General features: G+C 32.5%; 2 protein-coding genes across 4 annotated transcripts; one reads left to right on the top strand and one right to left on the bottom strand.

Annotated features, from left to right (window-relative positions):
* Nucleotides 1-13,627: 13,627 nt before the first annotated feature.
* Nucleotides 13,628-45,926, bottom strand: LOC134683409 (di-N-acetylchitobiase-like). 2 transcript variants are annotated; one of them, XM_063542693.1, is made up of 9 exons: nucleotides 45,604-45,926; nucleotides 40,735-40,888; nucleotides 39,207-39,418; nucleotides 38,462-38,639; nucleotides 37,442-37,539; nucleotides 36,642-36,806; nucleotides 34,139-34,229; nucleotides 33,267-33,395; nucleotides 13,628-17,675 (listed from the first exon to the last, which is right to left on the bottom strand). In XM_063542693.1, the coding sequence occupies exons 1-9, from the start codon at nucleotides 45,751-45,753 to the stop codon at nucleotides 17,497-17,499; spliced, it is 1,356 nt and encodes a 451-aa protein (XP_063398763.1). In that variant the 5' UTR covers nucleotides 45,754-45,926; the 3' UTR covers nucleotides 13,628-17,496. The 2 variants fall into 2 exon arrangements, with proteins under 2 accessions (XP_063398763.1, XP_063398764.1); XM_063542694.1 differs by having other exon boundaries at nucleotides 45,871-45,888.
* A 142-nt stretch (nucleotides 45,927-46,068) lies between these two features.
* LOC134683408 (ferredoxin-fold anticodon-binding domain-containing protein 1 homolog) lies at nucleotides 46,069-56,352 on the top strand. Of its 2 annotated transcripts, XM_063542691.1 has the most exons (7): nucleotides 46,162-46,268; nucleotides 49,679-49,857; nucleotides 50,831-51,018; nucleotides 51,869-52,025; nucleotides 53,237-53,440; nucleotides 54,146-54,280; nucleotides 55,010-56,352. In XM_063542691.1, exons 2-7 carry the CDS (start codon nucleotides 49,730-49,732, stop codon nucleotides 56,343-56,345), a joined length of 2,148 nt encoding a protein of 715 aa, XP_063398761.1. In that variant the 5' UTR covers nucleotides 46,162-46,268; nucleotides 49,679-49,729; the 3' UTR covers nucleotides 56,346-56,352. The 2 variants fall into 2 exon arrangements, with proteins under 2 accessions (XP_063398762.1, XP_063398761.1); XM_063542692.1 differs by lacking the exon at nucleotides 49,679-49,857 and having other exon boundaries at nucleotides 46,069-46,172.
* The last annotated feature ends 6,666 nt before the right edge of the window (nucleotides 56,353-63,018 follow it).

The following is a 63,018-nucleotide window of genomic DNA, read 5'->3' as shown; positions in this document are numbered from 1 at the left end:
TTATATACCTAAATATTTATAACACACTTGTCTCAGAATTTTTTTTTACCTATATACCTTAATATAACACACTTGTCTCAGAAAAAAAATACCTATATACCTTAATATTTTTTCTGAAACAAGTGCCTGTGATTTTAAGCCATTAATTATTACTAAACTTTCGCTGTTGCCCAGAGGAAGTTTTTTTTCCAATGTCATAGCAGCCCCCTCACCAATTATAACAGAGAAATAATACATAAATTTATATTATACTGACCTACACCAAGGAATAGTATATTTATAAATATACAATTCCTTGCCTTCACTGAGCTATGAGACCATTTTTAAAACTTCAAAGGGGCCCCACGGTGGGCCGGCGATACCGTTTATTCCTTAAAAAATACCCAGTTTGATAAACAAGTATTGTTGTCAAGCAGGTATTTCTCAGCACCTATTCATGAGGGCCCTCATGGGGTTTTTGATTACTTAGTATGTGATTACTTGGCCGTTTTTTTAATGATTATTTGATTATTAAGCCAAATATTTCATGATTATTTGATTACCTAGGACTGTATTTTTAGTTTATGATTATTTGATTACTAAAGATAAGCAAAAATTTAATGATTATGTGATTATATTGGCAAAAAAATGGTGATTATGTGATTACTAGGACCCCCCCCCCCCCCCCATCGAGGGGCCTCATTCATACCGGCCATACCTTATATAGTTTTGATTTTGAAAACGTAATTTGTTTTAAAGCGTCGAAAAACAAAAAAACAAAAAAATATTTTAAGAAAAATATGATTAAGACAAACAATAGGGGCCCCTCAAACAACCGTTATCCCCTTACAGTTAAATGGTTGGCTGCCCCTTCCATGTAGTGGCTCTGGTCATAGTAAAACTTTCATTACACGTGTATGGAATACAGATACACAAGCACTTGTCTTTGAAAAAAGACGGTAAATAATATGTTATATGTATAGCTTTTTTAAGCGCCTGTATATGTGATAAGTAATGAGAGTTCTCAATCTGTACTAATAGGGTTTACAAACAAGGTGAGAGTCTGGATGGATGGTTTTATAGAAAAGAGAAAAATGATACTGATTATTTAATGTTGAGAGAAAAAAAGCACACTTTAGAATAAATATTGGTGTACAAGAGAATAAAGATGAACTGTGAACAAATAAATAATTATGTAATAAAATACTGATTACAGAAATGAAATTGCAAAATAGTTTTCAGGGATCGCATTCCCGAATTTCATCGAATAAGAGTCGCGTTTAAAAATAACTATAAAGAAAGGAAAGACCACCACCAAGACCTTCATAAAAATTGATTGACAAAATGTTGAAAATTAAAGACAAATTTAATGTAGACAAAAATAGACAAAAAAAAAAACAGTTATGGAGAATAATTTTGTGATAAACAGAGATAACAAAAAAAAACATAGGGTTAAAGTAGTCTTTATTATTTAATGGAGTTACTTTATAAGACACCAATTTTCAAGGCCCACTTTGTACCAAAACAAGAAAAGTCCGATATCGATCTAAAAACGTGTCGTGTGTAACCTGGAAGGGGATATAATAGCATGAAAAATAAGGTAAATAGAAAGGGGGTATCCAATTTTGACACTCATAATGATCGAGGTGCAGCGATTTGATGTTTTTACAAGATTTGAGCAATTCGGTATTTTAGTCCTATAACATATGACTTCTCATTCTTATTCAATTTTTAACGTTTTTATACTGATATTTTCATTTTTTATTTTTTTTTTGAATGCGCTCAGGAGGCACTATGAGAGTATTTTTTTTTATCAGAACAGCAAATAGAAATAGTAAATAATGCCCCCGAGGTCATATGTTATAGGACTATTCTGTATTTCAAACATGCAAATATTATTGTTTAGTTGAAGAGTACGCTAAATCAGTATCAGGAGTCGATTTCACAAAAAAAACTTACGACTAAGTTTGATCGTAAGTCATGAACAATTCAATATACTTAAGATCAACCTTAATTGTAAGTCAAAGTTTTGTGAAGTCGACAACTGATTATTCAACAAATCTGATCAGGAACATATATATAGACACTGTTCCCAGATCTGACTGAAACTTGATTAAGATGTCATATATTCTAGTATATATCTTTTGTGTCATCATATTGGTTATTTTTCGTATCACACTCCATTTAGGTGGGTTTTTAACATGATTCACAACCATCTTCTGTTTGTTGGCTGGACAAGAGAAAAAAAAGAATTTAGTGGTTTTCTGGTTATACCCCTTTACATTAAAAAAAAACAACACTGATAATTCCAAGGAATTAAATATACAATTCCTTGATAATACTTACATCGGCTGCCTTACATGATCAATCGTAAAACTCATTATAGAGCATACATCTATAAATGCCATTATAGTTATTAAAGATAATATTTATGAGTCAAGCGAGGCAATTTTAACATAAAATTACATGAACTGTTTTCCTTCTTAACCTGGAGATGCGAACTCAGGCGACCCAAACCAAACGCTTTTTAAAACAATTGTAAGGAACCCAGTGTCTCGCCTGCTTTTGCTGTTCATCGGACACACAATCAACAAAAATGATGAAAAAATTCAATAAAATATTCCTCTCGATACTATCCTTTGATTGTCAGAAGCTTCTGTCCAAGTTTGTTAAAAATCCAGGATAGTTTCACAATCTTAAAAATGTTTTAAAAACTTTAACCGCAGACTGCATGTAATGTTAACGGAAGCAAAACTATAAGTTCATTTATAAGTAAAATACGGGGAAAATGGATTGTTTTTTTTTACAAAATTTACTATCTTATGATTAGAAACATGCTTCTGTCCCAGTTTGGTACAAATCCAGGATAGTTTAAGAAAGTTATCAAAATTTTAAGAAATTTAACCACAAAGTGAATGTAATATTTCCTGGCAGAAAAACTAAGTCCATTTATAAGTATAACACAGAAAAATTGGAATTCTATTCTGACAAAATTTACTCCTGGATACTATCTTATGAACATAAACAAGCTTCTATTCAGGTTTGGTACAATTCCAGGATAGCCTTTAAGAAAGTTATTATAATTTTAAAAACTTTAACAACAGAGTGAATGTAATGGTTCCTTGCAGAAAGTCCATTTATAAGTAAAAAAATAGAAAAATAGAATTTTATTTTTACAAAATTTACTTCTGGATACTATCTTATGAACATAAACAAGCTCTGTCCAGGTTTTGTAGAACTTCAGGATAGTTCAAGAAAGTTATTAAGAATTCAAAAACTTTTACCACAGAGTGTATATTTGTGGACGATGCCGACGCCAAAGGAATGTAGGATCGCTATGTCTCGCTTTTCGACTGAAGTCGAAGGCTCGACAAAAATGACACGAAAGACATAATTTTTTCCGACTCGTTTCGCTCGGCTCAGTTATTACCGTCCATTTTCTAAGTTTCAACATGATATTTCAGGAAAATATTTTTAAATAAATTTACCAACTTCATATTATTGACATATATATAAGATTGGAACACTGTGCTAGAAGTGAATAAAGGTTGGCTCACTGGGTTTAAAATTTGGAATACCAGCTCACTGGGTTTAAAATTTGGAATACCAGCGAGCTTTCTGTCTGAATTGTGGATGTCAAATCAAAACCTAAGCTGAAAAGTAGTTTTGAGTGTTAGAACCAATAAGTCAATCAAAAATACGTGCAATACATGAATGCCTAAAGGTAAAATGGCTCTTAATTGAAATTATATGAGGGTCGAATGTCTGGGAGTTTCTTTCAATTTTGTATTTTCCGGTGATTCTCTGGCCTTATATTTAGGCATCCAATATTCTTTTGTGGCGTAATCTGTCTTTTCTGATTTTTGCCAATTTTTCTTTTTTCTTTTTTTTTTATTTGGTCAATTTTCTGTAGTAATGACAGATTATTCCCAGACTAAAAACTATTTTTAAAATCAGTATAGTTGAAGTACGACTTTGGAGTTATACCTAAAAGGCATGTAATGATGTATTGTTCTGATTTTCGACTCTTTGTACTGAACAAAGAAAATAACACAGAATCTTGAAATATGATGCACGATAAGTATACTGGTTTTCTAAGTAATAGCATACTTTCCCACCGTTTATTTAGTGATTAATTTATGACATCTTTATCACTGTTTTATTTGAATAATCTTATAATACATGTACCGATAATACCTATATCGAAATCTTAGACTTAACCGAAACTGTAAAGGCAAGCATATTGATGTACTAATACAGTGTTTATAGAGAGCATCCCCATCATTATCATATAGAAAGGAACATTATCAGATACTTTGGTCTCTGTTGGAAAGATCTCTCGTTGGCAGTCATCTCCCTGTCGTGATATTATCATATTTTTTTCAAACGTTCTTAGACATAGATGATAACGTAAAATTGAGAATGGAAATGGGGAATGTTCCAAAGAGACAACAACCCGACCATAGAGCAGACAATAGCATAAGGTCACCAACATATTTTTCTCCATTTTGATATTATTTAAGTTCTGTATATATAATACGACTATAAACACCATTGTAGCATTGAAGATTGAAAAAATTGGGGATTCCCGAAGACCAACCTATACCTATAGAGAATCTATAGATTTGCAGTTGAAGACGAAAGTGAAGTCGCTAATGACTACATCACTCATGAAACATAATATATAATAGAATAGTCTCAGGTCACTCTTTCCAAAAAAAAAACATTGTATGACACGACAGATGCCACATGTGGAACAGGATCTTCTTACCTTTCCGGATCACCTGATATCACCCACCCCTTTTCTTTTTAAGGGATGGTTAGCCTTTAGTTTTCTATGTTGAGTTTTGTTTACTGTCATTTTTCATGTTTGTCTTTTTATCGTTTTTTCGTGTTTTTGTTGTCACTTAGTGACATTGTCAGTTTGTTTTCGATTTTTGGTTTGTTATCTTCTTGCAAGGACTATAATGCATATTACTCTTTTTGTAGCTATTATGTAGAAACCGTAAATTCTTACAAATATAAGGTAAAAATCATTATGTGAAAACTTTAGTGTACCTAAAGATGTAAAGAGTTTTGCATTACATTCTCCAGGGGTATTTAGAACTGCCTGATACAGAGGGACATTGCAAGATAAAGAATATTCCTAATACTAGTAAGATTAAAAGCCATTGGAAACATCTAGAAACCTAGATTGTTAAGCATTCACACTATGTTTTGGAACTTTTGACTGTGACTTTTGACCTTCAAATTGATAGGCTTTTCACCATTTCTGCTGTCAAAAGCTTGTTTGATTTATATCTAATAAATGTAGCATAATTATTTTCCTAGAAAGAGCAAATTTCACCAGGTCTTATTATTTTTTGTATTTTCAGTCTTTTTTCATATTTTTAAACTTGACCATTTTGATAAAGTTTAACCTATTTCTTTTTATATCTTTCATCTATTTAAGTATTATTCAAACCTAAAAAGAACACTTGTGCAAGCAGTTGTCCATAAACCAAACTCATAAAATGTAGGCATCTCAGGAGCCTGTAATTCAGTTGTTGTTGTTTGTTTATGTGTTACATATTTGTTTTTCGTTCATTTTTTACATTACTATGGCCATTAGTTTTCTCGTTTGAATTGTTTTACATTGTCTTTATCAGGGCCTTTTATAGCTGGCTATGCGGTATGGGCTTTGCTCATTGTTGAAGGCTGTACAGTGACCTATAGTTGTTAATGTTTGTGTCATTTTGGTCTTTTGTGGATAGTTGTCTCATTAGCAATCATACCACATCTTCTTTTTTATATCTAATTATTTTCTTTTTTGGTGATGAGCATTAATAGTTAAGCAGCTTACCACACAAATCATGCAAATGGTTATACAAGCATGGAACTTTGTAAGAACATGCCTTTAGGTGTATGTGTTCATATTAGGGGGATAGCCACGAAAAGAAATCATCCGATCATGGCGGCCTTCTTGGATTTTTGAAATGACGTCTGCACAGCGAAAAAACATCATAGTTACGGTCAGTTTTAGTTGTATTGTATCCAAAATGTTTCAAAATGGAGTAAATCATTGTTATATAAGATAAGGTATCACTTTCGGTCAAATATCGGTCGATAACCCACTCTTGGTTTTATGAATATCCCGAATATGACTGTTTTAAAACCTGAATAATGTCAGTTGTTATATTCCACAAATCTTTGACTAATCTTCGATTGCTACATTAGGTTCGATAGGTTATATGCCAATAGAGGGCGCAATTTTATTCGTGTAAACCTTTTTGAAAGTGTGTGTTCTCATTGTTATAAGACGTGGCTCGGTACTTGTCTATCCGCAGTTTATATTTTTAGTTACGAAGTTTTATTTGCAATTCTGATCGAATATTGATTTGAAGGAATTCTGCCCTTCTTATAAACACAATTCTATAATGATAATGTTGTTAATACATAAAATAACATAGTTAGAACAGTAATCTTGAATTTTATACAATTTCTAGAATTTTACCTGTGAGGTTTCCCTATGAAGCGTAAATTTATTCATATTACAGACACACACTCCTCGTGCACTTCTCTAATAGTTGATTAGTTTCACTCGGTTCTTGTTTGCTGTTGCATTTATTTATTGCTCAGATAATATTTGCGTTATTGTTCTATAGGTTCATTGTTGATTACTTTTATTTATATAATAGTTACTAAGTTTTTGAAATGGCGAAAAGAATTCGTTTATCAACTTCTTCAGTAGATAGTTGGGAAACTGATTGGACAAAATGTTGTTTGTGTCAGGCGAAGGATATACAATGTTAGACAAAAATATCCCTCTCTTTCAAGAACTAAATGCCCTCCCTATCCCTCTTGATATTCGGCGATTAAACCATGGAGAGGGTATTGAAAGCACAATGAAAAAAGAAAATGCCAAGTATCATAATTTGTGTAGGATAAAGTTCAATAACACTTAACTTGAGAGAGCCCAGAAACGCAATATGTCACCGATACCATATGCATCTGGAAACTTTTTAGGTGTACTCCTTGTTCTGAAGATCAACAACAAAATCCAGTTGAAAAGGTGCATAAATGTTTCATTTGTGATAAAGAGTCACCTTTATCTGTCGTAAGAGAGGCAATGACAATGAAACTAAACCAACGACTAGTGGATTGTGCAACAGCTCTTCAGGATAAACAACTGTTGGCAAAGCTGAGTAGTGGTGATGTAATAGCACAAGAGATGACGTATCACCCGTCTTGTCTCGCAGCTGTATATAATAGAGAGAGATCAAAGAAGAGACAAACAGAGATTGAAAGCAGTTGCACACAGGAGGAAACTATAATGAAAGAAACTGCATTAGTTGAGCTGGTCACATACATTTTTGAAACTCAAAGAAACTCTGAAGAGTCGGTTGTGTTTCGATTAGCAGACCTGGCAAACCTGTACGAGGAAAGATTGGCACAGCTTGGTTCTTCTTCTGAACAGGTATACATTCTACTTGACTCAAGGACAAGCTATTGCAAAAGATGCCATAATTAGAAGCACACACAAAGGGCAGAGATGTAGTTTTGATGTTTGAAAAAGATATAGGACCAGCTATAGCGTTTGCTTGTGATTATAATGACACCATGCATATGGCAAAGAAGGCCGAAATGATTAGCTGCCAATTAGCTACAACGAAGACAACTTTTTCTGGATCCTTGGTCTCTGAAGATTTCGATGATAGCATACCCCCTCCATTGTTTCAGTTGGTGAAAATGGTAGAACATGAACTGATATCAAATCGCAGTTAGATAAAGTTTCTACAAAGTCTGACTTAGCCTTGGCCCAACTTTTAATGTTCAATTATCACCCAAACAGCCAAAAGGTTACAGTACAACAAAGACATTCAGCTGATCGTGAGACGCCATTTTGTGTGTATCTTGGACTGTTACTCTTTGCAAAAACCAGGAAAAGACAGCTCATAGACACATTATTTCAACATGGGTTATGTATCTTTACAATCGGGACTGGAAATATCAACACAATTAGGTGAAGCTGTTGTTGAACGTTATTTGAATGAAGGTGTGGTATGCCCACCTTTATTAAAGGGGCAAAGTGTTTACCACAGCTGCAGTCGACAACATAGATCACAACCCAAGCTCAACAACATCAAAATCATCATTTCATGGGACCGGAATCTCTATTTTTCAACATCCAATGAAAGATAATATCGGCGTTAGAAGGAATGAGTTAATATTAACTACACATAAACCAAAATCTGAAAAAATACATGAACTCCCTGCTGCTTATATGAATATGAAACCGGCATATCTTAAAACAAACCCAGAACCTCTCATTCTGCCTGACGATATTACTAATATACTTAACCACGATTATCTGTTCATGAGTTTGAAAAATGAGAATGAGTTTGCAAAATGAGTATGAGTGATTAAATACGGTGAGATTAACAGGTGTTTTTACTGGATGTGACACGGTATCCGCTTTTCATGGAAAGGGGAAGAAATCGGCATGGAAGACGTGGGAAATATTTGATGATGTAACCGAGGTTTTTGAAAGATTAAGTAAGAAACTGAATTGGTCAGTGACGCTGATATGGAGTTGATTGAGGCATTTGTTGTGGTTATGTACGACAGAACTACACCAACATTTGACATCAACGAATCCAGACTTGAACTGTTTGCACGAAAACAAAGACAGTATGACACCATTCCATCAACTAGAGCTGCACTGCCTGAGCATACCAAACGAGCTACATACCAAGGTGGCCATGTATGGGGACAGGCAGTCATACATGATAAACATCTACCTAGTCCTGGTGATTGGGGATGGGTTAAGGAGAACGCAGATGGAATGTGGATTCCTCATTGGACACAATTAGCAGCAATTGCTGCATCTTGTCAGGAGTTACACAAATGTGGCTGCCAAAAAACTTGTTCTGGTAGATGTAAGTATTACAAAGCTGGCTTGACCTGTACAACATTGTGTTCATGTAGCTGGAAAATATCGTAGAATATTACACTGATCAATCCTCCAGCATGTCTAACATAATTATCGATATACCACTATTATTTCACTTGAGTGTACGAATTTTTTCTACCAAAACAGGAAGTGGTGATCTGTTTGACATATTTTCATATAATTTTATTGTATTTCAAATGGTTTTCATGACATATATAGCGTTTCAAATGGTTAGGACAGTTTTTCAATGTCAAAGATTGAGCAAAATTATGTCAATTTTGAATTCAAGATGGCCGCCGTGAAAAAAATCGAAAACATGTTGGCTACCCCTCTTATATGTTAAAGTACTACATAATGAACGTCTATGCCGAATTCCTTGCTTGTATCACAATTTGCATGATTTTGTCAAATGTCGGTACTAAGCTGCCCCACTATAAATTACAAAGATTAAAATAACAAACAATAGACTTAGACAACGGATTGCAATGACAGACGAAAAAAATGAAAAAAGCTTAGGTAAGCTAAAAACATAAGTCAAAGAAGTCATACAACACCATAGCCGAAAACAATCAAAGAAAAATGTGTCTATTGACACAAATGCCCCCTCTACGGCTTTACCATTTATCCCTTTTAAATGGGAAATAACTCTCTAATAGTTAATGATTCACTCCAAAATATCTGTCTGTGTGTTGTGGTGCTTAGCATTATGCAGTACAAATTTCCTAAAATTTGGAAGAGAAAAACTTAAGTTCGAGTAGGGAAACAATATTTTTGCAGTTTTCCAATTTAAAAAGAGGAATAACTCTAGAACAGTAAGGGACCTTGTTGCAAGGTTTTGTTTTTAGCATGTTGTATGCATTTGCTAAAATTTGGATGAGAAAAACTTGTTAGAGTACGGAAATGAAATAAGGATTGATGAACAGAAGGACAAACAGAAGGACCATCAAGTGAATTTTTTTTATTTAGAAACACATATTCCTTTCAAACCAGGGGTGAATTTAAGTGCCCTGGTAGGAAAAGCATCTCCCAATCCCAATCTATTAGTGGTGCCAGTCTTTTCTTCATGGCAAGTAAAATTATAGAAAACAGTTTAAATGATCAGTTTATTAGAACAGTTCATAAAAAGCAAATGATATAACATGAAAGAATTGCAATAAATAAGCAACAAGGTACAAAATGCACAAAATTCAATATTTTGTGTAAAGCTCTCTATCATCATGTAGTCTTGGAAATCACTGTAATAATTCAATAAGTATTCTTATTTACTAAATGGTTCTTCGAACTGAAGTTTCTCTGTTTTCTTGATTTGAATACCATAATAAATCAAATAGATGTCATTATAAAACAATGCTGTCATTTTCCAAAATTTTTAGCTGTTAGTATCGTTCTTTAAAATATATAGAAACAATAAAATCACTAAATTCCTTTACTGGATTATCTGAATGAAATTAAATTTAATCAAACTACAACAGAGACATGTAAATACGTCTCTGATTACAACATAAAATATTGCTTTGAATAATTTTTACAAACACTAGGACACACAATTTAAGAGCCTGATTCTGTGTTGACTACAACAATAAGCTTTTCCTAGAATGATCTATACTATATAAACTATAAAGGCAGCTAATGATAAAATAAATTTTGATTTTGGGTTTTACATTATTTAACACCTTTCGTCTTTGGTCTGCAGTAAATTTCTAGAAATCAAAGCTCCAAGAAATCAGATATCTACCAGTAGGAATATTTGAAACAAAAAAATTATCTTGGGTCATACTGTAATTATTCATATTCTCTAATTAGTTTTTCTAATTAATAACTTTATACTCCCAGGTTTGACTGATAATTCAAAAATTCAAATTTTATACAGCTTAACATTTTCCCAGAATTTAACCTAATTTTATGTGTTCTTGGTTTTAGGGGAAAAGATTGATCAGACCTGCTTTTTTATAACTGGTTTATCATAATAAAGTTTTAAAATAATTTATTACCTGAATAAAAATTATTGATGCAAAACAGTGCAAATATACAAATGATTTTTTTCAGAAAGAGTGATAACTAAAAATGAAAAAAGTGTGTTGAATTGTGATTATCATTATTTTCTTTACCCTATAAACTGTAAAATCAAAAGGTTTTTTTTTAACTATTTTAGCGTGGTGATCATTCTCAAAATGTCTTAATCTACTTCAGATTGGAATTATCTTTAATCTTGAGTAATTTAAATGAGAATATGAATAATCAAAACATAGAAACTCCACATCACATCAAAGCATTCAATTTCATCTGCCTGTGCTAATGCACAAGAAATGATACACTAATCATGTCAGATATAAAGCGCTCAACATGAAAACTGATGTATAACTTTAACAAAGAGTTGCTTTCAATCAATATGAAACAAGAAGTTCACAAGACCATGACAACATTTAAACTAGAGGCTCCAAAGAGCCTGTGTCGCTCACCTTGGTCTATGTGAATATTAAACAAAGGAAGCAGATGGATTCATGACAAAATTGTGTTTTGGTGATGGTGATGTGTTTGTAAATCTTACTTTACTAGTCTTGCTGCTTACATTTATCTCTATCTATAATGAACTTGGCCCAGTAGTTTCAGTGGAAAATGTTAATAAAAATTTACAAATTTTATGAAAATTGTTAAAAATTGACTATAAAGGACAATAACTCCTTAGGGGGTCAATTGACAATTTCGGTCATGTTGACTTATTTGTAAATCTTACTTTGCTGAACATAATTGCTGTTAACAGTTTATCTCTATCTATAATAAAATTTAAGATAATAACCAAAAACAGCAAAATTTCCTTAAAATTACCGATTCAGGGGCAGCAACCCAACAATGGGTTGTCAGATTCATCTGAAAATTATAGGGCAGATAGATCTTGATCTGATTAATAATTTTACTCCGTGTTGGATTTGCTCTAAATGCTTTGGTTTTTGAGTTATAAGCCAAAAACTGCATTTTACCCCTATGTTCTATTTTTAGCTGTGGCGGCCATCTTGATTTGATAGTCGGGTCACCGGACACATTTTTAAAACAAGATACCCCAAAGATGATGATTGCCAAGTCTGGATTAATTTGGCCCAGTAGTTTCAGAGGAGAAGATTTTTGTAAAAGATAACTAAGATTTACGAAAAATGGTTAAAAATTGACTATAAAGGGCAATAACTCCTAAACGGGTCAACTGACCATTTCGGTCATGTTGACTTATTTGTAAATCCGACTTTACTAAACATTATTGCTGTTTACAGTTTATCTCTATCTATAATAATATTCAAGATAACAACCAAAAACTGCAAAATTTCCACAAAATTACCAATTCAGGGGCAGCAACCCAACAACGGGTTGACCGATTCATCTGAAAATTTCAGGGCAGATAGATCTTGACCTGATAAACATTTTTACCCCATGTCAGATTTCCTCTAAATGCTTTGGTTTTTGAGTTATAAGCCAAAAACTGCAGTTTACCCCTATGTTCTATTTTTAGCCGTGGCGGCCATCTTGGTTGGTTGACCGGGTCACGCCACACATTTTTTAAACTAGATACCCCAATGATGATTGTGGCCAAGTTTGGTTCAATTTGGCCCAGTAGTTTCAGAGGAGAAGATTTTTGTAAAAGATAACTAAGATTTACGAAAAATGGTTAAAAATTGACTATAAAGGGCAATAACTCCTAAACGGGTCAACTGACCATTTCGGTCATGTTGACTTATTTGTAAATCCTACTATACTAAACATTATTGCTGTTTACAGTTTATCTCTATCTATAATAATATTCAAGATAATAACCAAAAACTGCAAAATTTCCACAAAATTACCAATTCAGGGGCAGCAACCCAACAACGGGTTGACCGATTCATCTGAAAATTTCAGGGCAGATAGATCTTGACCTGATAAACATTTTTACCCCATGTCAGATTTCCTCTAAATGCTTTGGTTTTTGAGTTATAAGCCAAAAACTGCAGTTTACCCCTATGTTCTATTTTTAGCCGTGGCGGCCATCTTGGTTGGTTGACCGGGTCACGCCACACATTTTTTAAACTAGATACCCCAATGATGATTGTGGCCAAGTTTGGTTCAATTTGGCCCAGTAGTTTCAGAGGAGAAGATTTTTGTAAAAGATAACTAAGATTTACGAAAAATGGTTAAAAATTGACTATAAAGGGCAATAACTCCTAAACGGGTCAACTGACCATTTCGGTCATGTTGACTTATTTGTAAATCCTACTATACTAAACATTATTGCTGTTTACAGTTTATCTCTATCTATAATAATATTCAAGATAATAACCAAAAACTGCAAAATTTCCACAAAATTACCAATTCAGGGGCAGCAACCCAACAACGGGTTGACCGATTCATCTGAAAATTTCAGGGCAGATAGATCTTGACCTGATAAACATTTTTACCCCATGTCAGATTTCCTCTAAATGCTTTGGTTTTTGAGTTACAAGCCAAAAACTGCATTTTACCCCTATGTTCTATTTTTAGCCGTGGCGGCCATCTTGGTTGGTTGACCAGGTCACGCCACACATTTTTTAAACTAGATACCCCAATGATGATTGTGGCCAAGTTTGGTTCAATTTGGCCCAGTAGTTTCAGAGGAGAAGATTTTTGTAAAAGTTAACGACGACGGACGACGGACGCCGGACGCAAAGTGATGGGAAAAGCTCACTTGGCCCTTCGGGCCAGGTGAGCTAAAAATAAAATATTTGGCATTCTGAAGTTACACATATACAAAGAAAATAGTTTCGCTAAAAGTATCTGCATTACAGTAAGCATGGTATAATCACTTGTGCCTGTGTCATTTAAGTAAAAAAAATATAATTACATTAAACATTATGAAGTTATGTACATACACAATGGTTTTAAAAATACAAATCTGCATTTAGCAAGGTACAAAGTCAATCAAGTGTGTCTATTTTATAAATATGAAACACACAAAATTGCTGACACACATTACATAAAAAGAAAAGATAAAATTGAATTAAAAAAATAAAATTAATATTTTACATACTTGTCATCTTGGTATAAACAATACAAATATGGTGTAAAAATTATTTCACATCACAACCATATGTTTTTACACAAAAATGTTAATGGATAATTGTAAATATTGAAGTGTTGGGTAAGTACGTCTTTCCAAGTTCAATACCATTCAAAACAGCAAGTCAAATGTCAAACAGTTATGCTTATTTGGGATCAATAATGTGTCGTCTGCATGAAATGTCAACATTAAATTCTTTGGTCTAATTTGGATGTATCTTGTTTAATCTTAACATGTGACAACATTATTTTTTTGTTAAACACTTTATTTGTCTTGCCCTTTAAAAAATACCCCAAAATAAGAGATCAGTATTACACAGCTACTTTTGCATAGGTACTATTTCTGTACTAAAAATATGTAGTACTGGAAGTTTACTTTTAATATTTCTATAGTACTATTTCTTTACTTTAAAATTATTGTAATATTTAGGTACTTGTATTTTACAGTGCTTGATTTGTACTATATATTTTGGTACAGAAATAATACAATATTCCATGTTTGAAAATCATAATTTTAAGAGATTTGAAATAGAAAAACTTTCAAAATGCTGAAAATGTAATGGTAGTAACAAAAAATCTGTACTACCTAATTTTCAAGTACAAATTAAGTACTGTAAAATACAGGTACCTTTATATTACAATAGTTTTAAAGTAACAAAATAGTATTTGGCAAAACTTTTATGAACTTTGGTCTTCAATGCTCTTCAAATTCGTACTTTATTTGACCTTTTTAACTTTTTTGGATTCAAGCGTCACTGATGAGTCTTTTGTAGACGAAACGCGCGTCTGGCGTTTATACAAAATTTAGTCCTGATATCTATGATGAGTTTATATATAGTACTGAATATTAAAAGTAAATTTACAGTACTACATACTTTAAGTACAGAAATAGTACCTATGCAAAAAAAGCTGTGTAAAATTAAAAAAAAAATAAAATAATGGGAGATAACTTTGTTCAATTTGTCCTATCAACTCTGAGATCAAAATATTAAAACTTTTTTAATTTATTTTTATTTAATGATTCTAAAAGTTCTAAATCCACTCTACACTGGAATTACATAAAGCATGGAATGTTTAAAATCACAAATTAAGAATGATTATATAAATTAAAATAGAAAATAGATTTTTTTTTAAAATTTAGTACAAAAGCAAAAATTGAAACAATAAAATAAATAAATTTTACTAATTTGATGATCAATTTTGTACTAAATGAATCTTTCCCTTTGTTCAACTTATGCAACTTCACGCACTGTATGGTCAAGCATACACAATGAACGAATCAACAAACAAACAAAATCTAAAAACATATACAGTCTATATACATACTACAATATTTCGTTTTCAGGAGTCGGTATTAGGATTTGTTTTTGCGGTAATTCAGAATTCACACTTGTCTGGACTTTGGAATGAATGATTATTTTTTGAGGTCTGGGAGAGAATGTTTTATTTCTTCAGGAATTAAACTACGCCCTCCTAGCACCCCTATCCCTTTGATTTTTGTTCAACCTCTGTATTGACTCTTTTAATAAGAATTTAAAAACACAATGAACATAAAACTTCATTTGTAATGTCTTAAAGAAAGATATGCTTAAGGTAATAATAAATACAAATTAAACAACAGTATTTACAGAATATTAAAAAACAATGTAAAGCTGATATAAAAATGTAAAACTATAATTCAATCACTATACACAGTTCGGATATTAATTGATGACAGTTTTGTGTACAAAAAAGTACTTCTTGTACAGTAGTTGTCATTTGTTTATGTAATTTATACATATTTCTCGTTTTGAATTTATATAGATTAGACTGTTGGTTTTCCTGTTTCAATGGTTTTACACTAGTAATTTTGGGGCCCTTTATATCATAATTTCAGATACATTTAAATTTAAAAAAGTTTTCAACATTATTAATTGTGTAAAATTTCATGAACACATGATTTTTAACCTCTTATACAATCTAAATTGCATAATTTACAATGAACATAAAACATAGATATATGTATATACATTTGTATGTAAATATAGTAAGTTACAGTTTTCTTCATCTAAACCATATGCAACTAACTGTATATTTTCTTCAATTTGATATTAAATCATTTAATTTAATAATGCCTCTATATCAACCACACCAATCCCTATACAAATATACTATGTAAATACTGAACTTAGTCAAATGATAATTTGTAAAACTGTAAGTAAGGATTACAACTCTCAAAATTTATGAAATTTGCAGAATTATTATCTTGGTTTCATTATAAAAATGATCAATCAGGATGATGAAAATTACTGGACTTTCCATTTTATAAATTATACATTTTATATCCATAACTGTATAAGTTTCCTACATAAATTACAAAATAACTCGCTATATAACAATATGAATATAGCACACAACAGATTCACATTACAAGATAAAGTTTCATGATATGTATACATTAATATAAAAGGGAAAATATCTTCTTAGTACAATTAAAGCATTGTCCTTTATTTTTTTCATTTCTCAACATGGCCGGATGTTTTGCATTACTACTTAAGATGGATTCAGCGGGAATATTTAAGTTTAATATATCCATCAAATCTTCAAATTTGCATTTAAATGTGTATTATGACGATTTTTTAAGGATGTAAATAATCTCCCCAATTCTAAGTGAAGAAAAATATGTCGCTTAAAATTATGCAATTTAATCTCAAAATTATTGAGTTTAAATGAAAAATCAGATTTATACAGTATAATAAGCTCTTTTTAAGTAATATAATTTCATGATCATTGTGCTAAAATTACAAGATTATCAGCAACACTTTTCACTAAAGTTCTTATGATTAAAATTGATCTGAATTATACAGAAATGTTTTTTTTTACTAAGATTATTTGTCAAAAGAGTCACAAACTAAAACAGATTTTAAGCCAGTTTTTTGAATAGACAGTTAATTTATAGATTCAATTAATGGCTATAAAAAGAATTTATCACTTGTCCCGCTCCAGAGTCCAGTTTTTACAATTTTCCAGTCAACACAGATATCAAATATCTAGTTTAAATGAAGTTCTCCAAGATATGTTTCCAGTTAACAAATGGTTCAATTTAAACATATTTCATTACGGCATTAATTCACAACCACAAAAAATATCTTAAAATAAACAAATAGTCTGATAAAAAATCTCTTCACAACCTTCTGTTCTTGTTAAAACAAAATCTACAAAACTCTTGAAAAATTGTTCATAAAAATTTTACAGTAAAAATATCACAAAATTGAAATTTATCAACAATTGATATGGTGAATACACATAACAACATTTACATCTCAGACTTAAAACAGTGAAATATTGGTATTAAAAAGATTGATGATGATCTTGACAAAAAATGAAATTGTCAAAGGTGCATCTAAAACCCACAAGACAGTTTCAAACAGTGTTGATTTTCTAATGTAAATGAAAAGGAAAATGAAGTCACTTACTGAACATATAACGGACGGCTATAGAAATAACCGGTTGATTTATTTCAATTGACATGTATTAAAGTTGTTTTATCACAAATATTTATCGTCTTCATGAAAGTTTGCAGTTTCATCATCCTCGTCTTTTTGAAATGGAGGCTGATATCTTCTGTTCATCAACTTCATCTGTTTCCTGGCTATTATTGTTGTTATTATGGCTCCAATTAATGTTCCCCCGATAAAACATCCCACACCAATGGCCATGGCTTTCACTAAAACATAAATTTGTCAATTTATTTAAATTCAAACTTGACCTAAGGACAAGGTGTATGAATGAATGTTTGATACATTCCCCATTTCATTTTATTGATTACAGAATAGGTAAATAAAAACCACAAGAGGTCACACTGGTAGACCTATTTGGCAAATGACCGCGATTTTTGGCAAATCTCCGCGGAACGGATAAAAAATAAAGGTTTATCGTAAATTTTCCGTTTTAAAGAATATTTTGTGGTTCTCCGGAGATTTTCCGTGTCTCAGGGAATTATCCGTTTGTCCGATTAAACTGGTGTGTATTGAGTCAGTGATAGAACCAGTGATGCGTGAGCGACGGTTATTAATAGATCGTTGTATAATCCGTTATCTGTGAGCAGCGGTTATTAGTAGATCGTTGTGATTATATACACTGTTTACAAATAAAAATAACCGTCTTATTATCCTTTTCAGTCGAGAAATAAAAATCGGTGGTTTTGATATTAAAGTTACTTGCAATTTAAATATCGAATTTAGTTCAATAAAGAATAATCTATTTAAATGTGACCAATGAACAGGAAAATGCACGTGGTAACTTTGCAATACTACAAATATGTTCACCTTACAAAATTCTTCTTTATTGTCATGTTAAGATAAATCAGTTCCTGTAAAAACAGTAAAAACAGGGTCTTAATTACTGCAGATGCCGTAATCCGACATAATGTCATACTGATTTGACACTTGTCTAGTGTGAGTAACACCTGCTGTGATATTTTTGCAATACAACATGGACAAGCGGAAGGTCATAAATCAATCTGTTGATCCGAATTTAACTTTACCTGTACAGATATTTATTTATGGAGGATATCATAGATACATTTAATAAATTGTATTGTATTCAATGGAGATAATTTAAATACACAATATAATTTATTCAGACATATTTGCAGGTATACATTGAACATGTTTATTCCAAGGTTTGATATTGAATGCTTTTTTTTTTTTTTTTTTTTTTTTATCAAACTTTGATCTGATCAGTCTCGTAGATTATAAACGAGTAATTCGTTTATAGTTACACATTGTTACTCTTCTAACGTCTTTTTCTTTGTGCTATTAAAAAAAAACTCCCAATTTTCCACATCAGATCGACATTTATATATATATGAATACTGGAAATCTTTTTTCCGTCCGACACCACGCTCCCCACAAGAGCCCCAAGATATAATCATACCTGTCAATCACTAGCTGCAAGTTGAACATTCTGGTCAGCCTTTCTCGTGCTTTCAATTATGACATCGTTGCGAATTTTTTTTTTTTTAAATTGACATGATTGTGAAAAGAATAAAGTGATGGGAAGTTTATTTTACGACCTATCAGAACTTCTTGTGATTCTAATAAAAAATTTCTTAGGCCGCATTTCTTTCTAACAAGAATTGTGTACACGTTGTGTCGCGTGTGTTACTGTTTTCTAAACGATACACGAGTAGAAACAAATACATCGTTTGATAAATCTTTAATGACCCTGTTTGAATTTTCAATAATGCATGCACATGTTGTTGGTAATCAGACTTTTTTACAAACTTAGAAACAAATACTTCGTTTAATCAGGTTGAAGTTAGAAACAATTGGAGCGTTTGTACTAACAAACGACAAACTGCAGAAGCATTTTTAGCGTTTGCATAGTTTGTCAAAGTTTATGTAAACTTTGCAAACGTATGTTTGAAAGAAATGATCAAAACATGTGCGAGCTTAGCCGTTTGCATCGTTTGTGTTAGAAAGAAATGCATCTTTAATGAGTCTGAATCCGTAACCGTCAAAATAGCATGCTTTACAAAAAGATCAGCCAATTCAAACGTTTCTTTACACAAAGATGATTTTAAGTACGTCATACATTACATGTAAATTAAACATTTATTTAAGTAAATTTGTTTGTGTATCTATCTTTTTTGTATCTATCAATTTGGTTACAGGGTTGTACCGTGTGGTGCGTTTTCAGATTCATTTCTCAACAACTTCCTGTGAACCGAAATATTTCGGCAGGGGTATCAACGGCGGCAAGCTTACTGTTTAACTTGCTTAAATTTTATTTAAGTCAGTTTATTGAAATAAAATTGAAAATGGAAATGGGGAATGTGTCAAAGAGATAGCAACCCGACCATAGAAAAACAGCAGCAGAAGATCACCAACGGGTCTTCAATGTAGCGAGAAACTCCCGCACCCGAAGGCGTCCTTCAGCTGGCCCCTAAACAAATATATACTAGTTCAGTGATAATGAACGCCATACTAGTTTCCAAATTGTACACAAGAAACTAAAATTAGAATAATACAAGACTAACAAAGGCCAGAGGCTCCTGACTTGGGACAGGCGGGAAAATGCGGCGGGGTTAAACATGTTTATGAGATCTCAACCCCCCCCCTTTACCTCTAGCCAATGTAGAAAAGTAAACGCATAACAATACGCACATTTAAAATTCAGTTCTAAAGAAGTCCGAGTCTGAAGTCAGAAGATTTAACCAGATAAAATAAACAAAATGACATTGTTTTTGCAGAAGATTAATCCAGACATTAACGTACTTTGGCTTCCCATTTGTTCCACTGTGTAGGATAACTTATTTACGCATTACATCATTAATAATTACCTTTATATTCTAATTCGTCACCTCAAACGAATATAAAGTATTTATAAAATAAAAACAAACACTTGTTACATAGGAATAGCTCGCCAGCATGTGCAGCTTACTGTTAAATTTTATTAAATCAAAATATTGAGTCCCGATGTCATGATATCGGTCACACCGCTGCGTAGTACACGACAGCCTACAAAATAGAAAAACAAAATCAGAAATCATATATACATATAAATCTTAATAATCGAACAAACAATGTCCTACTGATAGAATAAATATCTTTCTATCTATGCGCGAAAACATTTCAAATGTACAAGCATCTTAATCCGGGAGGGGGGGTGGGGGGTCTTTACCTAAACTAAGCTGCCTTACTGAACGGTATACGAGCTTCGAATGACCATATATCTTAAATTACTTAAACAAGACAACTATTCGCGCTTTAAAAATCCCGTGCTATTTACATAACAAATATCATACTCAATATATTTACGCAATGCGACAAATATTGACCAATCCGAAATATCATATATTTAAAACACAAACCTGTTTATCTAACATAAACACCAATAGATGACCACTATGCGGACACACAATCACGTGTGATTGTTTACATAATAGAAAACACGTGTATGCTCAACTTTAATAAATACATTTATATTCTAATTCGTCACCTCAAACGAATATAAAGTATTTATAAAATAAAAACAAACACTTGTTACATAGGAATAGCTCGCCAGCATGTGCAGCTATTTTCGACTAAACAAAGAAAGGCGCAATAGTGTGCTTTTTAAATTCCTAAATTTTTAGTTACTGTTAGACGTTCACTGATGTTCTCTTTGACATATCCGTCCTTAGCCCGGTCTGATTTCCAGCGACCATGTTTTTTGAAGATTCTATCTTCCACGTGCGCATTTGCAGCAGCAGTGGCGCCTCCGGACCTCAAACTATGCAAACCAAAATACTTTTTGTCTAAACCAATAGATGTTAAAGTAGATAACAGAATGTCTCTTGCAGTAGTATAAGAAAGCTTACCATTTCTTAATTTGTAACCATTTACAGATTTACAAAAAGATAAAGGACGAAAAATCAAATCATTACTGTCCGACTTGATGTTTGCTAAATCTAAATATTTCATCAACATTTTAACGGGACATGTAATTTTGTCCGTTTTTGAAATGAGTACATCTCTACCCTCACGGTAAATATCAGTTTTACTACTCTCTATCAGTAAACTTATGTACGAATCATGAAAAACAATATTATTTCTTGTCAGATTTGCTAATTCTGAATACCTCAAAAATCCAGCAAAACTTATAAGGCACATACATGCTATTCTAACATCTTTCAGATTAGATTTATCGTTACCATAAAGCATAACGATTTGATACAAAATTTCTGGTGTTATAGGTTCTTTCTTAACCACAATGTGTCCAACAGATCTCAAAGATCCTTCCTTCACAGAAATAACCAAATCCGATTTACACGGATTTTCAACTCCGGCTAATCTATGAGCCCAACTTATAGCATAAAAAGCTTCATTTATACTGCTAGTAGATTTACCAATATTAGTCAAATAAATTAAATACGATGCGACAGAAATAACTGAAGCAGGTAACGTGTTTGAAAAATTAATAGATAAACACCACTTACAAAAAGCGTTGAAAACATATCTATACTGTCGTTGAGTGTTAGCTGCTCTAGATGACAAACAAAAGGAAGGTATCTGGTCTACCAGGAGCTGCATGGCTGGAGATTGAGACTGACGAAAAGAATCAATATCATTCCATCTTCTGGTTTTGAAAACTTCTGAAAAATGTGTTACCCAATAAAGGAAAATTAAACAAGTATTCATATAAATTATTATAATAAAATGCATATGACATTAAACAATCAACCATGCCTACTACAATATCATACTACAACATATGATACTAGGGCCATGTCGCTAAAAATACTTCATCTTTACATTCTCCACTGAGTAATATGTACAACGTAAAATCTCATTCACCATGTCTCTGCAATACCAAAATTGATATCAGGACCATGTGAAATATCACAGACTAGCGTCTAATCTAACTGCGAGAACAGTTGATAAAAAATTTTCAGTTCCAAAGATACACTTCGGACTACTTCCTTTTGAATAGATTCTATTCGTTTCTTTAAATTCTAGCACATCTTTAACATAAGCTTTGTAAGTCAAGTTTTTATTAAAAATATATGACCAGAATGGCGAAGATACCCATCTTGGAACAATTAAAGACCCTTTAGCCTTACAGTAAATCAGATGTTTAATTGTGCGTATAACTGAATAAATAGGGGGGACAAGCCAATTATTTTCTCCATTCCAATTTTGTGTAAACGCATCTACAGCTTCTGCGTTCGGATTCCAGAAAAGTGAGTTAAACCTTTTTGTCTTGTTATTCATCACGCTAGCAAACCTGTCAACAGTAAAAGGTCCCCATAAACTTTCTAAAAATTCAAAAAATTCATTTGAAATTTGCCAATCCTCATGATCACTCATTTTGCTAATGTAATCTGCCTTTGAATTCAATGTGCGGGGAATCCATTGTAATTCAATTAATATATTATGCTCTTTACAAATACAAAAAATAGAATAGGCAAGATTTTGTAAATCTTCCTTCATACTTCCAGCTTGTACTATACGTACACAATTTTGGTTATCAGTAAACCATTTTAAACTTTTGCCCATAAATAGAGTACTAAACGACAAAAGGGCCTGTTCGATTGCTCTCATCTCTCTCCAGGTGGAGCTTTTACATCTTTCTAATTCGTTCCACATTTTGTGAAAAATCTTATTTTCCAATTCTACAGTATAAGCCCCACAGGCTACATTACTAGCATCTGAAAAAATTACTATTGAAGAAGGGCTGTACATATCCAATTTCTTTTTATTCAAAGTAACCACATTGGATTTCCAGAACTTAAGCTCATTCAAAATCTCAGCTGGATAAACTATTTGTAATAATTTATCCCAGCTCAATCTTTGCACGATGCACAAGTAACAATATCTTGTCATCAATCTAGTCAAATTTCCGAGAACTGGTGATAAAGAAATGATCTTACCAGTCACTTGAGCTAATTGCCTAGCAGAGAAAAACAAAAATCTGTCTAAAATTTCATCTATAGACTGTAACAAATCATTTAATCTTCTTTCGGGAATAGAAATGCAGAATTGAGCAGAATCCCAAGTGATTCCTAACCATTCTAACTTTTGGGTAGGTTCAAAAACAGATTTTTCTACATTGACTAAAAAACCAGCCTCTTCTAGTGATTTTTTGACAAAATCGGAATCTTTCCGACATAATTCGTAATCCGAAGCCATTCCAAAACCATCATCTAAATACAAAACAATTTCAATCGAATTTTGTCTCCAATATTTGACCATAGATCTCAAACATTTCGTAAATAAGTAAGGGCTAGAAGCTAGACCAAAAACTAAAACTGAAAAACAGTAATACTTGTTATTCCAGGAAAAACCAAGAAACGTTTGTTGCTGAGGACAAATGTCGTAATGATGATAACCAGACTTTAAATCGAACTTAAACAGATAAGAACCTTTTTTGAAAAATTGAATAGCTGTTTTCCAGTCTTCAAATTTAAATCTCTCTTTTTTGACGGATTTATTTAAAATTGAAAGATCCAATATTAACCTCTTTTTTCCGGACTTATTGGTGGCAACTGATAAAGGATTAACAATATAAGGCGTAAAGGGAACTTCATATGCACATCCAGAATCAACTAATTCTAAAACGGCTTTTTCCACAAATTCTGAGTTAGTAACAGCAGATTTATTGTTTTTCATGTGCATACTAGGGGGAGGCACTAAAAAAGGGATTACATAACCGTTTTTAATTGTATCTAAAACAAAATCATTAGCTCCAATCTTAACCCAAAAATCGTAATGTTTTGCAAGCCTGCCTTTAACACCTTTAAAGTTATGACTAGCAGAAAACTCTAATTTTTCAAGAAATTGAACTTGTGACATAAATTCATCAAGTTCATCGTTATTGCATTCATAGCTAGAAGATAATAAACTTATATCTAGATACTTATCATTAACAGTAACTGTATCATTGCTGTTTGGATGGCTGGTAACTGGGTGCAGAAGCTGTGGCTGACTTGAAGTTGAGTGGGCAGTTTCTTTTCCAGTGACCATACTGCTTGCAGTAGTGACAGATGTCCATGGGGCACGGCTCACGCCGTGCAGTGCTGCTACGAAAGGGCTGTTGATATCGACTGAAGTCGTAAGCTGGAGGAGGAGCAGTGGCAGTAGCGATACTCCCAACTGCTGGAGAAGGTCTAGCTGAATACGGCTGAGGGCGGGTCTTTTTCTCCTTAATAGTTTTGAGGGCTCTAGTCTCAGCCTGGCGAATCTTTTTCTCGTCCTCATCATTTTCAGCGATATCGTTACTTTCATATTCTCTAACCGTAGCCCATCCCCCAGTGGAGTTATCAGCGATCCTGATGAGTTTGTTTCTTTCTTTAAGTTTACATACCAAATCACCAGTAATAGAAGAAAGGGGAGAAGCAACAGATACGAGATCCTTGTGGATTTTGTTAAGGCCATCCAAAATGTTCTCATTAAATCGAAACTGAATACGGTTCCCTTCTGATTTGAACTTAATATTAGCCTCATCTCTGAATTTCTTAGATAGATTGTCTTGTTCTGACAGAATGTCGGACTTCAAATCAACAAGTTTCTTATCCAAATAGTCTTTAAAAAGGCCAAAAGTGTCTACTAAGTCACGGTTTTGATTAGCTTGTGAATTTGAAGCATTAAGACGTTCGGGTTGACCATGTAAGGGGTCCCTTAACAAATCTTCTTCATTCAGATCGAGCACTGGTTCGGACATATCTTTACCTAAACTAAGCTGCCTTACTGAACGGTATACGAGCTTCGAATGACCATATATCTTAAATTACTTAAACAAGACAACTATTCGCGCTTTAAAAATCCCGTGCTATTTACATAACAAATATCATACTCAATATATTTACGCAATGCGACAAATATTGACCAATCCGAAATATCATATATTTAAAACACAAACCTGTTTATCTAACATAAACACCAATAGATGACCACTATGCGGACACACAATCACGTGTGATTGTTTACATAATAGAAAACACGTGTATGCTCAACTTTAATAAATACATATATTAAAATGCTGAAATGCAAGTTGTATACTTATTATTTTACTAATTTGCGTTTTGGTTCCGTTCAAATTTGCTGTTATATCATGTATAGATTCCTTGATTTTCATAACTTATCTAGTTTCAGTTGTTAAATACTAGTCAGTAAAGAGCTAAATATTTTGCCTTCCAGCAGAGCCAACAATTAAGCATCAGACGTATACGTGATACATTAATCATAATATATATGTAATATCAGTAATGGACTCCGAGACGTTTTCTCCTTTTATAGACGACTATGCAGTATGGGCTGTGCTCATTGTTGAAGGCCGTACGGTGACCTACATGTATAGTTGTTAATTTCTGTGGCATATGGTCTCTTATCCAGAGTTTTCTCATTGGCAATCACACCACACCTTTTTTTTAAACGGACTCATTTAGCATTTGTTATATTCTCAACGGTTGAGAAAAACTCCATGGATGACAAGTCAACTGGGGTTTTGAGTTGAACATTTTGATGGTGTATGTTTATAAGGGTTTGAATAGGATTTATATAGAAGAAGAGAGAATATATATGGACAAAAAGTGCACAACAAAGGACCAAAAAAGTAAATAAAATAGACACCAAGAAAACAAAGAATATAGAATAATGGGGAAAAATATGAAGACTACAGAAAAATTACTTACAACTATAAGACAATATTCAAGACCCTCGTGTGTGTTCAAATACAATCTGTATACACTATAGAATATATCTTTCTATAAAGTTCCGTTCTCAATGTTATTTGCTCGAGCATGACTGTCTGATTCTATTTAATTTTTAAATTGATGTCCAGTGGCAAACATTTCTAGAGTCGTGTCATTCAGGAAGTAAATACAAGAATAAATGAATCTGTTCATGCGCGGGTTGGTTAAAATAGAGCTCCCTACATATATCTTGTTAAAAAAAATATTTATTTTACTCAGCTATCTTCAAGGCACTATCTTCTGCTCTTACATGAAATTGTGATACTATGAAATTGACTGATAAGATTTTATATTAGATTGCCAAAGTTTTAAGTAGTAGAGACCATTTCCGTGACCTGTGTTTGTTGCACTCTGTGGGTAAAATCCAGTAGTTTTTTTTTAGCCTACTGAGATTTTAATAACTTATTTTCGAATGATGGAACCATATCAAAGTAATAAATTGAACACGGGTTTGACCGTCAGTAAACTGTCACACAAGAAATAGATTGAATGTTGCATGTACACAAGTCCAATTTGTAATGTTGTCTTTACGTCCTTCCACATTCTTTTTTTTCAAAATTCGGGATCCGCTTTCGAATATATTATGGGAGTCTGTCAATGGAGCTAGAGATACATTTTAATTTTAACTACCTTGACTGGCTACACAACCCTTGCACAGTAGATAAATACATCATACACAGATACACTGGCTGGTTAAAGGGACAATAAACCAGAAGTGTAAATTGCCCCAGGTATTTTAAGTATATTGTGTGTAATGTGTCAACAGTCACGTGTTAGTGAATTCAAAGATAATCAAAATGATCTAATTCACGTAGTAATCTACCATGCAGCTACGCATCATCGCACATCGCAAATAACTAGCTTTGCATTGTAAGATATTTAATTATACCCCCGCTTTGAAAAAAAGGGGGTATACTGTTTTACCTCTGTCTGTCCTTCCGTCAGTCCGTCAGTCCATCCCTCCGTCAGTCTGTCAGTCAGTCCGTCCGTCCCATGAATATTTTTCGTCACATTTTTTGTAAGGAACTACACTACCAGGATTTCTGAAATTTTGTTTCAGGCTTGATATAAGTCAGTTATACTTGGAACTTGATGCGTTTTCAGATAAATCACTCAACAACTTCCTGTTTACCGAACACTTGATTGATTTTACACATGATAGCCAAGTTGAAAATTTTTCTCAGGAACTACAATACAAGGATTTCTGAAATTTGGTTTAATATAAGTCAGCTATACCGTGGTAATCAAGGTCTGTCGTTTTTAACTGTTTATATGGGAATTGGTGAAAAAGTCATGGTTCAAAGTCATGAATGAGCGTAAATAAGTGTTCCGTGAAAATTGTTTTCGAAAATCTAATTTGTTCATCATTCTTTTATGTAATAAAATTCGTACCTTCCCTTGTCTGATCACCAGCATGGCTAAAGGTATTACTCCCAAATGTATTGTGAGGTGACACGTTCAGGTATTCAAGCGATTTCCTGTCGGACTTGCAAGTTCATGCATCGCTTCACTTCTAAGGGTATTGATCAGTGTATACGACCGATAACTTTTGAACTATCAGGTGTATAGTATAAATCTCTGTCTTGCGTGTCCGATATATTCTTGTCATAACTAAACGCATAAGCTTGTTTATAAATTACATTTCTGGTGTAAAGAATATTATTTATAAAAATCTAAATAATTCCAAAAAAAAAAGATTTGAAAAAATAAAAATCTGTTTTCACATTTTTTCCAAGGGTAAATTTGGGGAAATGTAAGTACTCGTTCTCAAAAGTGAAGGACAGTTTGAAACATACAAGAAATATTGATTTAACAAAAATATACGCACTTATCGACCATTCTTTTATACGCCTTGATAGAAAGTTACGGAACTATAGATAGTTGCAATTCAAAATTATATAAATTGCTTGTTACACCCTCAGCTGCCACTATATGTAATGCTAAAATTGAAAGAAAAAATTGTTTTCGACTTGTCACGAAAAAAATAGTTTGTTTTTCGCCACAGGCGAAAAAAAAAGTTTGTACAGAAAAAAAAACATAGCCCCCCCCCCGAAAATCAAATGGTTGCTGCCTAATGTACAATGATGTGAACATGGTTCTGAAAGTACATTATGCCAAATTCCTGTTCCGACATGCATGTTATATATGCCACTGGACAAACACTAATTATCCCCAAGGGATGTGAATATTTTGCTGGAAAACTTAATTAAATCAAATTAATTTCGGGATTTATTTTCCTTCTTGGTTTTCAATATTCAATAATAGAAAAAAGAATAAACTGCTTGTCCGCTAAATAGGGGTATTTTATAGTTATATTTAAAAAATAGGGATATATGACATTAAATTGGTTCTGTCTTTTTTTAAACATCGTTAAAAAGATGTGTGTCTAAGGTGAACGACACAAGAACCCTGTAATACTAGTACGAGAGACTAGCATGTAAACATCCTTCTCAATAATATGGTTGTATTGGAAATCTTGTCATACAGATTGACAACTCATGGTCCGATATGCATGTAATATTTGCCACATGACGCCCATAGTTCTTTCTACCATCATCAACTTATTCTTTGATATTGCTGTAAATATTGATGGTTCACACCCAAACAAAATGGGAGTAATGTACCTTCTGATAGCTTCTCCGTGTTATACACTTGTGAAACTTAATATATAGACGAAATGTCGGTATTGAAATGAATCTACATCTCACAAACAGGATTTTTAAATAACGATTTTGAGCAATCGTTGTAGGTTCATGAATATTCATATGGTGCTTTTCTTTAGCGCCAATTGGAAAAAAAACGTATCTTTAAATAAAGTTTGCAGTATTAAACATATTCCTCAGAAATCAGTTATCATAAAACCATACGAGTTATGATAAACCTTGATAAAACACAGTTCTGTTATCATAAAACATAAAAGAATGCACTATGTAAACTGGAGTAAAATTATGAGACAGTTCTAAGCACTGTACATGTACTATAGTAAAGTTGTAAGTCTGTTCTGTCACAAAACTTGTAAGCGATGGTCCATGCAGTTATATTCATGTCTGGAAATGTCCTTTGCTGTTTATCCAAAAGATATAGTCGGGGGTTTTTCTTTTTCCCATCGTTTTTTTGAGAAATGCATTTAAGAGTGAATCGTTAACTGGTTAAAGACCAGTGGCAAATATCTCTCTGCACGTTCTGTCGATTTGGGAAGATATTTTCTAATTCATTTGAAAATATCTATATGTGTTTGCAATGTTTAATGCTTGGACTTTGAAAAGGTGCTAATAAAGCTAACTAAATATTATTTTGATAAAAAAGCGGTAATACAACAAATTTAATTTTTCAAACAAATAATTCTGTAAACATCACGTGTGAGGGTTTACACGGAGTTAAGAAAAGACAACAGGGCAAATCTGATGAAAAAAAAAAATCCAGAAAATTCATAGTAACAGGAAATTAAACAGTAATTGAAACCCCCTCCTCAAACAAATGTACCTCATGACCTGTATTATGCTGAGGTACAATTTTTTTGGTGAAAAAAATATAGAATGCTGGAAGTGTTTCGATGTGCTATTGGAAAATCCTTTGAAAAAATGGGTAGGGTTCACCAGGCCACGGCTTAGGTAGCACTTCACAGAAAATATAGTTACAATTGAGCCACAGAATGTTTAATAACCTTCCAACCCTGGCCTTCTAATACGTTAGGCCAACTGTTAGTGTCATACATGCAAAACTACAGACCTATCTACGGAGTGCTACCATACTCACATGCTCCCGATACTAGTATGCTGTAGAAGTAATGAAATTAATAGAACCAGAGCCGGATTTAGTGGGGAATGGGGTTGATGGGAGTTTTTAATAGTCTTGATTTGATTGATTGATATACATGGAAGTTTTTAACGACACTGACTCAATGACTGGCTATACAACACATAGAAGTTTTTGACGACATTGACTGCCTAAACAGCCCTTTGAGTTTCTCAGTCGGCTATAAAGGGGGAATGACACGGTGTCCGCCCCCTTTTGTTGAAAAATAAATATTGATTATATAGGGAATCACTTAGGAATGACTGGAGCTGGTCCTCTCATGAAATTATCAGTTAGTCTCCCCTCTCCTTAAGTATAAAAAAAATCTGGATCTGCCACTGAAAACAAGTTTAATAAATTAAAAAAAAGAATGTGTCACTAGTATACACGGATGCCCAATCCGCACTATCATTTTCTATGTTTAACAGACCTGGGACTTTCTTTACTTAGTATAGAAAGTCCCTGAGTGGACTGAGGAAATGAGGTAATTCTAATTTGGCATTAAATTTATAAAGATCATATCATTGTGAACATGTGTACTAAGTTTAAAATTGATCATTGTTGATTGGATATCAACTTCATCAAACACTACCTCGACCAAAAACTTCAACCTGACGCGGGACAGACGGACGAACGAACGAACAGACAGACCAGAAACAATGCTGAGAATGGAACATCCTAAGTATATATTTTTAATCTTTATTGCAAAATTACACCCATACGGGTCAAGCAATATAAACAAACATTTGTAAATACAATGTAATATAAGGTAATCTTCTACACTCCCAGTCCTGAAACACAAACAAAATTAAAAGTCATCTGATTGCAATCTTATAACTGTCAATACTGATGAAGTCGCTTTAGCATTGATTTATAAGATACAACTTGTGACCTTCGAAATTGTTTTATATTATTTTATTTGTATATTTTCCTATAGACTTTTAAGGTACCTCCGTTGTCCTTAAAAAAATCCCTTCCATAATATCCAAAACTTCATCGTTGATTTGAAAAAAAAAAAGATTTTAGATTTTCGATTATCAATTGAAATGAACCTTCTAGAGCCTCAACTTTCAAGCGCACAATAATGTCAATCATTACACATCACTTTAACCCTGAATTGACATTCCACAATCGGTCAGTATATAACATCACCTGTGTTTATAGTTACAGGGTATTTCCCGCCGTTGGAAAATCCCGTGCAGTCGACACAATTGATTTTTAACATTCTCTATCATGAGCGAGGTCAAGTTTTAGATCATGTTAATTACATATATTTTTAAAGTTAATTATTTAATTATTAAAAAAAAAACGTATCATCATTTCTTTTCTTTTCTTTTTTTTTTGCTAGTATAGTAAATAAATCTCAGTCCCGGAATGGAGATACACTTAAATTTAGACCTGGAAGTGCCTTCTTATAAATGGAGAAACTGTCTTTCACATTAAAATTTAAAAGAATATTATCGCTCAGGCATATTTAAAATTTTGTAATAAGATGATTGATTGTTGGTTGTTTAACTTCCAGTGGCAAATATTCCATAAATGTCAGGACGAACTTAGTTTTAAGATCGAACTCTCAAAAAATAATTGAAAAACAGTAATGATGACAGAAGAACTTTAATACGTGTGAAATAACCATCCAATCTTTTAAATATAACTTATTTATATTTCAAAAAGTAACAGATTAGTTTACAAGACGTGCATTGACGTACTTTCATATCTTTAAAATGGAACTTCTTTGTCTAAAAGACAACCCACGAGTTGTCGAAATCCAGTTGCATGCATACTATAGACATACATATGCATATTATGCATCGACGATCGTTGTATTACGTTACATGCTATACCAATTGACCCCTGATATCAACTAAGGTTAGAACTTCCTATAGGCCGTTCATTTTATTTTTGTTCCAATAAACGGTTCTTGAATCAATTATAATTTCTGAAGTATTTACGATGAAAGCATTATTCTCAAATTGTCTTACACAATGATAAAATTGTATTTATACCACAATTGAAAAGTAATTTAATAAAACAAATGACAGATGAACTGATTAATTAAAAAGATGAATGTATGTCCATATGCTCATATATATACACATTCGGACTAAAATTCGCAACTTGTCATTATCTCATCGTAGCATATTGTTAATGTTGCTAATATATGCCTTCAACCCCAAGAGGTATAAATGTGCATTTCATTCTGAAAGATTAATGGATCAGCAGGTGATCAAGATCGTTTTAAAAATTCCTATTTGCCAATGAAGTTTAAATGATCTTCGGCCTCAGACATACACATGTATTTTTCAATCATAAAAGTAAACCTTTAACCCCGAGAAATATATTATCTGTTTCTCTCTAAATTTACAGAAACATTATGTGATAAATTTTTGAAAATTCCGTATATCTCAATCGATTAATGATAGTTCTGTAAACTTCTACATATATTACAATCTGTACCTCAATACAACCGTCCCTCACACTTAACGGATAATACAACGATCAATTAATGATTGAACGTCGCTCACGCATAACGGATTATACAACCGACCTTTTAATAACCGTCGCTCACGCATCACTGATTCTATCAATGACTCAATACACACCCGTTTTATCGGACAAACGGATAATTCCCTGAGACACGGAAAATCTCCGGAGAACCGCAAAATATTCTGTAAAACGGAAAATCTACGATGAACCTCTATTTATTATCCGTTCCGCGGAGATTGGCCAAAAAACACCGAATATTTTACAAAAATCGCGGTCATTTGCCAAATAGGTCTACCAGTGTCATGTATTTGGCGTACAAAATTTTTTGGGTGAGCAAATTTAAGGAGATGTTTTATGAATGTAGTTAACATGAAAAATAGCATACATTAAATTGCTTTTACTTTTTTTCTAAAGCATATATAGTTAAATATCCATTTATAATCTATGACAACTTATTCAACATATCTATTTAGATGTTGTCAACTCAATCATAGAAAAAACTTTAAAAATTTATCTTCTGCTGGAAAACAAGATGGCTGTTTAAATTTTTTTTTAAAAGAGACAATCTATCAAACAAAAAAAGTATGGATTACACAACTAATATTGTAAATACAGATTTTATTTGCTCTGCATTATTTTTTTGAATTTACAGTTAACAATATACTTTTTTTCCCTTGAAACTAAGATCAGTAAAAATAATTTCATTGAATATCAAAATTTATGCATTTCAAAATTTCAAATAGATCCATAGTCAGGTGTGAGGCTGGTGGCTATCTTCAATGACTAGCAGCTACTCACATGCATTAGACATGTCTGCTCCCTCTGTATGTTCACCAGTCACCATCATAGTGTGCATCAACCAATGCCACTCCTGGGCATCACCTTGGTCAAAGTTCACAAGGTCATCCACTGTCCATATCACAACACCTATAAAAACAGCAGACACAATAATAAAGGGTTACAGATAGTTTGGTTATAATAATGTATCAATGAGGATTAAAAGTTTGATAGACAACCCTGAATACCCCCAAAGCATGGTTTATTTGCAAAACTTTAAAAATTACTGATTCCTTTTTACCAACGATTTAATCTAAGCCTCCTCACAACACAGATTTGTATAATTTGATATTGATAGAAAGGGGGCAAAAGGGGGTCTGTTAACATGTTAACAACACCTCCATTTTGACAGATAACAACAAATTCAAAAATGCTGATAACAGTTAACACAGTGGGTTGAAGATTGTTAACAGTTTAAATTTATCTCAGATAACAGTAAAGACACTTTGAAAAGGCCACAACATATTAAAATAAAAAAGTATTGCCCCCCCCCTCTGATAAAAACATATTTATGAACCTGACTATCACAAATAAATTATCTATCTTAAAGTCTGCTATCTAAAGTTATCCATTCATTTGATGTGTTAGAGCTTTTGATTTTGCCATTTGATTATGTACTTTCCAGTTTGATTTTCCTCGTAGTTCTGATTTTTTGTTTGTTTTTCTTTTACATATTTTTGGAACAGTGAACCATAGAAGTAAATATTGCCATGTGTGTTTTAGGTGTTACAAACAAAGTTTGACATCCCTATGCCTATAGTATATACATATAAATTGTATGCTCTGTCGAGCAGGATTTGAATATAGTTTAATAAGATTTTTATTTTTTTTACCTCTGAGTTTCATGTCAAGGGCAAACTTGTATTTTTCATACAAACTTTGGTCAGACTCATACCAGATTTGATGTTCACCGTCATTTGTAACCTAAAACATAACATTAAAAATAAGTTCCCTTCAAAAAAATAATTATAAAAACAAATTCTAATACAAGATGTGTCTGTATGTATGTATGTGCTTTTATATCTGCCCAATTGCTGTACATAAAAAAGAAGATGTGGTATGATTGCCAATGAGACAACTATCCACAAAAGACCAAAATGACACAAACATTAACAATTATAGGTCACCGTACGGCCTTCAACAATGAGCAAAGCCCATACCGCATATAGTCAGCTATAAAAGGCCCCCATAAGACAATGTAAAACAATTCAAACGAGAAAACTAACGGCCTTATTAAGGTAAAAAAAATGAATGAAAAACAAATATGTAACACCTAAACAAACGACAACCACTGAATTACAGGCTCCTGACTTGGGACAGGCACATACATAAATAATGTGCCGGGGTTAAACTTGTTAGCGGGATCCCAACCATCCCCCTAACCTGGGACAGTGGTATAACAGTACAACATAAGAACGAACTATAAAAATCAGTTGAAAAAGGCTTAACTCATCAGATAGACAAAAATACAAGTGGACATATGTTTGTTTATTCTTCATTGGTAAGAGGTATCTGCTTTTTGGTTGGATTGTTTTCTCTTTTGAGACATTCCCCATTTCCATTATCAATTTTATGATATATATGTAATAATAGATTACATAGCACTGTCAAAGTGGACACATTAACTGTAAAGTTCAAAAATACCTCTATGTAAATAAAACCAATCTGCTAAATATTGAATATATATATCTCATTCATCATGTTCATATGGTTCTGTAATGTCATAAAATAATGATATGTTATTTTCATAAATACAAAGTTCAATGCTATATAAATGAAGCCTTTAATAGAGACAATCTAATTTTAGTTTATAAGTCTCATATAAAATAACTGTAAGATCTGACATAATTTTTCCAAAGTCTAAATATTAGATTCACTTATTTAATTAGACTAGCTAATTTCTTGACATTGATGAACAATAACATAAACTTATCACTATTTGGTGTATTTTTTACTTTGATGTTTATATGTGATCATTTTTCATAGCTTGCAACTTGCATAAAATTGAGAATGGAAATGGGGAATGTGTCAAAGAGACAACAATCCGACCATAGAAAAAACAACAGCAGAAGGTCACTAACAGGTCTTCAATGTAGCAAGAAATTCCCTCACCTGGAGGCGTCCTTCAGCTGGCCCCTAAACAAACATATACTAGTTCAGTGATAATGAATGCCATACTAATTTCCAAATTGTGCACAAGAAACTAAAATTAAAATAATACAAGACTAGCAAAAGCCAAAGGCTACTGACCTGGGACAGGCGCAAAAATGTGGCGGGGTTTAACATGTTTATGAAATCTCAACCCTCCACCTATACCTCTAGCCAATGTAGAGAAGAAAACGCATAACAATACGCACATTAAAATTCATTTCAAGAGAAGTCTGAGTCTGATGTCAGACGATGTAACCAAAGAAAATAAATAAAATGACAATAATACATAAATAATAACAGACCACTAGCAGTTAACTGACATACTTGTATGAGAAAGAAAATGATCGTTAGAAACTGATGACAATTTAATTACCAAAGCATCATCAGCAAATAGCCATTCTGCTCTTTGGTCAGGTTGTTGTCAGACTTTTACACATTCCTCATTTCAATTCTTAATTTTATAAACAGAATGGCCTTTCAAACATGAGGATGTTTCTCAGCTACAACTCATCTAAGGAGGGTAAACCTTCAATGAGATTGTAGCAGATAACACCATCTCCACTAAAAATCATCGATAAAAACCGAATGTTTTTATTTTTAACTTATAGATTATCGTTGATCATCTCAACGAGATTGATTTTCTCGCTTGAGCTGGTACAGCGAAAGTGAGAAAAGCAATCGAGTTTAGATGACCAATGATAATCTGTTTATCGCTATTTTACCTATGACGACCTTGTCAATTTCATGTCAATTTCGTTAGCAACGCCACATGGCCTCCTTAGTTTCTAGCGATAATTTTTCCATCTCAAGTGAGAAGCATGATATGAAAATTATCACAAAAAAAGATCAAAGGAAAAATGCACAAAATAGCGATAAATGTAGCTTATCCCTGATCATTTCAACAAGATTGATTTTCTCACTTGAGCCAGTACGTCAAAAGTGAGAAAAGAAATCTAGGCGAGATGAACAAAGGTAATCTGTTTATTGCTATTTTACCTATGACGATATTAATTCATTAACAACGGCACATGCTCTCTCATTTTTTAGCGATAATTTTCATATCACTAGACTTCACTGAGAAAGAAAATTATCAGACAGTAAAATTAAAGGAAAATTTCGTTAAACAGCAGCAAAATTGTATATCATCATGATCATACACCCTTTAAAAATTTGGTAAATACTTACATTAACATTGAAATAATTAGAACTGTAGAATTTACTCCATTTGTGATTCTTTTCAAAATAACTGTGGTATGTTGTATCAAGGTCATAAAAGGTCATTTTCTTCCTTGATTGAAAATCACAAGTGTTATTCTTCTGTGGTAACATACAAACATCTTCATCATTACCCTAAAAATATATCAAAGAATCTAATACGAACATCTTCATCATTACCCTAAAAATATATCAAAGAATCTAATACGAACATCTTCATCATTACCCTAAAAATATATCAAAGAATCTAATACGAACATCTTCATCATTACCCTAAAAATATATCAAAAAATCTATTAATACGAACATCTTCTAGAACTACCCTAGAATATACTTAAATGGAATATGTAAAAAGACCTAGACTTGTAATTGTTCACATTTTTATCTTAAACATTCTTATTTTTGTATGAAAAACTAAGTTTTCTTGTTTGAATTGTTACACTTGTCATATTAGGCCTTTTACAGCTAAGTAAGTAGTAAAGGTTTTGCTCATTGTTGAAGGTTGTACTGTAAGCTAAAGTTGTTAACTGCTACATCATTTGGTCTTTGTGGAGAGTGGCATCATTGGCAATCAATATCACATTTTTTTTTAAATCAAATGATAGCATCAACAAGTATGGACCAACCTGATACCTGATAATATGCAGTACTGACATAAAAACAAATATATTTTTTTTTAAATATTTCTCATGAATTTGAATCATTTTCTTGAACATGCTTCTCTTCAGGTACTGAAGGTTACAATAAACAGTCACCTCCAAATTACTTACTAAGTATTTAGAACACTTATAATCATACCCATGCCAAGGCACGCCCATGAAGAACATGGATGCAGGTACATTTGAATGGTACAAATATTCATCTGTTCCTGAAAAGAGAAATTAAAAATTCATCTACTAGTGTGGATTCAATAATTTTCATAGGAAACAATTTTTTGTGGATTAAGGAAAACTAGTAATATCATGATATCTAATTTCGTTGTTTTGGCACAGTCTGCATACGTTTTTTTAGAATATTTATAATTTATTGATTATTTAAATTTTGGTTCCCCTGTATCCACGAAATCCATGAAAATTGGTATCCAACGAATAATAATGTACAATGTATCCACAGTATAATCAAATTTACTGGTTCTTTTGAAGAATACAGATGTTGATGAGTTCGATGAAATATGCTTATACCAAAAAGATCAAATGCTCGCTGCTGCGAAATAGCCTATTCTAAATGCTGTCCTGAAAAGTGGTGTTCAAACACCAAAAATCAATCAAATGCTGTTTATTCCTGTAGTAAGGATAAATTTCTAAATTAACAGGTTAAGTAGATATAGGAAGATGTGGTGTGAGGGCCGATGAGACATCTATCCATACTTAGATGTCTTGCTTTCGTTTATTGGGGAAATTCTTTGGTATGTTGTATTGTTAACATGTACCCATGATAACCTTAATGATTGGCATAGTAGCTTTTTATATGATACATGTAGCTTACCCATGACAATGTTAATGATTGGCATAATAGCTTTTCAAATTCTAGCTACCCCATGATACGCATGATGTTAATTTTCATTAATGCTGAGGACCACCTTTGAGTGTGGGATTTTTATGCTCCGTTGAAGACTCATTGTTGGCCATCCGCTGTTATCTGCTCATTGGTCGGATTATTGTCTCTTTGACATATTCTCCTTTGCCATTCTCAATTTTATTGTAGCTTTTTAAGTTTTTTTTTATGCTAGCTTACCCTTCATTTGGATTATATTATTGATTGGCATCGTGGCTTTTTATATGTAAGCTTACCTATGACTACATTACTAATTGGCATAGTAGCTTTTGCCCTGCACGGTTTATCACAATCTGTAATAAAGCTGTCAGGGCTTGTCATTATGGTATCACAAGTTCCAGTTTTTATCAATTCTGAAGTCAAGTCACAATTTGAGCCAAAACATGGTGGTTTCCATGGCAATATGCATGACAACTAAAAAATCAAATAAAAATACACTCATTATTTTATACATCACAATAAAATGTGGTTATTATCATTAATAATATTTTGTTGATAGTTCTTTTCAGGTGGCATAGCTGCATACTATTAGGAAAATCTTTATCTATCTTAAGTTTCTAATATTATCTTCCATTATAGCTCAATCCTTTTTATCTCCATCTAAATTAGTCATACCTAACAAAAATGTGAAGCAAGTGGATCTGAGATACAATTCATTGGGGAATTATTGAAAGAGATGAACAGAATCAAAATTATATATATTTAAAATAACTATAGACACAGAATTTCCTTGAGGATGTTATCTCATGGAGTATACTGTAAATTCAGAAATTGATGGAAGCAAACAATTAAAAAAAAGTAAATTTCTTTTAATTTTGGACATTTTATAGAATTTTCTTGAGAAAAAAATATATGTACATAAGTTTTATTACACAAAATAAAAAACATTTACTTTTAAAAACATATGCATTTGTTTTTTTAATCAGAAGTTTCATATGACTTTATAAAGATAAATCGTGTAAATATCATGGCAAAACAAACCTTTTGATTGTGAAGGTGAACCCTTTTGGCAAAGGCATTGGTAAAGTTAAAGGCTATTTGTACATGATGCTCATCCATGTGACAGTTGCCGACAATATCTAACAAGTCCACTGCTATGATTTCGGCATACATTTTCTTTGCACGTTTAATAGAGTTGTTTACCCATGTGTCAAAATCAGATTTATTCATATCATCACTGTATGGCATTTTTACTGAAATTATATAATAACATTTAAATATTGCATAAAACTTAGAAATGATTGTGAGATCTAAATGATTGCTAGGTTTTTATATATAGCAAAAAAATGTGACTCAGTGATAACGATTATTGCAATAACAAGAAGTTACATTCAGTAATTTGACACATACAGTATATATGTATACAGTTTTTCTTGTTATGGCATTACATGTACTATGGTCACATTTTGATCTGTCATGAAAAAATTGAAATAAAAAATGTGCACAATAATAACACATTGTTCACCGCTGTTCCCCAATTTTTGACATTTTTATCTAATTAATTATTTGTTTGTTTTGCTCACATTTTGTTGTCAATATTATGGAATTCTATGCAACTGTCATATAATAGTGAAGGGTTTAGCTAGCTTTAAATCCATCATTTTCTATACATAAGAAAATGCATGCAAAAAGTCAGGAATATGTTTTCCATTTGTTTAATGTGTTTGTTTTTGCTTTTCTCAATAAAGGACTTTCTGTTTTAAATGTTCCTCCGTGTTTGTTTTTTTTGTTATTTTACTTTTTCTTAATTTACCATGTCTACATGTACAGTATTGATATAAGAAGTCTGGGTATAGTCATTATCTCTACAAGTTTTCTTCTTTTATATAGTTTGCTGCCTGATTCCAGTCCATAGTGAAAATAAATTGTGATTTAAATAAGTTATATTGTTTTTAAGTGTAGTCAGTACTTTTGTGCTGACATCAACTATGTTCATCTGACAGTATTCTCCCTGGCCATTTTAGTCTTCATCACCATAATCATCATCGTTGTCAAAAACATTAAAGAAAATCTTTATCAGTATAATCCTAATAATCAACAGTAAAGCATGAACTCATAACAAGGCTTCTGGTCATAACAAAATTGGGAGAAAATTTGTATTAACATAATAGTTTCAATTTATTTTTCAATGATTTCTAGACTAAACAATTGTGTTGCCGACTTAGGACCAACCTATAGCTATTAAATGGTGAGTTAAGGACTCTGAGATTTATCTCAGTAGTATCCTTTTTATTAAAAGTGACAAATTTGAAGTTAGAATCTTGATAATTATGAATATATACAAATGAACATCTTTTTTTATATTTCGAAGTTTAGTAGGATGTCCATTATCACTGAACTAGTATTCATTTTTGTTTAATGGCCAGCAGAAGCACACCTCCTGGTGCAGAATTCTCACGCTGCATTGAAGACCCATTGGTGGCATTCAGCTGTTATCTGTCATCTACACTTTGGTCTGGTTGTTGTCTCTTTGACCCATTCCCCATTTCTATTCTCAATTTGATCTTACCCAGAATTCCATAGTTAGCTTTCTTGCTATGTGTATAACACATAAGATCTGCTTCATCCTCACTTTCTGTATCATTAACTATATGAATAACGTTGTGTATTCCTTCCCAGGTCCATTTCTTAAAGTCAGATTTCTTTTCTGTTATGACAGTAACCTAAATAATACAATATAATCTGACATTTGAATTTAAAAACTAAAATGAAACCATTAAAAGCAGGAAACAGCAGGTGTTTTAAGGCTGGTGTGTCACTAAAAATACATTACTCTGGATTCATTATTATTCGTGGGATACCAATTTTCGTGGATTTGGTATTTACACTGGTGAACCATGAATTCAAATGTTCAACCAATTACACATTTTGTTTAAGCTAAGGTATGCAGACTTTCACAAAACCATGAAATCAAATATCCACAGAAAGTTTTCCTCAATTCATGAAAATCAGTACAAACATAAAATCAAAATTTTTCCTAATGAAAATAAACAAATCCAGTGAGACTTTCTTTTACTTATAAAAGTTTAAAAATTCTTATTGTCAAAATACTTCAATGTCAAAGGGATATAACTCTATCATGTCTAGGCTACATTTGTTTAAGTACCTCCTACTCTACCAGTTAATAAAACAAGAGTGCACACGCTGAAATGTCTCGCCTTCTGTACTAATCAGTGATATTATGTTGATAGTCCTAAGTATAAAGCTTTATTACAACTGTCACATAAACTTAACATTAATCAAGATAACTAAACAAAGACCAATGAACCTTGAAAATGAGGTCAAGGTCAGATGAACCATGCCAGGCAGACATGTACAGCTAACAATGCTTCTATATAACATATAAAGTAGTTTACCTATTACTTAAAGTTGAAGAAAAATAGACCAAAACACAAAAACTTATCACTGTGCAATGAACCGTGAAAATGAGGTCATGGTCAAATAAAACCTGCGCGACTGACATAAAGATCATATAATATTTCCATACACCAAATATAGTTGACCTATGGCATATAGTATTAGATAAAAATACCAAAACTCGAAAAATTAACTTTGACCACTGAACCATGAAAATGAGGTCAAGGTCACATGACACCTGTCCTCTAGACATGTACACCTTACAATCATTCCATACATCAAATATAGAAGACCTGTTGCATTTAGTATGAGAAAAACACACCAAAACACAAAAACTTAACTATAACCACTGAACCATGAAAATGAGGTCAAGGTCAGATGACACATGCCAGTTGGACATGTACACCTTACAGTCCTTCCATACACCGAATATACAAGCCCTATTGCTTATAGTATCCAAGATATGGACTTGACCACCAAAACTTAACCTTGTTCACTGATCCATGAAATGAGGTCAAGGTCAAGTGAAAACTGTCTGACAGACATGAGGACCTTGCAAGGTACGCACATATCAAATATAGTTATCCTATTACTTATAATAAGAGAGAATTCAACATTACAAAAAATCTCAACTTTTTTTTAAGTGGTCACTGAACCATGAAAATGAGGTCAAGGACATTGGACATGTGACTGACGGAAACTTCGTAACATGAGGCATCTATATACAAAGTATGAAGCATCCAGGTCTTCCACCTTCTAAAATATAAAGCTTTTAAGAAGTTAGCTAACGCCGCCGCCGCCGTAGCCGCCACATGATCACTATCCCTATGTCGAGCTTTCTGATACAAAAGTTGCAGGCTCGACAAAAACCACTTGAATAATTAGATATAAAAAGATGTGGTATGAGTGCCAATGAGACAATTCTAGCTCCATCCAAATAACAATTTATAAAAGTAAACCATTGTAGGTCAAGGTACAACCTTCAACACAGAGTCTTGGCTCACACAGAACAACAAGCTATAAAGGGCTCCAAAATTAATAGTGTAAAACCATTCAAATTGGAAAACAACAGTCTAATCTATATAAAAAAAAATGGGAAACACGTATAAATTACATTAATAAACAACAGTCGTCAACCACAGTACATCATGATCAGATTCCTGACTTACAAATTATGTAGGACAGGTGCAAACATTTGCAGCGGGATTAAACGTTTTAATGGTACCAAACCTTCTCATTTTTTCAATAGTATAACATCACAACATACAAAAGCACATGAATTATGAAGTTGAAGTATGTTTTATACCTGTACTTATTGAATTTTATGTTTCTGTCTCACTGTCATAAATTTAATCTCTCTATCTCCTTTTATTCATGATTATAATATTATGAGTGCCACTAGTGTTACTTAGTCTTTAGTTTTTGATCTATGAGTTTGACTATCCCTATGGTATCTTTCTATCGTCCCTCTTTTAAGAATTGGCCACAAAATATATACATTTGTCATGTTTGTGTACATGTATCAAATACTGTTTATTTAAAAACTAAAAAGATGTGGTGTATATTTATACATAGACCTATAATCATAATGGTTTACTTTTTTTTAATTGTCATTTGGATTGAGAGTTGTCTCATTGGCATTCACACCACATCTTCCTTATCTCAGCTGAAATAGTTTGTGTAAATAGCATGTATTTATTTACATATAAATATCTCAATATATATGGTTTATAAAATGTAAATGTCATGCCAATCACATTCCAACACAGTCAGGGGCTCATTTGGGAATAAAAAATAAGTTTTATGTTTAAACTTTAGCAGCTATTTTTAAAACCTTTTATACAATGTAGTTGCAGTATAAAATCAATTCAACAAGTCCAATTCAAAAATACGATATTTCTGGTGTATGTGGTATGCAACACAAAACAATTGAGTTTATCCTTTTAAAGTTTCCCTTTGTCATTGTTCATGTTGTTTGTTGATATTTTTTGGACATTTGGCAGCTTCATAATGTATGTTTTTATTCATGTTATTGTGTTGTCTTCATTCTGTTATAAATATATACCTTTTAAACAAAACACATTTAAATTAGATAATAATTACGCAAATCTTTTCAGTGACTTTATTTAATCATGGTTCAAATGTAGTAGAAAGTCTCCGATGCATTGTAGTTCAACTGTTGTCATCAAACATGTTACATGTTTAAACTTTCATTTATACATCAACATAAACATGAAATGATGTGCAAGCAACTCCCACAAACAAATTTTGGTACCCTAGCTTTTATGCAGAAAAATTTGGGGTTTATTTCGGTTTTCAGTCAAGGAGGTGCTATTTATACATTTGTAGACATGGTAGATAGGACTTATAAAATATTTATGAATGTAAATCTTTTTATAAATCTTCTGAATTGAGTAATACATTTAAACAACATATATTAGTGATACAGAATTTACTCAAAACTGTCCAAAATCTGCTCTTCAGGGCTAGGCAGCAACAAACTTCTCTATTACTTTTTCAATATTCACACTGAAATCCCAATGAATATGCAATAATGCTAGTTACTGTCGTTGTCCATTGTTGATCTGTTTTCAACATACATACATGTAGTACACTGATAGATCTCCATAGCAGCACCAAATTTTATAAACCAGCGTACCTGTTCGGCATCGAGCAACCTCCCAATTGACAATGATTGAATTCATCAAAATTTCATGTCCTGTCAGTTTCGTATACATGTCTAAGACAATGTTTAGATTTGTTCGCTTGTTATGTTTCCTACAACACGATGAAGCAGATACAGCGCAAAGAATTGATTTTCTGAGAATACTTGACGTGACTCTACTTTTCATTTCCTTATCATATGGTCAATGAACGCAAAATATTATGAGACTTTCCAACACTGTTTTGGCATGTTTGCAGGGTGATTGGCTCTGGTATTCTGTTGACCACATCGCCTCTGAATATTTTCAACGATATCGAAGGGTTCTGATAATTCTAATCATGCTAATGCAGATTGGTTCATCATGTTCATCTCATTCCAAACTGATGAACTGTACACTGTAAAAAGTGCTCCAAAACTACATGTATAAGACTGAGTATTACAAATTCAAATCTTGTAAAAATACAAGTTACGGTCCCATTTATCATGTTTATGTCATAATCTCCATTAAAACCGTTTTATTTTGAAACCAAATGCCGTTATTTAGTGATGTTTCATCAAGGATTTGTATACAAATCCTTGGTTTCATCAATTAAAAAAGTGACACCATATGTGTTTCCTTTAAAATTCAATTTATAAATTTTGTTTTAATTAATGTTTTTTGCATGCTGAATTGATGTGTAAGCAACTGCATATTAGCATATACAGTCAGAGCTCAGACACAAACAAGTCGATTTTTGTTTTTGACTTAAATAAGTCGAAACATGTATTTATTATAAAAATGCAGTTTCAATTTTAGACTTATCTAAGTCAGAAAATGACAGACTTGTTTAGGTCTATTTATGTTGGTGAACAAACTTAATGTTACTTTGTGGCCAAACTACACCACCTTACTAAACACAGATGTTTTACCTCATTAAGTGTGATTCCAGGTGGTTGCATTGTAAGGTTAATTAACATTATCTCAGATTTTTTAGACTCTCATTCATATTTTTCTTTAGAAGACAAAGCATTGGCTTTCAATGTTGTCATAATTTGATTTAGATGCATGACCTCCTTATAAATATGCGTGGGTCTTGAAGTTAACCAATTTTGATCACTCATCAACTTGTAGGAGTCTATATTTGCAACTTTTTGATTCTTGTCAATTATTTCTTGTTTAACAATATTGGACTTATTCAAGTCGTATTTTGTCTTACATTAAAGGGAGACAAATCCTAAAACTTACAAATTTAGACCTCTATGAGTCAAAAGCAGATTTAGACTTATTTATGTCTGAGCTCTGACTGGTATAGGGAGCTACGCGCCTGCCCCCACTCATTTTTCAAATAATAGCTTTCATTTTTTTTTATTTCTTACCTCTCTATGGTTAGTAAAATGATTTATCCGACACAAAGATTGAGATTCACAGGGACAGTTCACAGATTGTGTAGCAACCAACTTGACAAGCGATATGAGAACCACAACTTTCAAGGTGATGAGTTTTACTGGTTTTGGAATAATTAACATTGTTGATTCTTTTGATTGCAATATATCTAATATTTAGTTAAAATAGAACAATTCTCCGTCAGCTTATTATCATCGTAAATGGAAACACTCTGTAAATTATTTATGAGTTTTCAACACCTGAAATTCTCAACAATTCAACTTCCGTATCACCTGAAGGCGTTACTAAAAAATTACCGGTGACGGAAAGTCGGAATCTTTTCTTCTCACTTTTCTTCGTCATTTGATTTTCTCTATCGCTTAAAAGCTTAAAAATATACATACACATTGACCAAACATTAATCAACTAAGCAAATGTATATTAAACAGACCATATTCAAGTATAAATAATGAATGAGAGAAAAAGGAAACTTATGTCAAATGTCGGAATATTTGTATGAAATCCGTTTTTACTTTTTTTTAGACTGTGAGAAGCACTTCCGGTAAATAATACCATATTTTTCTAAAATTTAGCAATTTGCATATGATATTATGACATATCGCAAGCACGATTTTTTAAAGACAAAACAAAATCATAGGTAAAGAAATCATGCCTCTAAATTGAGTGTAAAATGGATAAAAACGAAATTTCCTTTTCTTTCTCTGACCAAAGACGATTCGGCCACGGGAGCTTATTTCTAAAGTACAAATAATTTATGACATCTTGATTGGCTATTATACTTGTTTTCTTTGGCGCCTTACATCAACGCAGGAATGCGTCAAAGCAAAAATTTGAAATAGCCTTCCAAGAAGCATAATTATTGGAATAGGGCTTGTAAGCCTCTGTGGGAGTGTTTTCACTTGGGGCTCGTATGGATAGTAAAAAAGTTATTGTAATCGACTAGCAATGGATTGTTGAGACTTGATATATGTTTATACATTGTAGAATTTTGTAAATAAATCAAAAAAACAATAAACAATAATTTTTTTAGTGAGGTACAAAAAAGGAGGGCCCATGCCCCAAATACCTGTTGTTTTGGCCATGGACAGGTGTTGGAATTTAGGCCAAAAAATATAACGTCTGGCAAGGCTATTTTATTTTATTTTCTTGGATGCCGTTGTAGGAAGCTGTCCCAGAAAAAAAATAGCCTTGCTAGACATCATAATAACTTGGAATAGTGTTGGTTAGGACTTGCCCTTGGTCGTTTCGGCCATGTACTGCTTTGGTAATGTAAGATAGCGTAGACATGGTAGATGGGGTTTTCAAAATAATGACCAATGGGCAAAAATATGAGGAATGGAGAAACTGTCAAATAACAGGAGATGTATAGGTATAGGTATTTCCCACTTCTGTAAATGGATGTCACATATTTCTTTCGGCTATTGTGCATGTGGTCTGCACACAAGTTAGTCACACTTCCTAAGGAGTGGTGATTTAAACTCCTCAGCTGTAGTGATGCACACTACCGAGTCCCCCAGATGGTTTGAGTTGTCTGCAGTGTGCACAAAAATAGCGAACTCTTGGGAACTAAGACTGCTTGTTTGTTGTTATGGACTTGTCGGTCTGTTATGTTCTTAGCTGTCTCTGCACTTCTGTCAGGTTTTTGTCTAATCTTTGACAATTTCATGACATTCCTCATATCCATTCTCAATTTTATTGACATGCAAAAAAACTATTTGGCAATACAAAATGCATGCAATGTGACTAAATTGTTGATATTCTTAAGCTTGTTGTTTGAAGACCCATTGGCATGATTGGTGACCCTTGGGTTGATTTTTTGTTGTTTAATCTGGTTGCTGTCTCTTTTACACATTACTTGTTTCCATTCTCAATGTTATGATATAAAGTTCAAAAGTTCTTTATTTTCCAATTAAGGGCCCCTGATTCCAGCCTGTGACGGGACATAATGAAAAAAATACACAATTACATTCACATTCATAACAAAATTATATAAATGAAGATTAAATAAAATGAACTAGTTGTTTATTAAAGTTTTGAGACTGAAATGACCATTTGTTATGTCAATATATCTATATACAAATTCTTTTTATTGGTTCATTTTAATTTAATTATTAAATCTGTTATCAGTAGTGTTGCACAATTTCGTAAGATATGTATATGTAGATCCTTTTAGGTCGAAAATATTTTATTATCATTGTAATGCATACTTTTTGATGATTTCTTTTTAGCTCACCTGGCCCGAAGGGCCAAGTGAGCTATTCCCATCACTTTGCGTCCGGCGTCCGTCGTCGTCGTCGTCGTCCGTCGTCCGTCGTCGTCCGTCGTCGTCCGTCGTCGTTAACTTTTACAAAAATCTTCTCCTCTGAAACTACTGGGCCAAATCAAACCAAACTTGGCCACAATCATCATTGGGGTATCTAGTTTAAAAAATGTGTGGCGTGACCCGGTCAACCAACCAAGATGGCCGCCACGGCTAAAAATAGAACATAGGGGTAAAATGCAGTTTTTGGCTTATAACTCAGAAACCAAAGCATTTAGAGCAAATCTGACATGGGGTAAAAATGTTTATCAGGTCAAGATCTATCTGCCCTGAAATTTTCAGATGAATCAGTCAATCGGTTGTTGGGTTGCTGCCCCTGAATTGGTAATTTTGAGGAAATTTTGCTGTTTTTGGTTATTATCTTGAATATTATTATAGATAGAGATAAACTGTAAACAGCAATAATGTTCAGCAAAGTAAGATCTACAAATAAGTCAACATGACCAAAATGGTCAGTTGACCCGTTTAGGAGTTATTGCCCTTTATAGTCAATTTTTAACCATTTTTCGTAAATTAAAGTAATCTTTTACAAAAATCTTCTCCTCTGAAACTACTGGGCCAAATTAATTCAAACTTGGCCACAATCATCTTTGGGGTATCTAGTTTAAAAAATGTGTGGCGTGACCTGGTCAACCAACCAAGATGGCCGCCACCGCTAAAAATAGAACATAGGGGTAAAATGCAGTTTTTGGCTTATAACTCAAAAACCAAAGCATTTTGAGGAAATCTGACATGGGATAAAAATGTTTATCAGGTCAAGATCTATCTGCCCTGAAATTTTCAGATGAATCGGTCAATCGGTTGTTGGGTTGCTGCCCCTGAATTGGTAATTTTGAGGAAATTTTGCTGTTTTTGGTTATTATCTTGAATATTATTATAGATAGAGATAAATTGTAAACAGCAATAATGTTCAGCAAAGTAAGATCTACAAATAAGTCAACATGACCAAAATGGTCAGTTGACCCCTTTAGGAGTTATTGCCCTTTATAGTCAATCTTTAACCATTTTTCATAAATCTAAGTAATCTTTTACAAAATCTCCACTGAAACTACTAGGCCACAATCATCTTTGGGGTATCTAGTTTGAAAAATGTGTCCGATGACCTGGCCATTCAACCAAGATGGCCGCCACGGCTAAAAATAGAACATAGGGGTAAAATGCAGTTTTTGGCTTATAACTATGAAACCAAAGCATCTAGAGCAAATCTGACAAGAAGTTAAATTGTTAATCAAGTCAATATCTATCTGCCCTGAATTTTTCAGATGAATTGGACAACTGGTTGTTGGGTTGCTGCCCTCCAATTGGTAATTTTTAAAGAAGTTTTGCCGTTTTTGGTTATCTTGAATACTATTATAGATAGCGATAAACTGTAAACAGCAATAATGTTCAGCAAAGTAAGATCTACAAATAAGTCAACATGACCTAAATGGTCAATTGACCCCTTAAGGAGTTATTGCCCTTTATAGTCAATTTTTAACAATTTTCATTAATTTGGTAAATTTATGTAAATTTTTACCAAATATAGTCTTCTGTTACTAATGGGCAAAGTTCATTATAGATATAATTGTAAGAAGCAAAATCGTTCAGTAAAGTAAGAACTTCAAACACATCACCATCACCAAAATACAATTTTGTCATGAATCCATTTGTGTCCTTTGTTTAATATGCACATAGACCAAGGTGAGCGACACAGGCTCTTTAGAGCCTCTAGTTTATATCTTTTTTAGGTAAATGACCCTGATTGAACACATGGTTATTTAGAAAGATGGGGGTGTTCTATGCTAATCAATCTTCACAATAATATCTATGTACCGTTAGCATGCTTAGTTTTTGGAGGATTTGCACTGAGTTCTACATTTGTTGTTATTCAAGTTATCAGAAACATATCACTTGGTAAAGAAAATAGGTAATAAATTGAATTATGATTAATTTTTTCTTTAAATTATTATTAATAGTCATTTGTCTTTACCATGTTTACAACACCAATCAGAGTAGTGATATAACAGGACATATAACTGTGGATTCATTTATTTTTGTTGGATACCATTTTCAAGGATCGTGGATATAAAAGTATATTTTCATAAAAAATAAAATTAAGAATGGAAATGGGGAATGTGTCAAAGAGACAACAACCCGACCATAGAAAAAACAACAGCAGAAGGTCATGAACAGGTCTTCAATGTTCGAAAAATTCCTGCACCCGGGGCTGTCCTTCACCTGGCCCCTAAACAAATATATACTAGTTCAGTGATAATGAACGCCATACTAATTTCCAAATTGTACATAAGAAACTTAAATTAAAATAATATAAGACTTACAAAGGCCAGAGGCTCCTGACTTGGGACAGACGCAAAAATGCGGCGGGGTTAATCATGTTTATGAGATTCAGTGATAATGAAAGCCATACTAATTTCCAAATTGTACACAAGAAACTAAAATTAATATAATACAAGACTAACAAAGGCCATGGATATTTATGGATATTTGATTTCAGGGTTTAGCCAAATTCTTATAGACCTATAGAATATTTGTACTTTGCTAGTCAATTAAATTCAAAGATAACTTTTACTATAAAACTATAATTTTTTTTTAAATTGAATTGGTATCCAACAAATAACAATGAATTCATACTTTTATCAAATGTGAAATATTGATTTTATTTTTCTGGGAAATTAGCTACTTTATTGCAACAAATGTAATTTGTTATTCAATTCATGTTGTTGAAAACAGATGTCATATATTTTTATACAGTAAAGAATTGTTATTCATTTCCCTTCAAAAAGTTCTTGAATGGAAATTTGGAATTCAAATGTTATTACAACTGAAGATGCTGATTAAATTGCCTTGACACTATAAAAATTTTACATGTGTATTTTCAGGATGAATTCTTCATTTGAAGGTCAGATTTTACTGCTTGGTGAAGGAGATTTCTCCTTTTCTGTTGCCATGGTGAAGTTCCTATCAAAACAATACAGAAAGCTTATGGTGTCAACAAGTTTTGAGACAGAAGAGTCCATTCAGAAACACAAAACAGCATTGGAAAATATTGATCTGTTGAAAGAACATGGTATATTGTGCACATGACTAGTATAAAAATAAGGAGATTTCATATTAGTTTAAACATATTTATTTATAGTGGATTGGGAAACAAGTTTTGCAACTTATATTAATCCCTTTCCACTTTGCGGGTGAGAGTGCTGCCTTGTAGCGGCATTAACCTGCTCTTTTTTTAAATCTACAAGGGTGTCTTTAACGTGCAAGAGAAAAGGCTCTCTCTTAACATGGGTCAGCCATTCATCGTCCCCTTCCAATGGACTATCATCGTTTCCTCAAGACCATACTCGCAAATGGTGTCAAGGGAGAGCCAAAAAATTTAGTCCCTGAGATTTGATATGATTGCTAATAAGACAACTCTCCACCAAGGTATAAGTTAAGTGGATGATAGCAAATATAGGCATTTGTACAGCCTTTAACAAAGAAAAAACATATGGTTGGCTATAAAAGACCCTGACATGAAAAATATGAAACAATTCAGTTGAGAAAACTAATGGCCTTAATGAATTATAACACATATTTACAGATCTTAACATATATGCTGTTATTTAGACAAATTATATATTTTATATATTACGAAAAGTTAAATGGTGCCAGTTTCAAAACAAAGTTCATACACAATAGTTATCTCCTTTTCTTGAAAATAGATTTTTTTTTAGATAAGAACAAATGCATGAATTTATTACATAAATAATTGAAAAAAGAGGAAATCAGATATTCTTACTTTCTTGTTACAAAATTATTCAAATTATAAATAGTTATCTCCCTTTGGCTACAAAAGAATGATCACAGATTTAAACAAAGTTCATAATAGTTTTTTCATGTCATTCTTTTTGTTTTATTCTCTTTGTTTTCATCTGTAGGTGTAACAGTGTACCTTGCAACAGATGCTACTAAAGTTCACACAGATCCTCGATTCAAGAATGACAAGTTTGATAGAATTATTTTCAATTTTCCCCATTCTGGTGGGAAGTCTAACCATAAGAAAAATAGAAAGCTGTTGTCAGATTTCTTCTGCAGGTAACAACTATTATTACAGTGGAAGTAACTTCAGTGCTTCTCGTTTAAATTATTCACATTTGACAGTAGAATTTTGTATTTATGTTTTATGACTGTCTACCAAAAAGGTTTGACAACTGATTTACTGAATAATTCAAATGTACACTTGATTGCTTTTTAATTCAATCTTGAAAAAAAAGCAAGTTTGTGTAAGGGGCAAGTGTCACAAAGACAAAGGTTATTGGTAATAAGCTGGTGGAGGAAAAAGTTGAGAAAGTCAACATTTTGAAATTTTTATTGATTATGGTCCCAATATTTTTAAATATATAGTAAGGTAATTAAAAGGATATGTTTTAAGTGTTTATTATGGTTTACATATATCTCTATGAAAAATTTTTTGCACAATATATTGTTTAAATAGGGCGCCAGTAAGCTTCTACTCGTTTTTGATGTCATGCTAAAGTCCTGAAATTTCAAATAAGAATAAATAATCATGATGTGTATTAAAAAAATATAATTTTACTGGTTCTTATCTCCTTATCTTTTAATTCATATAAAAGTAAATAAGGTATTGCATCCATAGGGGAAATCTGATATCTTTTCTTATCTGATTTTCTAGTATTCTAACTTGGATTAAGATAGAAAAAATACAAATAATTATCTCCCTTTGGCTACAAGAAATAATAAAATTTAAGATCAAAGTCAGAAAAATATAAACTTTTTTACATGAGGCTGAGAAACTGGGGGAGGATGAGGTCTAACTTATTCTGTTTTGTTATTGCAACTTAATTTAATACATTAATACATTTAGCTGTTTAACTTTGTAAAAAAACAATGGCTCAAATTTCAAACTTATTCTCATCTGAATGAACCCCTGATTGCGTAAAAAGTGATCCATCATGAAATTTACTTTGAAACTTCGAAAGTCTTACTGTTTGGACCTTGTCCAATAATAACAACCAGGTATGTGATAAATAATTGTTATTTCCTTTATATGATATTTGATAGTCTATAGTAAACAAAAACAATTTGTAAGCTAAGATTTGATTAGATGCTTAAATTTCTCTGAGTGTGATGGATGAGCCTTTATGGCATGTCTTCTGCCATTATATGAGCAACAAGCAAAAAATTGTTACAGAAATATCATTTATCAAATTGCTGTGGTCTCTGCCAGCGCAACTTTTTGCATTTTTGCTTTTATAATTATTCCAACCAACATTTTTTCCTTACAGTGCTGTGAATATCATAACAGATGAAGGACAGATCCTTATGACATTATGTAAAGGTCAAGGTGGAACACCTGCAGACAAACCAATGAGAGCTTGGTATGATAGTTGGCAGGTCGTTTCTATGGCAGCTAATGCTGGTCTCATTTTGAAAGATTTTTGGCCATTTGTAGTCAATGACTTTGAGGAATATTCTTCCACAGGTTTCAGGTACAATGTTGAAAATATATGAATTAGAAGATGTGGTATAATTGCTATTTAGACAACAATCAATTTACCAAAGGACAAAGATGTAAACAGTTACAGATAACCCAAACCTTCAAAATGGTCTTCAACAATGAGCAAAACTGACAACCTTAAGTAAGACCTGTATGACACTAGGTGAAACAATTCACAGTCTGATGCATACCACAATGAACAAAGAAACAGTACAAAAATACAAAGGCACAAGGAACAAGGCTTTTATTGCTGTTTTCATCTCAAAGTCACAGTGAGACATTACTGATGTTATTTACATACTTAAAAATACTTTTCAAGGGTCTTTGGTTTTTTTCTGTTATAAGAAGGATTTTCAGTAGATTTTGTAATCAGGTTTACAGTTGATATGCAATGGAATAGACCTTTAATAAATGAATAATATTTCAGCCTTATCATAATTTTAAGATCAATTAAAATTTGTGAACTTCAACCCTTTCCTCCATGGATTTTTTTCTTCACATACTTGATTCACATAGGATTTTTTCAATTAAAAAACAATCATCAGGTTTTAAGTATTAATGCATTGTAAAAACGAATATTTCATCAATGAACAGTTGAGATTTAATATGTAATTATGGGGTTTATTAAGCTATCAAGTCTGCAAAAAAGCAAAGCTCATCAATTAAACTTGGCAGTTAGTTTACATTTCTTTTACAGGAGTCAAGATAAAGGATTTAACACAGAAAGGGCAATAACTCATGTCTTTCAGAAAGGGGAGATAATCCCATTACCAACAGAAAGTATTCCCTTAACCTTAATCAAATCTGAATATTTAAACAGAAGAATTTCAAGGTAAGTTTATATATTTTCTGGTACTATTTGTATAAAAATTTAATATAAGGTAAATTTTTCATACTGAGAACAAGTCATAATAATAGTATTGTAACTGTACATTTGGTGCAATATCTTTAATACTATCCATGTTGGTAAAAAGCTACTGGTCCATACCAGGTAACTACACTTTTAAAACTGTATCTGATAGCAATACAAATAAGAACAATTCATAGACTATTATTAGTCAAAAGTGAATCTTATTGTTGACATTTTATCCTTTGCCATGGCAAATGATTAGTATGTATGTCACATGATATCAATTCCCACTGTATTAATCTTTATCATAAAATATCTGCAGATAATACAATGTGATATATCCGTTTTAGGTGGTAAATGTTGTATTTAGTATAGCTAATGAATAAAAGATATATACTGCAAGGCTAAATATTTATTTTCACCACATACACACTTTGTGTTATAGAAGAACTTCAATAAGAAAATTGCATAGTCTTGATAGATAGGTACAAAAAAACTAGTAATTTTAATAAAAGAGTTATATTTTTATTTTTTGAAAGAATATTGTTTATGTGTTTGCTATTCATAGTGCATCATAAGTGATTGTTCTGTTCAATAATGTCTGATGAAAAACACTTTGTTTCAAGTAAATTAAATTTTTTTTTTTTGATAATCAGCAGTGTGAATTTCATTGTCAATTATAATTGCACATGATATTTTTTTATTTTCCAGAAACCTTTTCATGGTAGAAAATCATCCAGTTTCTCAGGTATATAAACACCTTGAAAGTCATATAGCAGAACAGTTTTCTATAGAACTGGTTCCAGCACCAGACCCAGTTTTAGGACAGGCACCAGGCTCACTGAAAGAATTACTTACAGGGATCAATGGAGATGTGGCTAAATCAAAATACTTTGAAAACTTTGATTTGAGATTTTATAGAACAGAGAAATGTTCAGAATTTGATGGGAAACAAACTTTTGAAAATTGTGCTATGAAAAACCATAGTAAACTCAGCAATGAAAATTCATGTCTGTCTAAAGGGGAGATAATTTATAAGGAACAAGAAGGGGAAGTAACTGAGTGTCAGGCAGGAGTGGAAGCAGTTCCAAAAACTTCTGACTGTCATTTGAGATTTTCACTACTGGAACATTTTCCATTTCTATTAAACAAAATTGCATATTCAAATCATGAAACAGCTGGAAATGTAAAAGAAATCAACGATGAACTCGAAAATTTACATTGTGAGCAATTTTCAGATTCTGATCAACAAATTAAGGATAAAATGCCACCGCTATGTCTGATGACTGGACAAGTATTTAGACCTTGTGAAATAAACCCATTCACTTGTCCTGTAAAATCTGAAATGCTGGGAGTTTTCAACTTTAAAAGTGGAGAAATATCCAAATCTGAAGATATTTCTTCAAGCTTTAAGAAATTAACTGCCTGTTTGGATGCATCTTTTCCAGGCTTGAAAATATCATGTGATGCTTTAGAAAATTTGGATACTGATCTACCTGGTTTGAATGCAATTGGTTCAATGCAAGTAGACTTTGATTGTCCTTCAGAAATCAGGGATAGAACTATTGGTCATTTGTGGTTTTACAAAAATCATTCAAATAAGAACACGGTCAATTGTTTAGTCTTTGTATTAGATTTAAATCTTCTGACTTTAGCAGCATTCAGACTCCCTCATGTTGAATTGTTATTTTCAAATAATTTAGATTTTTCTAAACAATGTTCAATCAGGGGAGATAATTCTTTTGAATATAGTCCAGTTAGTTTATTTCCAGTGATGTTTGATCATGACATGAGTTTCTGGGAGAATGAAAAGAAAGATTTTGATGAATATATATTTTTTGATGTCATTAGAGGAGTGGCTAAGGATTCAGTCATGTCAGTCAAATTGATTGACACCTATATCTGTGATATAACTGGAAGAAAGAGTCGTTGCTATAGGTTACAGTTTCAATCACATGACAAAGTGTTGTCATATGATACAAGCTGGAAGCTTCAAAGTAAAATCAGATTAGAAGTAGCTAGAGAACTTGAAATTTCTTTGAGATGATGTTAATAAAAATTATGCTCTTAATTCTTTTGTTTATCTTTCTTTTAAAATGCATAACAAAATAATAAATCATATACATGTATGTTCATAAGCATATAAAAATAAGACAATGTGGTATGATTGGCAATGAAACCACTATCAACCAGAGGCCAAATGAAGGGGATGTAAGCAGCTATTGATCATATCATTGTACAGCCTTCAGCAGTGATCAATAGGTAATCAACTGATCAAACCAAGTAGTTAAAAATTGAAATATGCTACTTTATCACTTAGCATGCAGCTTACTACCCAGAGTGAAAACAAATATTGTACTGCATAGAACTGTTCTTTTCTGTTTAGATCAACATTTACAAATAATTTAGTTTTGGATGTAAAGCGTCTTCTGATTGGCTGACATTATTTTGTTATGAGCCCATAGACATAATTTAGTCATGTGACCGTGACGTCATCAACGTTTTTTCACGGTTTTCTACGGTTTAAAATGGAATTTAGAATTAATTTATAAGAAATAACTGTAATATTTTTTTCTGTCTATTCGAAATAACATAAAAAATGTGGTGCACACTGTTAAATAACACGCTACGCGCGTTATTCAGTGTGCACCAAATTTTTTATGTTATTTAGAATAGACAGAAAAAATATTACAGTCATTTCTTAAATAAAAATGTGCGGTATGATTATCAATGATATAACTAATCATAGTCAAAAAGACAAAGATGGGAACAGTTACAGATCATTGAATGACATTTCTTTCTGTACACTGTTATTTTAGAAATATTAACATTCATTACTTACTCTGCATTTTAAAAATAATAGCTAGTACATCATGGCAACAGGTTTGTTTAATTGGTGGTAGAAGACTGAGTACAGACAACACTGACTTTCTGCATTTTAGAATTATTTCCAATGAATTGTGAGCTTTGAAATACACAACACAATTAACAAATATAACCATAGAATTGGTATTAAAGGGAAAAGAAGATACTGAATTGACACAAACCGGAAGAAGTGTCACCATTTCTGCTCAACAAGTGACAGCCATCATGTAACTCCTTTTAAAATACAATGAAGAGTGATTTCATGAATATCACCATATTATTCCACAACATTCAGTTATAACATGTAAACAATCAAACATAAACATGTAAACAATCAAACATATTATTCCACAACATTCAGTTATAACATGTAAACAATCAAACATAAAGTTAACAGAATTATATAAGTCCTATATTGCTCTCATTTCAGACTGTTGGGGTCCTAAAATGGTCTATAACCAGTGTTACAATATTTCTCCACTCTCATCAGTTAAATTTTAAAATTTAAAGAGCTTGGCAAGCCTCAGGCTTTAAATATTAAAATTTAACTATCTCGAATGTAAAAATATCGTAATAAACTTGTTGCAGTTGTGGAATCTATATTTCCACATTAAAAAAATGAAGATCTACTTATATCAAATCAATTAAAGAGAGAATTTCCACCTAAAAATTATTGATTGTTAGTTTGCTCAATGTACAGCGACAAATATTTCAGACATATTCATAACAAAAACAAGTCAAATTGTCAGTGCTTGTTGAAACCTTTATTAATTTGTATTTTTCAAATAAATTTAAAGCGAAGTACAATGAATATTCTTATAAAATATCCACATGTAGTTGAATAATTAGGGGTACATACCAAAGAGACAACAACTCCATATTCCCCCAACCTTAATAACCAAAAAGGAAAGAAGAAAAATATATTTAGATGATTAAACAACATCGTTTTTGTGTATAAATCACATTGCACAAACTGCTTAATAAATGAATTAGGGATTGATAATTCACTTGGAAACTCAACATATGCCCCCACAACACTTACTGAAGAGGAAATCCTGGATAATCATAGATCTATTCTATGTTCTTTTGGAATTTCAACCAAATTCTTCAATCGCTGTATTGGATTACCTTAACTATACAAGTCCCCTTACACACAACGGTATATTACTGAGTCTTCCAAGTGCTCCACGAAACCTTTTTCTCAATTATTAACATCAATTTTATTAGCAATCAAAGCCGGATTTCAAAGTTATTGTGAAACTGCCTATTCTGGTGGCGTGAATCAGACATATAGCTGCTTACTAAAACAATTTCAGAGTACATACAATCTATGGCTCTTTCATCGTTAAAAAGTAATACTAGTAAAACATTTGACTTTTCTACATTTCAACTAACAAAACGAAATGCACTCAAACTGACAATATCTTGATTATCAAAATATTTGTAACGTTTGGAGCTAGGACGTGTTTTTTTTCAACAAACAATTAGTATTTGCATTGGAACCAACTGTGCTCCTCTTCTTGCCGACTTTTTCCTTTATTCTTATGAGACTGACTTCATACAAAAACTTCTTAGCAAGAAAGCAAAGGAGTGAGCAATATCCTTTAGCTTTAATTTCCGCAATAAAGATGATGTTCCCTCACTAAATAATTCAAATTTGGTGACTATGTTAACTAAACTATATCCTGTCGAACTAGAGACAAAGGATACAACAGATACAGTAAAGTCAGCCTTGTATTTTGACTTACATATATAGAAATTGACAATGAGGGTTGGTTGAAAATCGAAACTTTACGACAAAAGAAATATTTCAGTGAACTTTCCATTTCTGCGTACGTGGCAACATTTTAGCAGCGCCTGCATACGTAGTATATATCTCCCAATCGATACAATATGCCCGGGCTTGTATTTCCTATCATTATCCTTGATATAGGTTTGCTGCTCACAAGGAAGATATTAAACCAAAAGTTTCAAATGGTGAAGTTGAAATCACCCCATCGTATTTTTTTTACGGACGCCGTCACGAGTTGCATAATGATGGTTTTCATAGTTGGTATACATTTGCTCTAAATATTTTTAAAGAGACTGGATTAAATGCTAAAGATTTTGAAACTTGTGATAAACCATACAATAAAATTAAATATTCCTTAAAGATGAAGTTTAAACAGGTATCACATGAATTTTATACAAAAAAAGTCTTGAATAAACTTTCTTCTATAACAGACAGTTCGAAATTATTTCTATATGGTCAAATAAAAACTGAGATAAAAATTGAAAATTATTTACTAAAAGAATCAAATTTTAAAACCAGACAATTAATTTCTAAATTAAGGGTTAGTGACCATAACCTAGAAGTTGAAATGGGAAGATATAAAAATGTACCCAGAGATCAAAGGTTATGTAAATAAAATTGATGATGAATACCATTTTTACAGAGGATGACCTTGAGGTCACTCCGATGTATTGTTATCGCTTAAATTTCCGTCATTCATAAATTCTAGTCAAATTAGTTTTGGGTTTTCAACACCAGTGAAAAAAGTGCATTTTCATACCTGCGATTTCTGTTCTCCGGTTGTACGATGTTTCAACAAAATATGGAATCATTTCAGTTGTTGATTTAGTGGTGAAAATTTGACTGAATTATATCTTAATAAATACGATTTTATATGTTTAATTGGTGTTTCAGAAAGAGGTAATGTGCTCTTGTTCATTCATAAAACTATCGTTCATTCATAAATTTATCGTAAAGTAAAAATCACTACACAGGTTATACGTGTAGTGTAAATGACCACCTGTAATCTAAAAATAGCGGTCTCACTAATAACGTCAACAAGAACTTTTAGCGACAAGAAGCGTCAAGAACGGACAAGAAGAATAAATTAAGCGACAAGAAGACTATTTAGCGACATGAAAACTTCTCGTACCGTATGAGGATGACCCATATCAAATGAACAATTATGTGTGGGACTTAGTTTTAAGAAATGATGTCAAAGTAACACTATGAAAATATTTTTAGTAAGCTGAAATATATATTTATTTTTTGCATGTTTATGTCTTGTAAGTTATTTTATTTCTGTCCCATTTTTCAACATTAGCGTCTCGAAAGGTGAAATGTTTTAACTGAATGGTTAATTTAAATTAATTATGAAAATTGTTAAAATTAAATAAATAAAAGTAATTATTGCCCAGTTACAAACACTACCAGGGGATAATCCATAATTACCCCCAACTTTAGCCTGGTAAACTTGTTGTCTCCTTGTGAAATATAAAACCTTCTTGCTTTTCACTAGACAACCATGTCCTGTCAGGTTTAATTCTTATATATGTAGACGAAAAATAAAAGTGTCCCAAAACATTAACATGGCAGCAATTGCTTTTACAGCCTATTAGACTTTGATTTTTTTACAGAAGAGTGTCCACCATGCACTTGCACTGCACTATAATAATAGTAGAATAGAATTATCATATATACAAATAGATGAAAATGACATTTATCGGTCGATCAACTGTCTATATCAATCTGCTCAGCTCTTAATAAAACTCCATATCACGGCTTTGTGACGTCAACTACGTTGACCTGGCCTTAATAACTTTGACCCGGACATATCAGCGACGTCATAATGTTTGTACCGACGTTGATAAGTTTGCCCCGAACTTATCAAGTCAACTTCCGGTTGCTGATGAAACTAAGACAATACTTCCAAAAGACGCAAATGCAGCCCGATAAATCGATTATCAGGTTATCGGCATATTAATATTGTAAAATATCAGCTGCTCGAAATAATATGAAGGCTTTTTGATCTCGTTCGCTGCGCTTACTCGACAAAAAGCTTAATATGTCTCGCAGCTGATATTTTACGATATCAACATGCAGACAACCTGATAATTGGTACATACATGCAATCGTAATATTAATAATATATATAACAACAAACCAGTGTATTCTCTACGACTATTATTATACAAGTATAATAGTCCAAGGTATACTGATTTCTTGCACTACAATATAATAGTTATTACGGTGAGGTTGAATTTCCTGTCATTTATTCATCATCCAAGCACGAACTTGTATCAGAAAAAAATATCTCTGTAAATTAACCCAAGTTTCAGGTATAGAGATGTGATCTGTTTCTGTGACATGTGCTTTTGACCATCCACAAGAACCTGCGGTCATCCGATGTTCAGTACTACTTCAGTACTTTGATTTACTATACTGCAAACTAAACTCAACTTTAAGAGATTGCTTATTTTTAAAGATTTGTAATTTAAATCCTGATTTTACAAATTATCAACCACTTTTAAAGCTAAAACAACTTTTAAATCCTAAATCTGAGCTTTTGACAGAAATTGGTGACTTTATAAAGCAATCATTAGAATTGCGAAAATGAGGTCCATGTCCATCAAAGGCTACATTAATTACCATTTATAACTATGTTTTTTTTATGTTTATATTTGTAATTCTTCACTGTCTGTATTAAATGTTGTATTTGTGTTTGCTTGACCCATATGGGTGTATTTTTGCAAATAAAATTATTATGTTAACTGTAACGGAATATCCGTTTCACAAAGATGATATCGGATATGTTCCTTATATTGCAAATACAATGCCGTTCCCTTAATTTCCGGCGAATGTGACCTACCGAATAAGCTCTACTTACTGTGTTTGTAATAACATGAGCAACACGACGGGTGCCACATTTGGAGCAGGATCTGCTTACCCTTCAGGAGCTCCTGAGATCAACCCCAGTTTTAACGGGGTTCTCGTTGCTTAGACTAGTCTTTAGTTTTCTTAAGTACTTTTGTTTTCCTGTTTATATTTTTCTTTTTAAGCCGCATGCCTTTGTCAGTTTGTATTTGATCTATGACTTTGAATGTCCCCTCTCTTTTATTCCTTAACAATAAACCAGAACGTCTACTTTATTAAGAAAAAAAAGAGATGTGGTATGATTTGCAAATGAACCAAAGATCCACCAAAGTTTAAATGAACCATACGGCCTTCAACAATGAGAAAAAAACAAACTCAAATCGTATAGTGGGCTATAGAAGGCCATGTTATTTATATTTTAGGAGTAAGAAGACCTGAAAGATGCATATATCTTATGTTGCTATTTTGACATCTGTCATATTTCCATTGTCGATCTTATTTTTTATAGATCAATGACTACTATTTTGTATATGTAAATTACTCATTTTTGATAAGTAATAGGATACCTATCTTTGGTATCCGCAACTCTTGTAAGGTCTATAGACAGTGGCGGATCCGAGAATGGGGATTGGGCTTCCGGGGGTTAAAACCCTCTTTTTTTTTTTTACCATCAATGCATTTGAAAGTGGACAGATGTTTGTAACCCCCGTTATCTTTGGATAGGAACCCCACCTTTTAAAAATGGCTGGATCAGCCCCTGATACATGTCCAGTGTTCATCTTACTTCGACCTATGATTAAATGTGTCTGTGATCATACCAAGGCTAAATGTTCGTGGTCAAATTTGAAAATCAGATACTTAATCATTTTGCCAATCACATGTGGTCTATGGAATCAAACCATACTTGCTAGCAAGGAGCACGAGGTTCAGGCTCTACTTGATAAAGTCAATGATATGACAAATCGGATATTGTGCCGTTAACAAAAGTTCAACAACAGCTGAATGTTTATCTATGAGACATTAAAATAGACGAAAAGAAAGAGGTTAAACATCTGGGTCTAATTAGAACTATAAATAAGAACAAAGTGAATATAGAAGACCGGTCAGAAGTTGCACGACGTACCATATATGCTTGGTCCTTGACTGAGTGCCAGAAAGGGAATGCCACCAATTGTCTCGGCAAGACTCTGGCAAACTCACGCCTTGCCGA

The sequence above is a fragment of the Mytilus trossulus genome, chromosome 9, assembly GCF_036588685.1.
Source record: "Mytilus trossulus isolate FHL-02 chromosome 9, PNRI_Mtr1.1.1.hap1, whole genome shotgun sequence".
Lineage (NCBI taxonomy): Eukaryota > Metazoa > Mollusca > Bivalvia > Mytilida > Mytilidae > Mytilus > Mytilus trossulus.
Note: the sequence above shows the minus strand (reverse complement) of the source record. Positions and strands in the feature narration are given on the sequence as shown.

Excerpts from the sequence above, each read along its gene's own strand:
- LOC134683409 (XM_063542693.1), bottom strand. The coding sequence starts at position 45,753 with ATGTTAATTATTCCAAAACCAGTAAAACTCATCACCTTGAAAGTTGTG. Across the intron at positions 37,540-38,461 it reads AATTAGTAATGTAGTCATAG|GAACAGATGAATATTTGTAC; the intron begins GTAAGCTTACAT and ends TTCTCTTTTCAG. Across the intron at positions 33,396-34,138 it reads CCTTGACATGAAACTCAGAG|GTGTTGTGATATGGACAGTG; the intron begins GTAAAAAAAATA and ends CTGTTTTTATAG.
- LOC134683408 (XM_063542691.1), top strand. The coding sequence starts at position 49,730 with ATGCTAATCAATCTTCACAATAATATCTATGTACCGTTAGCATGCTTA. Across the intron at positions 51,019-51,868 it reads TGATCTGTTGAAAGAACATG|GTGTAACAGTGTACCTTGCA; the intron begins GTATATTGTGCA and ends TTTCATCTGTAG. Across the intron at positions 52,026-53,236 it reads TTGTCAGATTTCTTCTGCAG|TGCTGTGAATATCATAACAG; the intron begins GTAACAACTATT and ends TTTTCCTTACAG.